This window comes from Nicotiana tabacum, chromosome 17 (genome assembly GCF_000715075.1).
Source record: "Nicotiana tabacum cultivar K326 chromosome 17, ASM71507v2, whole genome shotgun sequence".
Classification (NCBI taxonomy): domain Eukaryota; kingdom Viridiplantae; phylum Streptophyta; class Magnoliopsida; order Solanales; family Solanaceae; genus Nicotiana; species Nicotiana tabacum.
In genome coordinates this window covers 43899493-43971581 of record NC_134096.1, presented here as the reverse complement: position 1 = coordinate 43971581, position 72089 = coordinate 43899493, and the positions used below count along the sequence as shown (strand labels likewise).

Below are 72089 nucleotides of genomic sequence, written 5' to 3'. Positions count from 1 at the left end.
TATATAAGATGTATATATAGTATAGTATATATATATATATATATATATATATATAGAGAGAGAGAGAGAGAGATATCTTAAGCCATATTCGATAGTATATAAATATATATAGTATATATATATATATAGTATATCTTAATATGTATATATAGTATATAAATCGAATATTAATGTATAAATCTTAAGATGTATATATAGTAAATCGAATATAGCTTATATATCTTAAGATGTATATATAGTATAGTATAGTATATTATATATATTATAACGCATTGCTTTGAATATATCTTTACAATATTTTTGTCTTTAAATTTGAATTAAAAAATTTAGGTGACAATTCTATAATATAATTTACTAGGAATTGCCTTAGATATTTTTATTACTATGTTTTTTCTCTAACTTGTATAAAAATAATTTAAAAAATAGAAAGTTTTCGTTGGGTCCACTTGGGCCCGCTTAGGCCTGGGACCGGCCCACTTAACACGGGACCGCTAGTTCGTGGTCCCGATCCCGAACCGGTTCCAACGAAAAGCCCGCAAAGCCCGAGACCGCTTATGACTGGCCCGCCTAGGATCGGACCACTTAGGACCGGGCCCGCGAAGCCCACTTAGGACCGGGCCCGGCCCACATGCCACCCCTAGGCTCAACTTGCTCTTCTTCCTGAACCTCATGATTCCCTTCATCGGCGAGACTTTTAAGAGAACCTTCTAGCCCACCATAAATGATAAATCACACGCCTTCTGATCTGCGTAACTATTCTGTCTCGACTGTGCTGTACAAAGTTGCTCCTGAATCAACTTTACCTTTTTCAAGGCATCTTTCACCAGATCAGTACCATATAACTTATCCTCGCCGGCCTCAAATCATCCGATGGGAGAACGACATCGCCGACCATATAAAGCCTCAAATGGAGCCATCTCGATGCTGGACTTATAACTGTTGTTGTAAGTAAACTCGGCCAAAGGCAAGAATCAATCACACTATCCTGCAAAGTAAATCACACATGCTCTGAGCATATCTTCCAAGATCTGAACTGTCCGCTCCGACTTCCTGTCGGTCTACGGATGAAAAGCTATGCTGAGCTCTACCCGGGTCCCCAACTCACTCTATACTGCTCTTCAGAAATGTGAAGTAAACTGAGGGCCTCTATCTGATATGATGGAAATAGGCACGCCATGTAACCGAACTATCTCCTGAATATAAATCTGGGCCAACCTCTCTGAAGTATACGTTGTCACAACCGGAATGAAGTGTGCCGACTTGGTCAACCTGTCGACAATGACCCAAACTACATCAAACTTTCTCAAGGTTTGCGGCAACCCAACTATGAAATCCATAGTAATGCGCTCCCACTTTGACTCAGGTATATTCATCTGCTAGAATAGGCCACCTGGCCTCTGGTGCTCATACTTAACCTGTTGGCAATTTAGACACCTCGTAACATACTCAACTATGCCCTTCTTCATCCGCCGCCACCAATAATGCTGCCTCAGGTCACGATACATCTTCGACGCACCTGGATGAATAGAATATCGAGAACTGTGTGCCTCCTCTAGAATCTTCTCCCTCAAGCCATCAATATTCGGAACACATAGGCGACCTTGGAGTCGCAAAACACCATCTTCGCCGATAGTAACCTCCTTGGCACCACCCCGTAGTACCGTCTATCAGAGAACCAACAAGTGTGGATCATCAAACTGGCGAGCTTTGATATACTCAAATAGTGAAGATTGAGCAACGACACATGCAAGAACTTGGCTGGGCTCTGCAGTATCCAACCTCACAAGTATGTTAGCGAAAGACTGAATGTCCAAAGCTAGTGGCCTCTCCTATGCTAAAATGAAGGCCAAACTACCCATACTCTCAGCCTTTCTGCTCAAGGCGTCTCTAACTACATTCACTTTACCCGGATGATAAAAGATGTTGATATCATAATCCTTCAGTAACTCAAGCCTTCTGCGCTGCCTCAAATTAAGATCCCTCTGTCTGAACAAATGCTACAGGCTGCGATGATCAGTGTAAACCTCACAGGACACCCCATAAAGATAATGCCTCCAGATCTTAAGAGCATGAACAATCGCGACCAACTCTAAATCATGTACATGGTAATAAATCTCGTGGGTATTCAGTTGACGTGAAGCATATACGATAACTCGCCCCTCCTGCATAAATACACAACCCAAACCAACGCGTGAAGCGTCACAATACATAGTATATATCCCCGAACCGGAAGGTAACACTAGAACCGGTGCCGTAGTCAAAGCTATCTTGAGCTTCTGAAAGCAAGCCTCACAATCATCAGACCAACGGAACGGAGCACCCTTCTAGGTCAATCTAGTCAAAGGTAATGCAATAGATGAGAAGCCCTCCACAAACCGACGATAATACCCTGCTAACCCCAGGAAGCTCCTGATCTCAGTCGTTGTGGTAAGACGAGGCCAACTCTGAACTGCCTCGATCTTCTTGGGATCAACCTTAATACCCTCTCCCGATACAACATGTCCCAATAATGCCACAGAATCTAGCTAGAACTCACACTTGGAGAACTTAGCATATAGCTTCTGTTCCCGAAAGGTCTAAAGCACCACTCTCAAATGCTGCATGTGCTCCTCCATGCTACGTGAATAGATCAAAATGTCATCAATGAAGACAATGACAAATGAATCAATATATGGCCTGAACACCCTGTTCATCAAATCCATAAACGTCGATGGGGCATTAGTCAAGCCGAAGGACATCACTAGAAACTCATAATGGCCATATCTAGTCCGGAAAGCAGTCTTCGGGACATCCGAAACTCGAATCTTCAACTGATGGTACCCCGATCTCAAATCAATCTTAGAGAATACCCTGTCACCCTACAACTGGTCAAAAAAATCATCAATTCGTGGCAACAGGTACTTGTTCTTGATGGTAAATTTATTCAACTGGCGATAATCAATGCACATTCGCATAGTTCCATATTTCTTCTTCACAAATAACACACGTGCACCCCAGGGTGATACACTTGGTCTGACGAACCCCTTTGCTAGAAACTCCTCAAGATTTTCCTTCAGCTCTCTCGGAGCCATGCAGTATGGTGGAATAGATATGGGCTGGTTACCTGGAGCCAAATCAATACATAAATCAATATCACAATCTGGTTGCATGCCTGGAAGATCAGAAGGAAACACATTGGAGAACTCCCGGACCATGGGCACTGAATCAATCGCCGGAGTCTCTGTAGTAGTATCCCGAACATAGGTTAGATAGGCCAAGCATCCCTTCTCCACCATGTATCAAGCCTTCAGGAAAGAAATAACCTGACTAGGTGTACAGACAACGAACCCTTCCACTCCAATCTAGGAAACTCTAGCATCGCCAAGGTAACAGTCTTGGCATGGTAATCAAGGATGGCGTGGTATGGAAATAGCCAATCCATGCCCAGGATGGACTCAAAGTTGTTCATATCAAGCAACAGAAGATCTTCCCTAGTTTCATAACCAGAGAATGTAACAATGCAGAACCGGTAGATTCGATCCACAATAACGGAATCGTCCACTGGTGTGGACACACACACATGAGTACCCAAGGACTCACGATGAACACCCAAGAAATGAGCAAACAAAGATGAAACATATGAATACGTAGACCCTGAATCAAATAGTACCAAAGCATCCATACTGCAGATAGAAATAGTACATGTAATTACGGCATCTGAGGCCACTGCATCTGGTCGGGCTGGAAAGGAATAGAATCTGGCTGGAGTACCCCCTGGCTGGCCTCCACCTCTAGGACGACCCTAAGGCCCCGTTAAAATTTTCTAATGATTTAAGATTTTAAAGTGTGCCAATTGTATTTAGGAATAACGTATTCGAGTATGAAAGGAGACCTATGGTATAGGACCACATCATTTTGAAATGAAAATATATGTTTAAGGTGTGTTGGAACATACTAAGAAGTTTTGTGAATGGCAAGAACTTGTGTGGAACAAGTTGGATACATTAAGTAGAAAGGATGTCTCAATTCGCACAACATTCAAATTCAAACGCATGCTGCTACCAAACTATAAAGACTTAGGAGGTGATATACCTATCAAATTAAAGCCCTTTGACTCAAGTTTCCAACGCATTTCAATATTTCTATAAAACGTTATGGCCATTTTACCAGACCTATGCCATATGCGTGACCAGATGCATAGCCGCACATATTAGAGGGTATTTTGCCTCATGTGCGCGACCAGGTGCATGACCGCGCACGTAGGAGCCCATTAAATACCCCCAAGGCTGGGTAGAGAGAGGGGTTAAGTCATTTCTTGAGCTAAAACCTGATATTTTTAGAGTGAGAGAGTGCCCTAGAGTGGGAAAGTGTTCCTCAACAATTGTTCTTCAATTCTTGCTCAAATCTTGGTAGATTAACAAGGAAAACCCACAAGGTCTTCATTATAAAGGTAAGATTCTACACCATAACCCTCAATCTCGAATTTTATCTAGAATTGGGTAATTAGTATGATAACTTTTGGGCATGGGAGTTGTTCATCTTGCATGCATGTGTTATCAAAGGGTGTAAGAAGATTGTTGAGCTAAGAATGGTATATAATGTGTTTGGGATGATGGAATCCACCATAGGAGGACTTTGAAACCTTAATGCACACCTAGTGCTTGATAAAATGCTCAAATGAGCTAGAACCATGATCATCCTCCTAATTTTGGTTCAATTTATTATATTTCTAAAATAGATTGAAGTTGTTAAGAATTCTGAAATATTTTAGTGTTTAAGGAAGATCAATTGAGGTTTGTTGGCTAAACTACTCTTTTAGAAATGAATTCCATGATCTTCCTGTAAGTTTCAAGTTATGTTGGCTCAAGTTCCTAATACCCATGTTCCGAGTTGTTCCTAATAAATTCGATTATCCCGAGTAAGCAAAGTGTTGAAAGATGTATGTATTCAAAATGTGTTCCGAATGTTCCTATCACATTATGTTATCCTTCAGGAATGTGTTAAAGAATGATATGTGTATTAAAATGTTATGTCTTTGAGTCGTGTTTCAAATGAAAGCTAGTATGCCAACTTGTGTGAGAAAAACTCTATGTGCTTAAGACTCTTCATTGCTCATATGTGTACGTAAAGTCTTGATTGAAAATGCCTTATTGTTGATAATCTATAAAGATGCTCGAAAGTGAAAGAAGCGAGTTGAAGATATAAAGTGTGTCCACTATGCCAAGAATGAAAGTTATACTTATGGCTAGAGATGCCAATGAAATGAGATGATGTGAGAAAGATTATGAAATGAGCCTTGATTCAACTGTTCCGAAATTACTTCAAAAGTAGATTTTCCTAAAAGCTTATGTCCTCAAATCATTCCCCAATATGGCTGTTTTAATTAATGTTATGCTTTATGAGTATTTTCAATGTGTTTTGCATTCTTACATATTCGTAAGTGGAAATTATGTATTGCCCTTTTTGGGAAAAAGTATTTCAAGAATAAATGGTGTGTTGCTTGTTTATGATTTTAACTTGTGCTTCGATTGCCAATCATTTTACTCCATTTCTTGGAAAGAAATCCTTTGTGTTTAAAATCTTCATTACTAATGAACCTAAAGTTGTGATTTCCAGAATATTCTATTTGTTAATATTTATGATGATGATCCATGAAAGGAAAGAAATGAAAGTGTGGCATACGAAATACGGCCATTGTTCCATGAATGAAGAATCATATGTATGGCCAAGAGAGCCAATGAAATAATGATGTTGAAAGTTGTTAAAAGTGCCAATGAGGCTATATACGGTATGAAAGGTTATGAAGTAAATGCATTTGTATTGTTGTTTACTTTGTAAGCAAATCAAAAATATTTTTGGGAGTATCGATAGTCACTGAGGAAGGGTAGGTTGAAATAACCTAACTACGAAACTACACATGCCGGTGTAGGAGCGGATTGTAATTATTCCCCATATTTGGGATGAGATTGATATGATAAAATTATTCCCCTTATTTGGGATGAGATTGATGTGATAAAATTATTTCCCTTAATTGGGATGAGATGATTGATATAAAAGGATGATGTCAATCCACACGGCATTGTGGTGAGATGGTCTAGCCGATCGGGTCGTGATCGGACACCATGCCGCACACATGGTGGGGATTGTGCTGGAAATTTTAATTAAAATTGTGATTATGGTTGATATCTCGGATGAGATGGCCAAGCCGATAATGTTGTGATCGGACTCCGTGCTAAAAGTACGGTGATATTGGTATTGTGAACGGTGATATTGTGAACAATGGTATATTGGTGCTAAAGGTCTCCCAACCAAAAATAATATTATCATCATATTTTGATTATCACTTCACAGTGTTATCTTCATATTTTGGAAATTATTATGTTTTTACTTGGCATTTGAATATCAATGATTGTTGATTGTTGTTTCCATGGTTTTCCCTTTCTTATATTGGCATTCTATTTTGAAAGTGGACAGTTAGCTTTACATACTAGTACTATTTCATATGTACTAACGTCCCTTTTGCCGGGGGCGCTGCATCTTCAATGGATGCAGGTGGTTCATCAGCGGACAACTTTGGTCCTCGTTAACAGTTACTCTCTATTCAGAAGGTTTTGGTGAGCCCTACTCTATTCCGGGGCCTGTTGTCATTTGAGTTGTACATTGTGTTTTAAGGTATAGCCGGGGCCTTGTTGCCGACACTTCCATACTATTCTTATGTCGTACTTAGAGGCTCCGTAGACAGGTTGTGGGTGGTGTTTGATGTAGGGAATTAAACTAGATGTGTTGGTATTTTTGGCAAACATGTTTTTTATTATATCTATAAACTTGTAATAATTTAGAAATTATGAATGAAGCTACTAACGGAAATGAAATAGGAGTTGCTAATGAAATATTTTCAATGTTTGATTAATGGAGTACATCTCCTCTTTATTCATGGATGAGTTTGGGTAGAATGAAAACTAACAGGCTTGCTTAGCCAGGTTATCTCGGTTGAGCACCGGTCGCGCTCCTTGAGTTCAGAGCATGACAGATCACTACCCACCTGCCCTCCTCCCCGGGTGGCCGGACGACTGGAGGAACAATTGGTGTTGTAATCATAGACTGCTGACCCTGCTGCACTGCCTTTCCCTAAAGCTAGGGGCAGAACCTCCGCACATGGCTGAGATCCCCATACTCAAAACAACCTCTCGGTACGGTGGATTGCTAACCTGAAGTCTAACCCTAATGGCCTGAATACCCACTAGAGGATCCCTGAATAGCTGGCAGACGGTAAGAACTCTCCGGCATGGCACTAAAATAAGGTCACACTGGAGCACCCTGAGGAGGCGGCGATGCTGAATATGTAGGCCTGCTAGACTGACCCCTCACGAACTGACCCCTGCCCCCAACCAGGGCTCCACTGAACTCCCTAGAGTACCGGAACCGCTTATCCCTAGTTGTCACATCCCGACCTCGAGGAGCGCGACCGGTGCTCAACCGAGTAAACCCGACCGAGCAAGCCTGTTAGATTTCCTTCTACCCAAACTCATCCATGAATAAAGAGGAGATGCACTCCATTAATCAAACTCTGAAATGAATTCATTAACAACTCCCATTTCATTTCCTAGCAGCTTCGTTCAAAATTTCCAAAATATTACAAGTTTATAGATATAATGCAAAAACAATACTTAGCAAATTCCGACATTTCTAATTCAATTCCTAACATCCAATACCACCCACAACCTGTCTACGGAGCCTCTAAGCACAACAAAAGAGAAATATGAAAAAGCCAGCAACAAGGCCCCGGCTATACCTCAAAACATAGTACATGAGAAACAAAAGATACATGACCCCGAAATGAAGGGGGCTCACTAAGTCAGCTGAAGAGAGTAGTGTACCGCTATCACAGATCAATGCCGCCTGTTGTGGAACCACCTGCATCTATTAAAGATGCAGCGCCCTGGCAAAAGGGACGTTAGTACTGTCGAATAGTACTAGTATGTAAAGCTAAAAGTCCTCTTTCAAAATATAATCACCATATAAGAAAAAGAAAATCACAGAAACATCAAGTCACAATCAACAATATCCAAGTGCCCAATTGAAACATATCAATTTTCGAAATACGAAAATAATATATATTTTTTGTTGGGAGATCATTAGCATCGATATACCACCGTCTTAGTAAGCACGGAGTCCGATCATGCCCGATCAGCTAGGACATCTCCCCACGAACAATGTGGTTTGACATGTGATGCAAAAGAAAGTTGGTGACAAGAGTAGTGTGATGTTGTCCAAACTCACACCACTAATTTAGGTTGCGAGGCGGTCGATGCAATAATAAAAACCAAACGCGAGTCGGGGTCAATTCCACAGGGAGCTTGATATAGGATTAGGTATATACCTAGTGTGAATGTATGACGCACCTAAGATTACATTTCCACATTTTCAATTATTTTTTCTACTTCTACTTTTACGCTAAGGCTTGTAATTGTAAAGCTAAGAGACAATGTTTTTGGTTTTGGTTGTTTTTCAAGTTATAAATGATCTAGGGTTGCGACTTCCGCCTAGTTTGTTACCTAACGGATTTATAGCTTTAGGGCATGTTTGGTTGATCAGGATACAATATAGCAATCACACATAATTACTCACTCTATACCTCTCGGTAGTTTGAGTGATTTTGCCCAATTCAGCTTTCTTAAGTCCAAATGGGTATCTCACGAAACAAGTGATAAATGCTCAAGTCGGGTCTTACTATCTCTAGATTTGACCCTTTAATTTGCGTTATCAATTTTTGGAGTTCACCCCAATTTCTTGTTAGCCAAGTTTTCCTAGACTTAGTCTCACTTTCTCAAGTATAGACTAAGTCAATTAAGCATGAATCAATGTTTGCAACCATCAATTCTCATATTCAAGCAAAAACTAGGATAAAATTTATATACCCAATCACAAATAAGCCCTAAATCAATCACCCATTAAGTACCCATACTAGGGTTGGGTCACAACCCTAGCTAAGGGTTTAGATACTCATGGACAATGAAGAAATTAAAGAAGAAACTAAGATAAAATACATAATAATTGCTTAAGGAAAGAAAATATAATGTTTAAATACTAAACTAGTAAAAACTTGCCCAATACAGTAAATAAAAATGGCTCTAAGTGTTCAGGTGCACAAAACTTAACCTAAAAATGACAAAAAGATCTATTTATACCTAGCGAAAAATATCTGATAAAATTACCCCTGTGAAGGTTGTGCAGCCGCACAATTATGTGTGCAGTCCGCACTTTGAGACTGACTGGTGGGTATGGCTTTCTGCGGTCGCATAAAAGTGAGATGCGGCCTCACTTCCTCTAATTGTGCGGACCACATATTTCTGAGTGCGGGCGCACTCTTGCTCTTGGACTGGATCAGGGTTTCATTCTGCGGACCGCATATTTATGAGTACGGCCGCATTTTGGCATCCTGCGGCCGCACAATAATAGTGCGGTCCGCACATCTTCAAGCTCTCAAACTTCAGCTCTCTAAATCTAGTCTTATGCGGCCATACAATAATTGTACGATCCGCACTCTGTGAAGAAATCTTATCAGTACATCTTCAGATTTTGCGGCCGCACACAGTATTGTGCGGTCCGCACTGTATCCCTTTTTGCATTGTTTTGGTTCTTGTCCAATTTTACTCCATTTTGAGTTGATTTTCAATTCTTTGGCTCGTTTCCCAATATTCCTGCAAGAAAGCACATTTCATTAGTTCTCGGGAATACCTTTAAGCATTTTTTAGCTAAAATGTAGGTAAAATCCTTACTTATCAACTCCCCCAAACTTAAGCTTTTGCTTGTCCTTAAGCAATTAGGGCATTTTCCCACCTCTACTAGAAAAGAGCTATTTCAGCTGGCCTAAGTTGAATCAAACACAAATCAATTGGGACCAACAATTACCCACACGCTCATGAATCATTATCAAGCTTATGATTTGAATGTTAAAGCACAAATGGCTCTAATGTGATACTTGAGCATCAAGGGTTGACTTTGTTCATCAAGGAAGCTCGCACTTTCATGCATGACACTGTGGATCCCAAACTCCTCCTCCTATACTCTCCGGAAGCTCATTTCACTCACGAATGAAGAATTCAATTCAATGACTCTAGAAAGATTTGCTTATTGCTATCAAAAGAATATCACAAGTCCGGCTCTAAGTACCATATGCTTGCCCCTCATGTGTATCACCACTAATGTAAGCTTGCTCGGCTTAAAATCACGTAGGGCTTTTTCGGCATGTAATGAAGGCTTTTGGACTAAGGATGATATCATTGGTGGGCCATGGAAGGTTTCAGAACGGTTTAAGGAAAGCCTACAATCACTTCTCAAGCCAGGCTAACTTAGAATTTTGCCTAGAAACACATTTGGGGCAAGTTCTAGACCACTCACACGGGTACTTGGACTTGTAACAAAATACCTCACCTCTTCACACAACCGGAATGTCAAAGAGAATAGAGTCGAGGGCCCACAACAATTGCATTCAATATTGAAAATCGCTAATGGTTCAATTAAACCACTCGATGATTGCCTAAGTCAACACAAGAGTCACAAGGTCACTAACTAGGGCTATTTCTTTACAAAAACTTATTTTTAACCATAAGTGCGTAGTTAAGTGTGTTGGTACCAAGTGAAGCATGCTTGACCCTTATTTATTCATTAATACTACTTGTTTCTACCTAATCATCAAAAACTGACTCGATCCCTTAAGAAGGTTGTCACGACATCCATCGTTAGGAAGAGCCACCCAGTTCACACAAGACCCATTTTTGGAAAGAACCATAGCATTAAGAAAACCAAAGGCTTATTGTTCACTAAAACATAAAAAGAAGCTAACAAATAAAAACAAAAGCTAGTAAAGTACCTAAGAAGCTATGCAATAAAATACTAAAAGTAAGGCAAATGAATATACAATTCGAGAGGAATAGAATATATACAAGCGGGATGAATATATACATAATGAGGGAGAAAATAAAAATAAATATAAAAGAAAAAGAGTATTAAAGTTATTACAGGCCCAAATGTAACCAAATGTCATCACAGTCATCCAAAATGAACCAAAATAGACCACCCCCAGAATAAGAATAAGCACTGTCCTCAATGCTTAGCAAAATCAAAACAAAAGAGGATATAGAGTAAAGAAAACTCCCTATGTGGTCTCAGGGTGACTGGCAGCATCACCACCCTCCGTCTCCTCTAACTGTATCTCATCATTACCGGGCTGAGGGACAACAGGGTTGGTGAGCATCTGAAGCATCACCTTAGCAGTGGGGGCAGTAAGATCTGGCTCGTCAGACTGGCCAGCTGGTGCCTCTGCTGATGCTGCTGCTGGGTCAGATGGTACTGATGGATTTGTCTCCATCAGTAGGTCAAAGGGCGAATCATGTACTGCTGCTATCTTCTTCACCTCCCTGCTCAAACTTTCCACTGCTTTCTTTGAAGCTTGGGATTTCCTCATCTTCTTTACATGCTTGGTCAACTCCTCATTAGTACCCCCCTGAGCCACCAAAGTATCCATAATAGTCTTTTGGTTGTCCAGAATCTTCTTTAATGTTTCTTCCACTGACGGAGGGACCTGTGGTACTGCTGGGCTGGACCACTGTGCTGCAACAGTACTGGATATGTCAGACAACTTAGAAGTGACTATCTGTATCCAGTTGTTGAGGCTCGCCAATGTCTGGGAGACTCGCAGCGTAGTGAGAGGATTAGTGGATGAGGCTGGCACTGGTACTACAGCTGATGGCCTAGAAGATGAAGATGGTGTCATGGCGGTTGTCCCGGTGGAAGGCCCGACTGCTATGGAAAACATGGGAGCTATAGATGGCTCGGCGGCAGCCTCAAAACCTACCATCGATGGCTCGTCAGACTGACCAATAGTGGTAGTGATCTTACCCTTGAACTTTGGGTTGTCAGCACCCTACAGGTGGTACCATGAGAAAGGCTTCTTGGCCTTTACTTTTGTGTCATATGGCCTCGACTCCACCTTGGCATCATTGAAATACTGTGTGTGGGTGCTTGGATAAGGGTAGGACTTTTTACTTTTTTGGACCGCCAATGTGATGTTGGTTGACATGATGGCACCCACATTGATCGGGTACCCCACCATAATAAAAGCCACCAAAACTTCCCGGGGAAGTGGGAGGTTGTTCTCATTCAAACTCAGATCAATCCGGGTACGCAGGAAGGTTTGCCACCCTTTAGCTTCAAAATTTAGAGTGGCCCGGAGGATAGGAACTCCTGTTTTAATCCATGGTGGAGATAGTCCTCGGGTGGCCAAAATCTCAGCTAGCCACTGGCAAGCCGCGTCACCCAGAGCCAACTTCTCTAGGTACTGGACTGCCTCTACGTCTTCGAATTCCACATAAGTGTTCAAAGAGCAGGCGTCGAAGTGGACTTTCAAATTTCTCACATTTGTCACTTTCGTCCCCTTCTTGATGTGAGCCACATTGGTGTAGAACTCTCTGACCAAGTGGTCATTTGCATCGATGACACTGTGGATGAACCACTTCCACCCCTTGCGCTCGTGGAACTGTCTAAGGACATTTGGATTATGAATATCCAAATCCTTGAATAAGAACTGTCGCTCAAGTGTGAGCGACCTCTGAGGCCACAATTCCCGAAACCTGTTGAAGGCTGTCAAGCTCACAAACCTATCCTCCCACATTTCCTTTTTCTTCGACCTCTCAAGGTCGCCCACTTGAGTGTCCCCCCCTCTACCATCATCCGGGACATTATCATCATCAACATCAATATGTACTGGTGCTGGAGGAGTAGGTGTAAATGAGGGCTCGGAACCCTGGCTTCCCACATCAGAACCCCCAGAAGAATTAGCTGTAGGCTCGTCGCGCAATTGAAAATTCCCAGTGGGTTGGGATGGTTGGGACTGGGCCTCAGGTTGGACCTCCATTGAATGACCCTCAGAGGCCTCCCTGGATGGGGCATATGAACTCGATTCTGAGGGCTCTGTGGCCCCTCCTCTCCCAGTGGTTGGCTTTTTAGCAATAGGTTTCGATTGCACTCGCAAAGGGCGAGTGCATTTTCCTCTTCCTCGGGAGGGTTCACCTCTCCCTTTTGATGTATCGCCTCCACCATGTGATCTAACCATTGCCTGGAATACAAGGTGCATAGGTCAGTTGAGTTCAAAACACTTCAAACATTTATAGAACAATTACAGCACAATAGACATCATAGGAGACAGTGCAGACCGCACAATTTTGAGTGCGGTCGCAGCCTGTCTAGTGCGATCGCACACCCTGAAGTGCAGACCGCAAAATTGTGAGTGCGGCCGCACATTAATTGTGCGGACCGCACAAGTCCAGTTCTAAGATAATGATTCTCTGAAGTTCACAAGTGTGGTCGCACACATTTTTATGCGGCCGCACAATTTTACTGCAGACCGCACAATTTTGAGTGTGGACGCACAAGTCCAATCCTGAGATACTGATTCTCTGAAGTTCAAAAGTAAGGTCGCACACAGTTTTATGCGGCCGCACAATTTTGCGTGCATTCTGCACTTTTCAAGCACAATATTTGCCCTAATCAAGTGGTCTGCATACCGCACAAATTTGTGTGCGGCCGCACAATTTGAGCATTTACGACAGTAAAGTTAGGGTTCATGCAAATTTTCACAATTTAGACATGGCATGCACAAATTAACATGATTAATGGTCTACCCAGTCCCTAATAAACATATATAAAACTACCCATATGATTTTAAGTACCCATGACTAACAATTGACATTTTAGATCTAACAACTCACACCACAAAAGAACAAAAATGAAAAGAAATTGCAAAATCTAAAGATATAATGAACATACCAGTTATGAAGGATGCAGGTAAGAATCAATACTGATGAAATGAAGGAAGATTGTGAACTAATTAATTGTGCACTGTGTTTGCTTAGGGTTCAAGACGTCAGAGTGGTAAAGTTGTTAATAGTGTCTCGAGGTTCTATTTGTAGGTTGACCACGTCACCCCAAACATAAGGCGAGTGTGGCCACACAATTTTGAGTGCGGACCGCACTCTTTATCTAGACCTTGAAGCAACTATGCGGTCTGCATATAAATGAATGCGGACGTAGAATTTGTGTGGACCGCAGAATTTTGTATGCGAACGCAGATTGGCTATGAATATTTGACAGGCCAACTTCAGAGAACTTGCAATTTTTGTCTTCCAGTTATGCGACCGCACACAGAATTGTGCAGCCGCAGAGTGATTTATGCTGATGCCTTTAGAATTGTTCGGTCCGCACAATTAATGTGTGGTCTGTACTCTTTCAACACTTAGCCAAAAAATTTGAGACAGTCCCTGCAATGCGCATCCATTCCTGCATACACTTCAAAACTAGTTAGCACAAAACAAAGCCTATCTAATGAAAAAGAAAAAGAAAACGACACATGGGTTGCCTCCCAAGAAGCGCCTGATTTAACATCGCGGCACGATGCAGGTTACCATCAATCACTTGAAATGAATTAACGCCACAACGTGGCCATCATCGAATTTGCCAAGATAATGTTTCACCCGGTGACCATTGACTCTAAACACTTCATCATTCTTGCTCTTCAAGTCTAATGCACCAAAGGGAGTCACATGCATAACCTCAAATGGACCACACCATTTGGATTTCAACTTTCTCGAAAACATCCGCAACCGAGAATTGAACAATAACACAAGATCGCCTTCTTTGAACTTCTTATTCTGGATATACTTGTCATGGAGGTACTTCATCTTGTCCTTGTACAAGGACGAACTTGAATATGCATGGAACCGGAATTCATCAAGCTCATTCAATTGTGCAACCCTTAAGTTGGCGGCAACATCTCATTCAAGATTAAGCTTCTTGAATTCCCACATAGCCTTGTGCTCAAGTTCCACCGGTAGGTGACAAGCTTTCTCGAACACTAACCGATACAGAGACATACCAATCGGTGTTTTGTAAGACGTCCTATAAGCCCAAAGAGCATCATCAAGTTTCTTTGACCAATCCGTCCGGTTGGCATTCACGGTCTTTGACAAAATACTCTTGATCTCCCGGTTGGAAACATCAACTTGCCCGCTTACTTGAGGATGATAGGGGGTCCATATTTTGTGAGTAACACCATACTTTGTAAGTAAGTTATCAAAAGGTTTGTTGCAAAAGTGCGATCCCCCATCACTAATAATAGCCCTTGGAGTACCAAACCTTGTGAAGATGTTCTTTTTCAAAAATGCCACCACACTCCGAGATTCATTGTTGGGTAAAGCCACGGCTTCAACCCACTTTGACACATAATCCACAGCTACCAATATGTAAGTGTTCCCACAAGAGCTCACGAACGGACCCATGAAATCAATGCCCTCACACATCAAAAATGTCAATCTCCAAGATGGTGGTGAGGGGCATCTCATTTTTCTTAGAAATCCCACCGGCCCTTTGACATTCATCACAACGCTTGACGAGATCGCTAGCGTCCTTGTAAAGAGTAGGCCAATAGAATCCACAACTCAACACTTTTGTTGTTGTTCTAGCTCCACCATGGTGACCACCATATGTCGAAGAGTGGCAAGCCTCAAGAATTTCCATTTGTTCCTCCTCCGGTACACATCATCGAATCACACCATCGGTACAAATATGGAAGAGATAAGGCTCATCCCAATAATAGTCAAGGCAATACTGTTTGATCTCCTTCCTTTGGTTTGAAGAGAACTCATTCGGTACAATGCCACTCACAAGATAATTGGCAAAGTCGGCGAACCATGGCATCCCAGTCATAGAAATGGCTAGGAGTTGCTCGTCGGGAAATGAATCATTTATCTCAAGGCCATCATGTGGCCTCCCCTCCTCCTCCAAACGGGACAAGTGGTCCGCCACTTGGTTTTTACTACCTTTGTGGTCTTGAATCTCTAGATCAAACTCTTGCAAAATACGCACCCACCATATTAGTCTTGCTTTAGAATCTTTCTTGCTCATAAAATATCGAAGCGCTGCATGGTCGGTGTGAACAATCACCTTTGTACCCATCAAGTACGGGCGGAACATTTCCATAGCAAAAACAATAGCAAGGAGCTCTTTTTAGGCCACTGTGCAGTTGACTTGGGCATCATTCATGGTCTTACTAGCATAATAGACCGGATGAAAGATTTTGTTGATACGCTTCCCCAAAACTGCTCAGACCGCCACATCACTTGCATCACACATGAGCTCAAAAGGCAAGTTCCAATCCGGTGCGGTGATAATAGGAGTAGTAGTCAACTTGAACTTGAGCAATTTGAATGCCTTCATACAATCCTCATTGAAATGGAACTTGGCATACTTCTCCAAAAGTTTACACAAAGGGTTTACCACCTTAGAAAAGTCCTTGATGAATCGGCGATAGAACCCCGCATGACCCAAGAAACTCCTCACTCCCTTCACAGATGTAGGGGAGGGAGTTTGGAGATCATCTCAATTTTGGCCTTGTCGACCTCAATACCATGCTTTGAAATTTTGTGGCCGAGGACTATGCCTTCTTCGACCATGAAGTGACATTTCTCCCAATTCAAAACCAAGTTTGTCTCCTCACATCTTGCCAAGACCTTATCCAAGTTATTCAAGCGATCATTGAAGGAATTCCCAACCACAGAGGAATCATCTATAAAAACCTCAAAAAAATCCTCCACCATGTCGGTGAGGATGGCCATCATACACCTTTGAAAAGTCGATGGTGCATTGCACAACCCAAATAGCATCCGCAAGAATGTGAAAGTACCATAGGGACAAGTGAAAGTAGTCTTTTATTGGACCTCAGGAGCAATGCAAATTTTATTGTAGCCGGAATATCCGTCAAGGAAACAATAAAAAGCTCGCTCGGCCAACCTATCAAGCATTTGATCAAGAAATGGAAGCGGAAAATGATATTTCCGAGTGACTTTGTTGAGCTTCCGATAGTCCATGCACACTCTCCACCCGGTCACCGTTCTTGTAGGAATCAATTCATTCTTGTCATTGGTGACCACATTCATGCCCCTTTCTTTGGCACACATTGCACCTGAGAGGTCCACGAGCTGTCGGAAATAGGGTAAGCTACCCCGACATCCAACCATTTTATGATCTCCTTCTTTATAACCTCTTGCATTACTTTACTTAACCTTCTTTGATGTTCAATGGAGGGTTTGGCATCCTCCTCCAAAATAATCTTGTGCATACAAAAGGCAGAGCTTATACCCCGAATATCCACCAGTGTCCATCCTATAGCTTTCTTCCTCTTTTGAAGCACCGCCAAAGTAGAATCTACTTGCATGTTAGTCAAGCAAGAGGAAAGAATAATAGGTAAAGTAGAACATGGGCCAAGAAATTAATACCTGAGATGTGAAGGCAATGGCTTTAACTCCAAAGTGGGAGGCTCCTCGATTGAGGGCTTTGTTGGAGGAGTCTTCCGATTCTCAAGATCTAAGGACAGTTTTCAAAGTTCATAAGTATACGGCCACATTCCTTGTAATGCATTTACACATTCCACATAGTCATCCTTTTCATCATCATCTTGATTAAGCAGTACGGCCTCCAAAGTATCATCAACATTCATCATGGCACTAGCATCATCAATAATCACCTCGGTCACTAAGTCCACAAACGAACAAACTTCGTTGCTATTCGGTTGCCTCATAGATTTGCACACATGGAAAATCACCTTTTCATCACCCACCCGAAAGGTGAGCTCACCGGCTTCCACATTAACAAGAGCCTTCCCCATAGCAAGAAAAGGTCTACCTAAGATAATAGGCACCTCATAGTCCACTTCGCAGTCAAGGATCACAAAGTCCACCGGGAGCATGAACTTATCAACACGAACCAACACATCATCAATAATACCCAATGGTCTCTTCATAGTATGATCTGCCATTTGTAACCTTATAGATGTGGGTCTTGGTTGCACAATTCCCAAAGTTTTAAACACCGAGTAGGGCATCAAGTTGATACTCACCCCTAGATAACATAGAGTTTTGGCAAAGTCGGCGCTTCCAATAGTGCAAGGGATAGTGAAAGCGCCGAGATCTTCCAATTTCAGAGCCATTGAGTGCACAATAGCACTCACTTGATGTGTCATCTTGATAGTCTCACAATTCATTGATCTTTTTTTTGTCACCAAATCTTTCATGAACTTTGCATAACCGGGCATTTGTTCCAACGCATCAACCAATGGCACATTAATGGATAAGCTCTTCATCATGTCAATAAACTTCTTGAATTGGTTCTCACTATTTTGCTTGGCGAGCCTTTGAGGGTATGGAGGAGGAGGCATTGGCATTGGTGCCTTGGCCTTTTGCACTATCGGTTCCGGTATGTCAATCACGCTTTCCCTAGACGGGTTCACTTCTTCTTGGGTCTCCTCCGCACTCTCATCAATATCAATTTTCACTTCTTCATTAGCTTGAACCACATTGCTTGAAATCTCATCTTCTTGAACCACTACATCATCATTCACAATTCTTCTTTGATTTGAGGTGGTTGTATCTCCACCTCTTCCACTCCTTGTTGTTACGGCCATGGCATGTCCCATGTTGTTCCCACCCTTCAGGTTCACCACCGTATCACTAGGTAGTGCCCCCTTAGGATGAGTGTTTAAAGCTTGCGAGATTTGCCCCAATTGAACTTCCAAATTGCGGATTGAAGTGTTGTGAGAGGCTAATTGAGCATCGGAGTCGGCATTTTTCTCCATCATTTGTTTGAACATATTTTCAATCTGTCCCATCTCATTGTTGGAAGAACTAGAACCTTGAGACGGATAAGGAGGCAGGTTGTTTGGATGTTGATACATTGGGGGCCTTTGAGAGCCAGTCCCCCGATTCCCTTGGTTACCGTTCCAATCCCCTTGGTTGTTGCCTCCCCAATATCCTTGATTATTTCCACCCTAATTGCCTTGGTTTCCTTGATTATTCCAATTGCCTTGATTATTGTTATTGTTCCAATTACCTTGATTGTTGGTACCACCACTCCAATTGCCTTGGTAGTTTTGATTGTTCCAATTTCCTTGATTTCCTTGAGAGTTGTTCCTTTACCCTTGGTAATTATTCACATATTGCACTTCTTCCTCTTTCTCATTATATGATTTGTCTTGGTCGAACCCACTATCATCTTGCACAAATTATTCTACACGATTTTGCACTTGTTGACCCTTTTTCCTTCACTTTTTCACCATCATATTGACACATTCCATTGCATTTACTTGCTTAGGACCTTGAACCTGTTGAAGTTGAGCTTTGGCCAATTGATTCATTGTAGTGGTCAACTCGAGAATTGCTTGCCCATGATCGTGCAATTCTTTGTGTAGGTGAATGACATTTGGATCACCTTGAGGAACATTTTCTCTACTTTGCCATGCCGATGAGGAATCCGCCATTTCATCTAACATTTTGCAAGCTTCGACATATGGTGTTATCATGAAATTTCCACCGGCAAGTTGGTTGACCACGCATTGATTAGTAGTATTGATCCCCTGTAGAAGGTTTGTTGAATCATAGCCTCGGTCATGTCATTACTCAGGTACTCTTTCACCATAGTGCGGTATCTTTCCCAAATTTCATGTAATGGCTCATTAGGTTCTTGCTTGAACGCTAGAATCTCATCCCGAAGTGTAGCCATATGCCCCGAAGAGAAGAATTTGGCAATGAAATTTTCCGCCAACTCATCCCATGTATGGATGGAATGATTGGGCAATCTCTCTAACCAGTCCAATACCTTTCCCCGTAGAGAAAAGGGAAATAGCCTCAACCGCAGCGCATCCTCGAAAACATTTGTTTGTTTTCTCCCCCAACAAGTATCCACGAACCCTTTGAGATGCTTGTAAGAATTTTGACTCGAAGTCCCGGTGAAAAATCCCCGTTGCTCAAGCAGTGTAAGCATCACATTGGTGATTTGTAAGTTGTCCGCCCTAATGCGGGGCGGGATTATGGCACTTGGATACCCTTCATTTAGCAACACCCGGTGTGGAGCCGCTCTTGGTGGATTTGGGGGAGGAACGAGAATGTTGTCTTGGGGCTTGACGTGGGATTAGGTATATACGTAGTGTGAATGTATGACGTGCCTAAGATTACACTTCCACATTTTCAATTGTTGTTTCTACTTCTACTTTTACGCTAAGGCTTGTAATTTGTAAAGCTAAGAGACAATAATTTTGGTTTTGGTTGTTTTTCAAGTTATAAAAGATCTAGGGTTGCAACTTCTGCCTAGTTGGTTACCTAACGGATTTATAGCTTTAGGGTATGTTTGGTTGATCGAAATACAATATAGCAATCGCACATAATTACTCACTCTATACCTCTCGGTAGTTTGAGTGATTTTGCCCAATTCAGCTTTCTCAAGTCCTAATGGGTATCTCACGAAACAAGTGATAAATGCTCAAGTCGGGTCTTACTATTTCTAGATTCGACCCTTTAATTGGGGCTATAAATTTCTCGAGTTCACCCCAATTTCTTGTTAGCCAAGCTTTCCTAGACTTAGTCTCACTTTTTCAAGTATAGACTAAGTCAATTAAGCATGAATCAATGTTTGCAACCATCAATTCTCAAATTCAAGCAAGAACTAGGCTAAAATTCATATACCCAATCACAAATAAGCCCTAAATTAATCACCCATTAAGTACCCATACTAGGGTTGGGTCACAACCCTAGCTAAGGGTTTAGCTACTCATGGACAATGAAGAAATTAAAGAAGAAACTAAGATAAAATGCATAATAATTGCTTAAGGAAAGAAAATCTAATGTTTAAATGCTAAACTAGTACAAAGTTGCCCAATACAGTAAATAAAAAAGGCTCTAAGTGTTCAGGTGCACAAAACTTAACCTAAAAATGACAAAAAGATCTATTTATACCCAACTGAAAATATCTGATAAAATTGCCCCTACGAAGGTTGTGCGGCCGCACAATTCTGTGTGCGGTCTGCACTTTGAGGCTGACTGGTGGGTATGGCTTTCTGCGTTCGCACAAAAGTGAGATGCGGCTGCACTTCGTCTAATTGTGTGGACCGTATATTTCTGAGTGCGGTCGCACTCTTGCTCTTGGACTGGATCAGGGTTTCATTCTGCGGACCGCACATTTATTAGTGCGGCCGCATTTTGGCATCCTACGGGCGCACAATAATAGTGCGGTCCGCACATCTTCAAGCTCTCAAACATCAGCTCTCTGAATCTAGTCTTCTGCGGCCGCACAATAATTATGCGGTCCGCACTCTGTGAAGAAATCTTATCAATGCATCTTCAGAGTTTGCGGCCGCACACAGTATTGTGTTGTCCGCACTATAGTCCTTTTTGCCTTGTTTTGGTTCTTGTCCAATTTTACCCCATTTTGAGTTGATTTTTACTTCTTTGGCTCGTTTTCCAATATTCCTGCAAGAAAGCACATTTCATTAGTTCTCGGGAATACCTTTAAGCATTTTTAGCTAAAACGTAAGTAAAAGAGAGCAAATAAGCGGTCAAAATCCCTACTTATCATAGTACTACCATATGCGCAACATGGCGTCCGATCTCCACCCAATCAGCTAGGTCGTCTTCCCACATATGCCGTGTGGTTTGACTTTTTAAATTTCACAGCTATTACCAGTTTCATCCCAATTAAGGGGAATAATCAAAATTTCACCAGTATTTCAATTTCATCCCAAATAAGGGGAATAATCACAAGCCACCCCTAAACCGGCATGTGTAGTTTCATGCATGGGGCTTATGACCCACCCTTCCTCAGTTTTGCTAATGATACTCCCAAAAAAAAATTTATTATTTGATTTGCACACGAAGGTAACATAAATACAATTGTCCTCACCTAAATATCTTTCACTTTGTATAAATTCTCATTAGTATTTCCAGTCACTCACAACAACAATATTTCCTTGGTTCATTTGGCCATTCACAAGATTCTTTATTCCTAGCACGGTGGCCGTATTTCATGTTCCACACTTTCACCTCTTTCAATTTCAAAGATCACCATCAAATATCAACATATAGAATATTTCAGAAATTATATACCTCAGATTCATTAGTAATGGAAACTTTAAACACAAAAGGTTTCTTCCCAAAGAATGGGGCATACCGACCAGCACTAGAAACACACATCAAAATCATACACAATCAATACACCATTTATTCTTGCAATACTCTTTCCCAGAAATGACAATATACAATTTCAATGCTTGAGTATGTGCGAACTCGAGCCACACTGGATATATTTATAAAGCAAAGCATTAGTTAAAATAGCCACTTATGGGCATGAATTGAGTGCAAAAACTTTTAGGCAACTCTATTTTCGAAATCATTTTTAAACAGTTGAGTCGAAGTTCATTTCCTAATCTTTATCACACCCTCTCATTTCATTGGCACCGCTAGCCACAATTATAACTTAAATTCTTGGCACGTTGGCCACACTCTATATCCCAATTCACATATTTCATTTTCAAGCATCTTTATAGATTATCAACAACAAGACATTTTCAATCAAGACTTTAGGTACACATATGAGCAATTTAGAACCTTAAAGATATCAAATTTTTCTCACACAATTTGGCATACTAGTTTTCATTTGAAACATGACTCAAAGCCATAACATTTTAATATGCAACCCATACTTTGAAACTTACGAAAACATTATGGAATTCGATTATAAGAGAGAAAGTTTAGCCAACATACCTCAAATTTGTCCTTTAATGATACTACAACGATCCACTACACTAAGCTACTTCAATCTACAATAACAACATCCAATGAAATCAATATTAGTAATAAATTTCGTAGTTTAGGCCATTTAGATATTTTATCAAACACCCAATAGGCATGAATCTCTACATCTCTTACCCATAGAATTTGTTCATCCAACTACTACCATTTACCAATAATTTATCCCACCATCATTCTTAAATAATTCATAACTTCCAACATCACATACATGACTATCCATCCACACCCAACCAACAAAATTCCATCAAATAATCGCCTTTTAATCTCTACAATGGTTATGTATTTAAATGGGGAACTTATGGCTTCCAATCACCATACCATAAGTTTCAATACTTAATTCATACTCATATTCCCATAATATATCCATACATGTAAGTCTAAGGGTGTAGGATTACCTTTTGGAATAAATCTTGCAAAACCCTCCTTTGAGTTTTTGAAGAAATTTCTTGAAGATCTATGTATTTTATGGAGGATTGAGTTAGTTTTAGGGTGGAATTGATGGAATGAAATACCAAATTAGTAGGGATTACTCACCTTGAATATGGGGGGAGTTGGGGGTCTTGAGAGAGTGGAGGAAAATCCCAAAGTTCGACCTAGAGAAATGGGAAAAAATGAACACCGAAATGAGTATATAGTGTTTCGGGCGCCACAAGTGGAGTGGGGCGCTGCCTGTGGCGCTGGTTCCAGAACCTCATGATTCCCAGCGCCCCACGCTACCCTGGGCGTCGGCAATGGGAATTCGTTTCTATTTCACCCAGAAATGGGAATAACCCTCTCATACGATGTCCGAATGCGACGATTCTTTTTGCTATAGCTCCATAATTTCCATACGGATATAATTCTTTAATCAAAACTGAATTTGGAGCTCATATTCTTAATGAGATACCACTTATACCTGAAGAAATGACGTCGAAACATCCTCGAAATATCCAAATTAAATTCCGGGGATACACCCGAGTTCAAAATTACCATCCGGACCTAACGGAATCATCAAAACTTCGTTCCGAGGTCGAATATAAGAACAAACTCAAACTTACACCATATCAAGCTACTAAAGACTTTAAATAGTTTAAAGTAGCGTAAATATTCAAAACAACAAGTCGAGTCGTTACATTCTCCCCCACTTAAGATCATTCATCTTCAAATGAGGGGTAGAGTCTGTCCCTTAACACTCAACGTAACTGGTTTCTTCTTCACCACATCTTAAGCTCCCAAATTTGACTAACTCCCAATTTTTTCAGAAATTTTGGCAGTCTCCTCTGCAATTGGGCATATCCACCTGTCAGAGAATCCCAGAAACCAATCCTAATAACATATCCATAACTCAACAAAGCATCATAGTATATATCAACAACACTAATCTCAGCATTACATGCACTGCATTATCAAAATGATGTCTGGACATGAACTACACATTTTTAAATCATAACACCTAGAAAGTACCTTTTAAATCAAAACCAATTGTTATACAATCAAGCGAAAATATATCTGATCACCAATATGGCCATTCTGGATATCAGCCACCTGCAATTATTAATAAGAGTGTTATGAGTGGCATTGCCATGATTTATGAAATTAATTATCTGGGTTGCATCTATTTCCACTTCAAGTGGATAAAGGTTTTGTTCCCATGCTAGTTGAAGGCTATGGAATTGTAGTTCTGTGTCGATGGGTGATTTAGAAAGGGTTTTCATTTGAAAGCCCATCACCCAGTCTCCATTGTTATTTCTAAATATGCCTCCAATTTCATCATGTGTCCCACCATTTTTGAAGGCTCCATCTATGTTGAGTTTATACCATCCCCTAGGTGGCCTTATCCAACTAATTTGGATGGGAATGTGTTTAGTAAGGTTGCTCTCTCGCTCTGTCATTAATTTGTATTCTATAGCTTGGTTTAAAACAAAATTTAGCGAAACAACCTTAGTTGTGTTATTAATGTCATTATTATTCCTCCTAATCCAGATGTTCCAAATGATGAAAGGGAAAAGGGTATTCCAGTGGATTAGCTTAGAAGATATGCTAGGGTTTAGGTTTCTAATATGTCGACCAAGTGACCATCACTATTAAATATAGATCTAGTATTAATATCGATGTCACACCATAGTTCCCTTGCTATAGAGCAGTTTAAAAAGATATGTGTTATGCTTTTGGGCTCTTTCCTATAGATTGTGCATATTTCATCAATATTCATGCCAATATGATAAATGTAGTTTCTACAAGGTAACCTTTTGTGATAACATAACCAAAGGAAAAACTTAATCTTGTTAGGGCAGTGTAATTTCCAAATCCGCATGTAATTTAACTTAGTAGATTCTTCTTTATCGATTAATTTGTAGCAAGACTTAGTAGTGAAAATTCAATTATTATTCATAGTCCATAATGGAACGTCTGAAGAGGTGTCAATGGGAAAAATAATGGAGTGAATTTTTTCTTTTAGATCTTCAGGGAGCCTAAAAGAGATAATGTCTTGGTTCCAAGTGTTGTTATGTCTTATGTCCCTAATAACTAAGGCTAATTCATTTTTGTTAAGAGGGCCAGTGACATAATCCTGAGGTTATTACAATTTGGGATCCATTTACAGTCCCAAATCTTTAAGGAGGAGTTTTGGTATATAGACCATGTAATACCCTTATTGCAGATAGCCCAACCTTTGAGAATGCTTTTCCAGCAAAAGGAGTGATTAGAGATTGAGCTATTTAAATACTTCTTGATGAGTAGGCCTGCCAAAAGGGTATGAGGATTTGTTATGTGTCGCCAAACTAGGCTTGTAAGGAGAGCTAAATTTTTTGATTTTGCTTTTTTTAAGCCTAATCCCCCATTTTCTTTATTGTTTATAACAATATCCCAACTAAGTAGATGCATTTCTTTTTTCACTCAGTTGTTTCCCATAGAAAATCCCTCTGAATTTTGTCAATATTTTTTAGTGTTTTGGCAGGCAACATGGTATATTGCATGTAATAGGCTGGTAAACTAGCAAGGGTGGATATAGCTAAGGTGGCTCTTCCCGCTATGTTCATGCAACTTGTTTTCCAACCAGAGAGTTTGTTGCACATTTTATTGATTATGTATTGAAAATATTTTGTCCTGGGAAAACCTATGTAATCACCAAAGGAATTAGTACTCTTGATACCAAAGTAGGAGGAAGTGTTACTGATACAATCTCTTGAGCAATTTTTCGAAAATATAATTTTGAATTTAACATAGTTAATACTTTGTCAAGACAGTTGACAAAATAGATTAAGACCATTTCGGATCGTGGAGCATGTTGTGTTATTTATTTTCCCCATAAGGATAAGGTCGTCAACGAAGAGTAGATGGGATAGGGCTGGACCTTTGGTGCATATTTTAATGGGAATCGGTTGCTTGATATCAACTTGGTGATTTATATATCTTGAAAGCATCTCCATACATAATATGAAAATATAAGGGGACATGTGATCACCTTGTCTAATACCTTTACTAGGGTTAAAGAAGTTTGTTTTTGAGCCATTAACTAGTACTGCAATAGAACTAGTAGTAACACAAGACATGATAAGTTGCGTCATATTTGGAGGAAATTTTAAAAATAGAAGCATTCTATAGATGAAGGACCATTCGAGCTTATCAAAAACTTTTTCTTGGTCTATTTTTAGTAACATATTGTCGATTTATTCACTAGACTTTTTGAAACTAGAGATAATTTCCTGGATAACAATAGCATTATCCCCGGCCCTTCTATTTTTCATAAAACTTGATTGATATGGACTAATTAATAAGTCTAGGAAATTCTTCACTCTATTTGGGATAATTTTGGTGATGATCTTATAAATTGTATTACATAGACCTATAGGTTTGAAATTTTTTAGATTGTTGGCGTTAGGAATCTTGGGGATTAGACACAAGAAAGGGGTATGAATGTCTGGGGATAGAGTGTTTGTCGAAAACCTTACGACAAAGGGTACGTACTGAGTTTTCTACAATATGCCAGTATTTTTGAAAGAAAAATGAGTGTAAACCGTCTGGCCCCGGTACTTTAAAGGGTTTAAATGAGAATAAAGCTTAATTGATTTCACTATCAAGGAGTGGTTTGTCAAGAGAGAATAGATCCTTCTCATGGATGGTACTAGAATCACTGCATGCTTCCCCACTGTTGGATCCTGAGGGGGTCGTATGTGCATGGAGCATTTGTACATTATAGTTGGACAACTGAAGATGTACTTTTTGCTCCACATTTCCTGAAAGAGTAATATTTTTACCTCGTTTCGGTTTGAAAATTCCACACTTGGTTCCATACCTTGTGGAGGGAGTTCTTCTCCTTCCCCTACTGGATTCTGTTCTTGTTCTTGAGCATTGTGTTGGGGATTGGGTTCCATGGGTAATGGGTTGTTGTTGACCTCCTGGGCTTGTTCTTGGTTTGCATGCAGACCCCATAGCATGAATATTGGGTTCAGATGAGTGATCTCCTATGGTGGGAAGAATGAGAGGTTCATTGGGAGATTTAGAGGCACATGTGTGTTGGGAATTTGTGGTAGGTTCCAGTGGTGTTGCATTGTTTGAATTAGTGTGTGGTTCATTGTTGGGGCTAGTGGGTGGAGTATGTTATTGATCCACATTTGGTTGGTGTAGTTGTTCATGGCCAGGTGCATCCCCTCCGAAATTAGTTGAGCTAGGTAACAGGTATTCTGAATAATTATTACCATCTCTTGACCGTTGATTTGTATATTGAAGGTGATTGCATGGCCTAACAATCCTGCTCCGAGCCAAGATGTTGGTTGATAGTTCTGTAGTGGTAGGGTGATGTGAAGAAGATAGTTTGGTTTTGAGGAGGGAATGGAGGTAGGTTGTCCATGTTCAGATTTATGTTTTGTTGAAGAACATGAACTAGCCGGTATCTCCTCCTTGTAAATGGAAGTCTGGGCATATTCTTGGCTAGTGATTTTTATAACTTGGGTGGAGTTAGAGGAAGTAGTGGAGGGGGGGGGGGGAATTATTTCCTATTGCAGTAGCCTCTATTTGCATTGGGTTTTGATTGGAATGACGTATGGCTTTTATCTATATCTTTAGTGGATATGCCTAGAGCCAAGTGTTCTATGTTTGCCATGTGGCAATCTTGTTCCTCCTGTTTAGAGTGCATGTTATGTAGATTGTTGGAGGTTTTGGAGTGTTGTGGTAAGGAAGTAGTGTTAGTAGTATTAGAAGATATAATGGTGGTTTTAGTAAATTTTTCCCTATTATCATTAGGGTAGGCCATAGTATTTTATTTTAAAATATTAGGATCCAATGATTGTGGCTCCATTAACCAAGCTTTTCCAGTGTTTTCCACGTGTAAATTAAACTCTCTAGAGGTGTCCATTGTAGTGTGCATGCATTGGTTGTTCACATTGTTTTCCATCGGTGATTTAATGGTTTCATCTAAAACCATGGACGAGTTCTTTAATTGAGAGAAATGGTTGGTGGTAGGCAGAATTGTTTTGTGAGTGCATGTGGTATTCTAAGATCTTTGATTGTTCTTTTTTTTCCATGTCAGACAATTTATGGGACTCTTTTTAATATACCTAAGCTTTTGAGTGTTGAGATACTTACCTGTATCTGCATCAAAGATTCTGGCATTAATACCTGCTGCAGGCGGGTTACCAATTGTTGGAGACGTTGATCGGTCAGTTTGTGTCCTCTTCTTTGCAAAGGAAATTATTTTCCATTCTCCTTCCTCTGGTCTTTCTGACTTGGATCCTGAACTTGAACCTTGTATATTTGTCATGGAAGGTTGCGAACTTGAGTATTGACATTTTTGTACATTGTGACCCAATCTACCACATTTTTTACAGAAGAAATTTTCTCCTTCATATAAAATTTGTTGTTTATAAGAACCAATAAAAATGAAAGGCTTAACTAGTGTGTCTATTGGCACCTCCACGCACAACCTCGCGTATTTCCCTCTTAAAGTCGATGAAGTGCATGCATCAATTCAAAGAAGTTTTCAATTCTTATTTTCAATTTTTTGGAGGATAATACCATCATACAATTCAGTTGGGAGCTGCGGTAAACGGATCCATACTGCCGAGAAAAGTAGTTGGCCTCCGAACGTCGTCGCTAATCCGTCGCTGAAATGCTCGTAGCTACAAGAATTTCTTGATAATCCGTTACTAAATGATATTAGCGATGGATTTTTCTGTTTAGCTACAGAATTTGTCCGTCGCTAAAATCCGATTTTTTTTAATAGTGATACAGCTGAAAATAGTTGTTTAGCCTCGCTTGCCACAAGCTGTGGTTCCCATTTATGCACAGATAGAAAAAAATATTGATGAACCATGGACCATTATGCAGAAATTTAATCATATTATCTTCTTTATTAAACTTCACAATGAAGTAATCCGCTCCTAGGTCCATGAGGGTAAAGTTTTCCGTAGGTCTCCATAGATCTTGGATTTTTCTCTTAAGATAATGATGAAGTATACGTTTACCCATAAGCTTGATAATGACAGAGTATTTCCAAGGCTGGTAAATACGTTTGAGGTCTTCATTTGATAGGTTGATTTGGATCTTCATCAATTGCATCCAGACCGCATGCATGGGCTTTCGGCAGTACTGCTTCCTCCATTGGTGCATCCACTGGCATGAAAAAAGTGTGATGTTCTTCATGATGCATAATTATATGAGTCTCCTCGGAATTAACTAATAGTGTATCTTTGAATGTGGGGGTAGGGTTATGTGAGAGTGGGGAGTGAGCGATGCATTGTGGGTGAGAGTTTATTGGGCTGTTGAGTTCCCCCGTTGGATTGATAATGTTAGGTGGCTTTGGTGGAATTAATGGGGTTTGTGGAATGGAATTTGAAAAGCTGCTCATTTGAGTAATTTTGTAGAAGACGAAGAGATTCTTTAACCTCTTTCGCTTAATTGTATCCTCGTCTGCTTGACTTTATTTATTATTTCATCCATCAATAGTAATTTGTGGAATATACTTCTAATTCATATTAAATGATAATAATAAGTAATTATACTAGATAATATTATATATTTTGGTATAATTATACTCTCTCTATTTCAATTTATGTGAACCCATTTGACTGGGTACGGAGTTTAAGAAAAGAGAGAAGACTTTTGAACTTGTGGTATAAAATAAGGCATATATATTTTGTGTGGCTATAAATCATTACATAAAGGTAAATTGTTTCCAAATAGGGAAAGAGATCATTCTTTTTGGCACGGACTAAAAAGGAAATAGGTTCACATAAATTGAAACGAAGGGAGTATATGTTATATGGATTTAAATTTTTAATATGTATGTTTACTTTATGTTTTATATTTTAATTAAATAAACTAAAAATAATAAAAGTCTCTTACGATAAATATTTAAGTTATTTTTTTCTTTAAAATAATTATAAAATCTTGGTACTATCGTTTTTGGTAATTTGACACTCAAAAGCACTGTTTTAGAAAGATTTGTCAAACATAATTTGTTTACCAAATATTACAAAAAATACTTTTTAAATGAACAAGCCAAACACAAACTATTTTTTTCAAAAGTACTTTTGGAAAAACCACTTCTAAAAAAAGTACTTTTCAAAATAAGCAGTTTTTGGCAGCTTGGCCAAACGGGCTCTTAATTCCACTCCCTTAATGAAATTCTTGATTTAAAAGGTTGTATGAACTTCTGTTGGTAGTTTACCGTTTGCTTGCCTAACAATAGTGTTGTGAGCCATCACAGTCGATGGTGGGGATTGGATCGTGATACTTTTCCTTTTTTTCTTTATATCAGGCAGGACATGACGTGGCTTCATATTTTCGAGGATATAGCCCTTGATAGGAAGTTGTGGAGGACGAGTATTAGGGTTGTAAGTTAGGAGGTAGTTGAGTCTATTTCTACTTCGTACTTATGTGAGGCTAGTCTAAAAGGTTTTTTGTCTTAGACTGATAGTGGTTGATATTGTATTCTCATTACTCTTTCGTTTTTCATAGTGTCGGGTCTATTTAATGGCTATTACTTTTGCTTTTCATCTATTTTTCGGTCTTTAATTATGATGTTGTTATTATTCCTATGGTATCTGTTGACGATACTAATATATTATCTCTTTTCGTTTTTTTAGCCGAGGGTCTTTCAAAAACAACTTCTCTACTCACTTGGGATAGGGGTAAGGTCTGCGTACACACTACCTCCTCAGACCCTATTAGTAAAATTTTACTGGATCGTTGTTCTTGTTTTTTCCTTCTATCGGACAAGAAAGGTAATATATATATATATATATATATATATATATATATATATATATATATATATATAAGATAGATATACACTATGTTAACTTATGAATACATAGAAATCAAACTACAAATATTACCAATTAACAACCTAATAAAAATAATATTCCTTCTGTCCCAATTTATATGGGGATTTCCAAAGTCAAACAGTTTCTTTTTGATCATTTTTTTAATATACCTTTTAAATATTTTGACTTTTTAATTATTGTAATTTATACTATTTTTTACGTAACTTCTAAATATATAAAAAAAATAATATGCTTTAATAGATTTGATTATAATGATAGTGCAAAAATGGTAACACAGTTAGAGCCCGTTTGGCTTAGCTGATTTAGAATAGCTCATAAGCATTAGGTGCTGAAAAGTACTTTTAAGTGCTGAAATTGATTTAAAAAATAAGTAGTTACGTGTTTGGATAAAAGTGCTTAAACTAATAATAAGCAGCTGAAACTGTTTGATTAAAAAGTGCTGATAAGCTCTTTTTATGTTAAAATGACTTAAATGACCTTATAACAATTTACACTACTAAAAATGTTATTTTCTTCAAAATTTTAGATTTTACATAGATTCTACCTATTTATCATGTTATTTTAATTATAAAAATGATTAGATAATATCTTTTTTATAAATATAATTTATGTTATGATAAGTATACAATCATAAATTAGAAGGGGTGGAGTATAAATTAATAAAAGTTAAGAAGAAAACCTTAAATAATGCACACAGTGTTTGTAGAGAAGAAACAAGCACTTAATATGTATTGTTTGTAATAAATAAGAATAAAACATTCAACTATCATAAATATCTTGAGCAATCAGATCACGAATTACCATCCAAATATTATTATCTCCTTGATTTTCTACATTTTCTTCATCTGCAACGTTGACTCTTGTGGATCTTCCAATATCAGGATCAACACGTGGCACATATCTCTCATTCTCTGCTTCTTGAAATGCATTGTCCACCTTACATTTCTTTCTAATATAATTGTGAATCGCCATTGTAGCCAATACGATATCTCTTTGAGTGTCAATATGATAAAAAGGCATATCTCGCAAAATAGACCACCTTGATTTCCATACCCCAAATGTTCGCTAGCTCTACAATGTTTCTGCAAGAAGAATGCAAATAATTGAACATTTCTTTATGTCCATTTGGTGCTCACAATTGTCGTGTCGCACCTCCACGAAATTCTGCAAGATGGTCTCTCACATTATCCCCTTTATATGGAGCCATATATCCCTTTATGTGTGAATATCCTGCATCAACAAGATAATATATGTCCCCGGATGGATGTGAAAAATTCAGTCCGGGTCTACGAAGTGCCTCACCAAATATACGGTTATCATGAGCTGCGCTCCTTCCCACCCAGCATATGCAAATATAAAACACATATTAAAGTCGACAACAACAAGAATATTTTGAGTAGGATAACCTTTACGCCCAATATATGGTATCTCTTGACCTTGAGGCAATCTTGCTTTCACATGTGTGCCATCAAGTGCTCCAATACAATCCTAAAATATACATGCATAAACTAAATATAAGTTTACACTAGGTAATCTTTTGAGTTAAAATATAAAAATATAATAATATAATTATTAAGTATGTCACTTACTTTAAAGAAATGGAGATATCGTTGATTACATGGCTTGTGATCTCCTGCACCATCATTATAACTTGGATGTGGTTGAATTATGTCTCTTGCAAGCTTACCAATGGCCTTTAGAGCACTATGAAAATGCCTATGAATTTTTTCTCCTGAATGTTGAAAAATCTCTTGTACCAATCGATTTCCGGCACCATGTGCACAAATCATCAAGAACATCCCTAACTCTTCATAGACAAACATCCCACGCGTGGGTTTAAGACCATATTTATCAGTTAGATCTTTGCTTAAATCAAGAAACACTGACTTCCTCAATCTAAAATTTTCATAACACCGAGTCTCATTTCCATGTAATATCTCTTAGATAAATATATTCCCAGTGCGTTTATATGTATCACATGGTTCCTTACAAATATTATTTCTCATAATATATCAATATACTCTTACATGCTATTCGACATAGTGCCATCCGTTCCTTATTTTCTTGAGTTTCCTCTTCTTTATTTTCGTCATTTAACAAGTCATTGTTCCAACATTCTATTAAACTGAAATGAAAAAGACATACAAACTGTTACGAATTAAAAATGACAAATGCTAACTTCAAAGTTGATAGTATAGTCATCTATTAAAATAAAACACGTAATGTCTAAACAAGAAATGATTAAACCACCATTATGTATAAACAGGAAATAAAATATTAAGAAAATGTAACCTTCTGCACATACTTTAAAGGACAAGTTAAAACGTCTAATGCTAATGTAATATGGGTAAGGCATCATCAACAACTTCTCAGATTGGATTAGATAGATTATTTGGCACGAAGGATCGTCGGTGATTGTACTCCAACCAAGATTTCCTAGCTTCATCGGTAGACAACTTCAAAAATGCATTTCGCATCTCTTTCTGTGTCAACAAGTTCACAGCACAATTAAAAATATCACTCCCTTCAAGAATACCAGAAATTTTTTCTAAAATATCCATGCACTTCTCAATGGTGGGATCTAAGGACTTAGATGTGCTGTTGTTAGATATGAACTCAATAAGGGAGTGTATGCCCTCTTTTAGTGGCAATGAATTATTTTTTGTCTTGCGCTTTTTCACTTGACTGCTACTTCCACTGCCATCTATTGACTTTCGCTTTCTAAGCGATGGCTCAGGAAATGTAATTGAATCAATATTCTGCAAGTCATGACTTTCATCGCTTTTTTTATCATTCCATTGTTCTATGTCATTATCATAAACATCATTTGTTCCATCATCATCTTGATCTAACCCAACTTCCGACTCTTGTTCTTGATTTGCTGCACGTGCTCTCTCTCCAGTGGCAATGATATCAGTAAATAAAGCATCGTAACGAAACCATATCAGCGAAAGGTCTTTGTTCCTAAATTTTTTGTATTTAGAATTCTCCTGTAAAAAATAATTTAAAATTACTCTAAGCAAACAAATGAAACTAACAATTAATAGAGTTATGAAATAATTATAGAAAAGGGCAAGCAGTGTGCCTTAATTTTTTGCTCCTACCAATCATCATCTGCAATAATTATTTTTCTTGTGGGATCCCATCCTAAACCTGTCTCACCTCTCATCAACTGCTTAAAAAGAGTCCACTCTGCTTTCATGTGATCCCAATAATTTTTTATTTATTTTCTAGTATATTCTAGTCCCGTCTTCTTATTGAACTCATTTACCATATTCTTCCATCCATCTTTAGACAAGTAAATGTTTGGCCTATTTCCTTTTCTAACTTCTTGCTCACACAATTCAATGAATTTAATATGTGCATATTCGTCCCACTTAGTATTATGTCGTTCTCCCATAATTGAATATTGACAATCTGAAGAGATTACAAGATTTAGCTATAAATGTATACATATAATAATATTTATGCACAACTCAAAATAAACAAAGTTCAAAAGAACGCCTTCTTATTTTTGTATGTCACATACTTTTGAAGTATAAATAATATTCAATATTATAATGAGAGCAACTGTCTTAAACTTCTAGTAACTAACAAAACAAGAGAAAGCATGTGTTGTTATATTTGAGTTTCACAGGGTTGTAGCTTCCAATAAATTTATGTTCCTATTCGACTCCTTCTTTCTCCTCATGAGTTGTGACCGTGAATAAATTTCACAAACAAGAAACTTTATGTATAACTAGGTATCTTTCGTATTACATCCAAAATGTGTTTGCTGGTCTTCATCAATGCATGAAGAAGGAGATAGGTGTAGCCTACCTCCTTATAACATTAATAATATACTCAACTCTAAACAAGAAGTCATGAGAAAAAAAAATATACAAGACAAGAAAACCCGTGCGTAAAAGCGAAAGGCTGGCCTGTTTTGTACCGTGACTTTGATTACACGCAGAAAAATACTGCCCGAGAAATATAAACTTGACAAACGAAAAATACTCAGTAAAGTTTAAAACATATGGGATGAAAGGGACAAAAGTAGCTTATGATTTGGACCCCAAAACCAAAAACTGGATTCATTCAGCTTTCAGTTCTTTTCATCTTAGTCACATCTTGTCTTGATAGAAACACGTAGGAGAATTTGTAAACATATCTTGATAGAGTGTTTAAAACATAAAAAAATTACCTGCAATTTGTCTGATAGTTGCAGAGAAGAATGAAAGAAGCACGTAAAGGAAGCAATGGTACGGCTGGAGAGACAACAACTGTTTAGGTTTTATGAAGAACCGAGATAGAGTAAAACTATACGAAGAGTTTTGTTTTAAAAAGAAGTATTTTAGGGATAGAATAGTAAATATTTTGGTCAAACCTAAAGTGCTTATAAGCTGAAATTTGATAAGTTGGGGAAGACCAACTTATGGCTTATGACTTATTTTTGGCTTATAAGCACTTTTAATTTTACCAAACGTGTAGATAAGTCAAAAAGTGCTTATAAGCCAGTTTGACCAGCTTAGTCAAACACCCTCTTACTATGTATAACCAAAATCCGAGAAGAAATTACCTCATATACAAGTAACGGGTCGGGGCAGAGAAGTAACCGTTGCTATACCTCATTAACTGCCGACGTGGCCTGTTTTGACATCCAAAGGAGGATGGCGAATCTCACAACTTATTGAACACGCACTTTACATTTTGGAAAGAAAAAAAGGAATCAACAGTAGAAGAAAATCTACATTAACATATTTATGGGATTATTGAATATAATATAAAAGTATTTGGCTTGTGGTTGAGTTAAAGGAAGGAAGGAAGAATTAATATCAGGAATGTTCGTAGCTTTCATTGAGTTATGAAGTAATCCCTACACTCTCCGATAGGCAACTGTTACTTTCTCTGTATCATGAGCTTTGGCTTTTCTCTTCTATTTTAATTTTTTCATTGCCGGGTTTTAAATTCCCTACGCAGAAGCAGCTTCAGCTCTGTAATCAGAAAAAAGGTTTCTCACAATCTTTATGTTTTTTTTTTCTTTTCATGCATTTCAGTTCTCACGAGTGTATGAAATGGGTTTCGTATTTTTGTTATTTTAAGTATTTCTGCATGATCAATTAATGGGTTTTCACAACATTAATTGTCTCCTATTTTATTTTTTAAATTTGGTCTTTTAGTTCGATGAAATTTGTTATTTCTCTTTTTGTGCTTCCTTAATCGTAATCAGCTAATTTCTTAATGTGTATGCACCAGTGCTTATATATGCATCTCTGCTGGGATATAATCTGTTGTCTTTTTCTTTTATCATTACTAGTTTATCCAAAAATAAATGAGAAGCTTATTCAACTATTTCCCATTGTATATGTTTTTTCCCTTTATTTTTTCCAATTCATGGATTTGGAAACGATAAATTAGTCATGCATAAATGTGTAAAAAGCTGATGGTAAGTGCTATTTTCGCTGACCTTTTATCAACTATCTGGTCTGTAATTTAGAATTGTACATGCGTTTATAGTCTACATTTTCAGAGTTCTGTTGAAGTCCATGTAAGGCCTATGCTCACATAGAAATTAAGAGCAAATGGATAAAGAATTATTCAATATAGATAGCCGACCCCGATTAATATAGGATTGAGAGAAATTTGAATCATTTGATCGTTCAAGCAAGAGACTTGATATCTTTTGTTTACAGGTAGAAGATGGCAACACTGGGAGATATAGGAGTTTCTGCAGCTATAAATATTCTCTCAGCATTTATCTTCCTTTTGGCATTTGCAATTCTGCGGCTCCAACCACTCAACGACAGAGTGTACTTCCCAAAATGGTATCTTAAGGGTTTGAGAAATAGTGTGACGCAGTCTGGTGCATTTGTAAAAAAAATTGTTAATTTGGATTGGAGGGCATATATAAGGTTTCTGAACTGGGTGCCGGATGCACTGAAAATGCCTGAACTTGAGCTCATTGACCATGCAGGACTGGACTCTGCTGTTTATTTACGGATCTACTTGCTAGGGTATGCCTTTGTAATTAGTTATACGATTTGTTTCAATATATATTGTGCTGTTGCAATATCAAGTAGTAAGTGTTTAGTGACTTTTAGTTCCTCTTTCAATAGTAGTGGGAAGAGATGCATCATGTTTTAAAAGGGAAGCACTGAATTCGTTTTAGCTTAATATATATCGTACCGTTGCAATATCAAACACTCTCTCTGTTTCAAAAAGATTGACACTATTTCCTTTTTAGTCTCTTTCAAAAAGATTGGCACCTTTCAATATTTCTTTAATAGGAACCATTTATAGCCACAAAAAATGCTATGACAGGTTTAGCACCACAAGTTTTAGAAGTTTTACAGCCCCATAAATCCAGCTGGCTTATTTAAGGCCACATATCTCAAAAGTCTTCACTTCTTTATTAAAATTGGTGCCAAGTCAAACTAAGACAATCTTTTTGAAACGGAGGGAGTACATGTTTAGTGACTTTTAGTTCCTCTTTAAATAGTGGGAAGAGATCCATCATGTTTTAAAAGGAAAGCACTGAATTCATTTTAGCTTAATTTCTATTTTCTCATAACCTTATGAACTAAGAGACTGCCATAGATATTGTAGGCGACTATGGAAATAAATGCAGTTATTTGAACTGATGTGTTGCTTATTTACAGCATAATTGATGTTTCCTTCAGATTACTAGTATCTGCATTTATGCCTGTGAAGCTGCCTTTCCTTAATACAGGACGCTTCTGTTTTTTCCCGCTAAATCCAGCTAATATTAGCTCAGAAATTTGAGCAATGAATGTCTATAACAAGGTTTTTTACAGATGTAAACCATGTAGATTAGCATGCAATAGAGCGAACTATTTTTTTATTCAAAAATGAAACTTTACTGGAAATGACTTCAATGGAAATCCATGTACTAAACCGCAAAATAATTTCTTTGCTTTGGATTGATGTGAGGAATGGGTGTTCTCCTTTTATGCAGCTATATCTTTGATAGGATAAACTTCGAATAATAAACAAAAAACTGAGGGAGAGCTACAAAACATCATTTCTCTTCTGAAGCAGCTAGTTGATCACATTCAACATGGACCTGTAATATGATTATCTTAAAGGCAAAGAAAAAGGAGAAATACAGATGTAGTGTCTTGATTAACCTTTTCTATGCGGTCATCACGATATCTCTGGCTTAAATCTTGTTAAAGCAAGACTGTTGAGCAAGGCACATATTTGCAATAATCTCTTCTTCTTTTACTTGGAAAAGTGATGAGAAGGAGAGTGGGAGAAGAGGCAAATGTATTGATTTCTTTCTCTTTCTCCTTTCTTATGAAAGATGGCCGTATGAGTTTCAATTTTGAAAGGAAAAAAAAACTTCTACAATACAGGATTTGTTTAATCATTTATAATTTATACAATCCAGCTCTTTCCTTTTCTACTGCAAAGGGTATTTCCTTTGCTGGAATTTTGAGTTACACTGAGGAACTGAATATCTGATGTCAATTATGGCTTCTGATTTGCAGGCTCAAAATTTTTATTCCTATTACATTACTTGCTTTTACTGTACTAGTACCTGTTCATTGGACAAATAGCACTCTTAGAAAGTCCAGGTTTACTTACAGTGACGTTGATAAGCTCTCCATTTCAAATGTTCCACTCGGATCACAAAGGTTAGACACTTTTTTCTTTTTTAAGTGTTTGATTAAATAGACTCATCATTACCAAGTTCTTATTCTTGTACCTTCTTATATGATACAGCATATTTTTGGTCCTAGGTTCTAAACCTGTAGCCTTCTATGTCTACACTTTGAAAAATGCACATTTTGTATCTGTCTTATTTTATTTTAAGTCTATTCTTGTGATTCCAAGAAGTTGTTTCCCTTTCTTGGGTCACGAAACTTGTCATACGTTATGAACATTATGACGAACAATTCATATGACTTATCAAAAAAAAATACAAGGAGGTTCACTTCTTGTGTGGATTGGAGTCCATACTTCTCATTAAAAATGTGCTAAACCTATTCTTCGTTGTTACTTGTTTTCTGTACGCCGCAATATGTTTCTAGTTGCTTTATCTTTCGCAGCTATATAGACTGCTTCCTGCAATGACTTGTCTTGAATGTTGGATGTTTTCAGGTTTTGGACTCATATCATTATGGCCTATGCCATTACAGTTTGGACATGCTATGTCTTACAAAGGGAGTATGCAAAAGTTGCAGCTATGAGGTTGCTGTTTCTTGCGTCTGAAAAACGTCGTCCTGATCAATTTACAGTATGTGAAACTGGAACTCTGAAATTCTTCAGTATTAACTATTTACAAGTTTCCGTTCTGGATCTAGTGTTCAAAGACTAGAATATATAATCTTATGTTACATGGAAAATTATAAATATAATAATTGATGCATAGATAGAATTGTAATGGCTAGTTTTTCTTTTTTAAAATCTTAACTGTTCAAACTACAAGAACTGAAAGTTAAATATTTTTATATTCTTCGACATTCATGATATGTGTAGTTTGTTTGAATTACCTAAATATGTGGCGACGATCTTCTGAAATTTCTGAATCGACTTTACAAAGGCGAACCTATTTTTCTTTGCCTCATAAATCTTCTCTTCTAATATTTGGTTCCACAAAGGAATTTAAGTTATGGTCTGTTTTCTGAATTGGTCCTTATGATATTCATGTTATTGATATGATGGGTTTGATTAAAGAGACTCTAATTTTCAAGTTCTAGCCATAAATAGATTTCTTCTTAACTGTTGGTCAATTCCTTGGCCAGAAAAAAGTTGATGCATGTGGTAAATTATTCAGCAGTAGAGTTCAGTGAGTATACCTGCATGGGTTTTAGTTGTGCAATTCTTTTTTTTTTTTTTTTTGTATTAACTAGTTGTAGGAATACTCTTATATCTCTTGACACATAATGGTTCTGACTCGCTCTCTTCAGGAACATCTCCGAAATGATCGTGATTCTCATTATTGATATGCTACACTTGCTAATGTCTTTAGGCCAGTTTTACTAGATAGTCGCGATAACAACTTGCTATTGCAATCTTGAGCACTGTCTGACAGAAAATCTTTTTACATCATTTGTTGAGCTAAAATTTGCTTGTTCTCAGGTCCTTGTCAGAAACGTTCCACCTGACACTCATGAATCAGTTGGTGAATGTGTCGAGCACTTTTTCCTGGTTAATCATACAGAGCATTACCTCACACACCAGGTTTGTACTTGATAGTACATGTATATGATATATGCAACTTAGGAGTGAAATTGTTGATAGAGATTTAGCCTTTTATTGTCTTGTGAACACTCTCATTTACGTCAGAACACCTTAGCTGCAAACAGAACTGTGTTGTATCATTCTTTTTCTGAAAAAAAGGACTTAAGATTCTTTTGAGTTGTAAGCGTCTGCTCCGTACATATTTTTCCTCTCCTTTTGAATATTGGGTAATCATGTACTGCATCTTGTGACTACTGGATATTTTCCATCTTGAGATTTCATCTCTAAGAAATATGTCAAAGAGCAATAGGATTACCATTTGCAGACATTAGTGTTGTCTTTTCTCAGAAAAGAGATAGATATAATTCAGAAAGGGAGGGAGAATAGAAGATGGGATGATACCTTCGTGTTTTATACGATAAATGTACAAGAGAGTAAAATTCAGTTCTTCAAGACTATCTCATTCTGTTTTTATTCGCAACCACGGATAATGTCTAGTGAGGATATTTTAGGTGTCATAAGTTATGGTTGAAACCCGTTCCAAATAAAAGTAGATATAGACGAGATTGTAACAAAATGGTAAAACAAAGTTTTTTCATGGATCTAGATTTAAGTTTTAACCGGTAAAGACAAGGAAATAAAATGTCGAACCATCCAATAAGGATGGTATATATTTAACCTTTTCTATAAGATTTTCTGTACATGGAGATTTTATCTTATAGACAATGATATATACCACTTCTGAAAAATTCATTTATCATAAGTTTTTGTCAAGTTCTGAAAGCTTGTTACCCTCTTGCTTAGAAATGTTTTTTTCCTTGAAGAACCTAACTTTTCAACGATCAGGCTTTCTGGTTATGGTCATAAATGTATTTTATCTCTTCTTTTCATGAGAAGTCACTTGTATGCCAGATCTTACAATTAATAGGATGATTTGTTTCAAATTGTTAATTGCAGTTTAAATTTTAATAAAAACTGTTTATCTTTATTCATTTAGTTGGGTCGTACTGCAGGTTGTTTACAACGCCAACAAACTAGCAAAATTGGTCAAGGAGAAGAAGAGTAAGCAAAATTGGCTTGACTATTACCAACTAAAGTTTTCTAGAAATCAATCAAATCGGCCCATGATGAAGGTATGTATAGTTTGGAGTATTTATTTCTCTTTCAGGATATCTTGAAACATTCTATGATGCTCCACTATTTCTCTGTCTACCTCAAGCATAACTTGTATTTTCAAATTCCTTCTCAAACTTGCAGACTGGTTTTCTTGGGTTTTTTGGAAATAAAGTGGATGCGATCGACTATCAGACTGCTGAAGTTGAAAGACTATCGAAAGAGGTAACCAATCTTGAGTAAGCTTTTCTAACTGTCATGTTGATTGATCTCTACTTCTTTCTCAAACCACTCGTGAAAGTGTCTTCTATAGTCCTCTATCAACTACTTTTGACATTGCATGGACCATGGGTACCAAATGCTTTTATTTGGTTAGAAATAATAAGAATTTTCTTAAATTCAGACTGGAAGCTTTTAGAAAATTCTGTGCTTTCAGGCATCCATGCCTTTCTGTTAATTGAAAAAAATAAACCCTATAGTTTAATCACGTATCTTTTGAGCTTGTTACCTTTTTGGTTTTATTGCTTTTACAGTAGCTTAGCTTTAGTTTTACCTATGTCTTAATTTCTTGCTTTACATGTAGATAGCTGAAGAGAGAGAGCGGGTTAAAAATGACCCAAAATCTATCATGCCGGCGGCATTTGTCTCGTTTAAAACACGGTGGGGTGCTGCTGTTTGTGCTCAAACTCAGCAGTCAAGAAATCCGACTTTGTGGTTAACTGAATGGGCTCCAGAGCCGCGTGATGTATATTGGAGAAACCTGGCGATTCCCTATGTGTCTTTAACAATTAGGAGGCTCATAATCGGTGTTGCTTTCTTTTTCCTGACATTCTTCTTCATGATTCCCATCACATTTGTCCAAACACTTGCAACTATTGAGGGGATTAGGAAAGTAGCGCCATTCCTAAAAGTTATCATTGACATGTGAGTATGCCACATTATAGACTTATTCCGATCCACTATCTCTCATTTTCAATATTTGCTCTATCTCCTACTTATTCAAGTGCTATGATATTTTTGTTCATCTATTTGTATGAGTTTCTCAAAATGGTGGTAAAATTAGTTTGATAGTGAAACAAATGGTCCGATATCTAAATTTTGAACAAAACTAAATGATCTGGTATCTTAATGTATGCTTCATAATGGTGCATAGGACTTCGCTTAACGTGATAAAATATGAAGGTCGGATAATCATGCTTAATAGTGCATATTTCCTTTTGTACATTTAAGAGAGTATTATTTACTTTCATTGAAAATGGAGTCTTAACCAGTTCTGTTGATAGGCCATTATTCACACAAGAGTTGCTTGACAGAAGTCTTGCAACTCATGTGCTAAATGACATTTCCTTTCTAGAGAGAATATTTGTTGGGAGAACTACTTAACAGAGGAGAATGATATATTGACGATTCACTTGAGCTTTGATCGCCGATACTGCTCACCCCACAAATTTTGAAAAACAAAAACTGCTCCTGTGTATGTTATTTACAAGACCTGGATGAGGACGGTGGGTGGAAACTCGGAACACTTTCCAGTTCTAATGGGGTTGCAGCAGGGATCCGCTTTAAGCCCGTTTTATTTGCCTTGACATTGGATGTACTTACGCGTTATATTCTAGGGGAAGTGTCATGGTGTATGTTATTTGCAGACGATATTGTTCTAATTGACGAGACGCTAGGCGGTGTTAACGCGAGGCTGGAGGTTTGGAGACAGACTCTGGAGTCAAAAGGTTTCAAGTTGAGCAGGACCAAAACAGAATACTTGGAGTGCAAGTTTGGTGACGAGAATCATGCGGCGGCCGTGACTTTGATGCTTGACAACCAAGTCCTCCCCAAGAAGGGTAGTTTTAGATATCTCGGGCCTGTAATTCAAAGGAATGGGGAGATTGACAAGGATATCACGCATCATATTGGAGCGGGCTGATTGAAATGGAGGCTCGCATCCAGTGTTTTTTGTGATAAGAATGTGCTGCCTATACTTAAAGGTAAATTCTACAAAGTGGTGGTTAGATCGACTATGTTATATGGCGCAGAGTGTTGGCCAGTTAAGAACTCCCATGTCTAGAAGATGAAAGTAGCAGCGATGAGGATGCTGAGATAGATGTGCGGGCAAACTAGGAGAGATAAGATTAGGAATAGAATTATTCGGGACAAGGCGGGAGTGGCCCCGTAGAGAACAAGATGCGAGAAGGGAGGTTGAGATGGTACGAGCATGTGAAGAGGAGAGACGCAGTTGCCCCCGTGAGGAGGTGTGAGAGATTGGCCGTCGTGGGCATGAGGAGAGGTAGATGTAGGCCTAAGAAGTATTGGGGTGAGATGATTTGGCAGAACATGACGCGACTTCAGCTTACGGAGGACATGACCCTTGATAGGAGATGTGGAGGTCGATGATTAGGGTAGAAGGTTAGGGGATAGTTGAGTGTATTCTTTGCCATTCTCATGGCAGTAGTATTAGACTTGCATTTATGTTTGTGGAGTTATGTGTCTACCTGTTATTTCTTTCGCTTATGTTATTTTACTATACCACTGTTGTTACTGCTTGTTGATACTGCTCATTTTTTTTGTCCTTGAGCCGAGGGTCTCCGGAAACAGCCTCTCTACCTTCACAGGGTAGGGGTAAGGTCTGCGTACATATTACCCTCCCCGACCCCACTTGTGTGACTATATTGGGTATGTTGCTGTTGTTAAAACTGCCCCTGCGGTGTTACCCACCATAGCATGAAATTGAAATATCATGGATAGATCAGAATTGAAGCAGTAATTCATAAATGATCTACTAAATGGATCTCTTCTATCTTATTTCTCACCATTCTACGTGGTAAGGTCTGCATACATATTACCCTTCCCGACCCCACTTGTGTGACTATACTGGGTATGTAGCTGTTGTTAAAACTGCTCCTGCGGTGTTACCCACCATAGCATGAAGATTGAAATGTCATGGATAGATCAGAATTGAAGCAGTAATTCATAAATGATCTACTAAATGGATCTCTTCTATCTTATTTCTCACCATTCTACGTGGTAAGGTCTGCATACATATTACCCTTCCCGACCCCACTTGTGTGACTATACTGGGTATGTAGCTGTTGTTAAAACTGCTCCTGCGGTGTTACCCACCATAGCATGAAGATTGAAATGTCAACCCAATCTGTCGTGCAGACCTTTCATCAAGTCATTCATCCAAGGTTTTCTACCTGGGATTGCTTTGAAGATCTTTCTCATAGTTTTGCCGAGGATACTGATGCTGATGTCCAAATTTGAGGGCTGGGAAAGTATATCAGCTCTAGAAAGAAGATCTGCATCTAAATACTATATCTTTAACTTTGTGAATGTCTTTCTTGGGAGCATAATTGCAGGAGCTGCATTCGAACAGCTAAAAACTTTTCTTCATCAGTCAGCAAATGAGTAAGTTGAAGTGTCATTATTGCATTTTTATCACTCTTTATTTCTCTTTATAAAGGAATAAATTCCATCAAGCAAGCTAGAAACTATTGCATTAAACCTCGCAATATCACTCTTGAATTAATATAGTGCTAGAAAGCACAACCTTGAAATCAATGGTTATGAATAAGGACAAGCGCAAAATAGGAATCCTTTTTTTTTGTTAGCTAATACAATGCGCAGACAAATTGCAGCAACTGTCATTGTGTCTTAGCTCGTCAAGCATTTCAATGAGGAAATATGTCTCTAATATCTATTCAAGGCCCCTGATTCCTGCAAATTCTTCTATGACATTTACGTTGCAGTGTGTTAACACATACATGATTGTACTTGCTCTCTTATTCCAATTTCCGGATCTTTTCTATCATTTTACTTCAATACTATGCTGCCTAAGTACTACAAGATTCTGTCTTTTGCTGCAGAATTCCTAAAACAATTGGTGTTGCTATCCCAATGAAGGCAACTTTCTTCATAACTTACATAATGGTTGATGGATGGGCTGGTATTGCTGGAGAGATCTTAAGGCTGAAGCCACTAATAATCTTCCACTTGAAGAACTTTTTCTTGGTCAAGACTGAAAATGATAGAAAGAAGGCAATGAATGCTGGAAGCCTTGGTTTCAACACTGGAGAACCGCAGATACAATTATACTTCTTATTGGGCCTTGTCTATGCTGTGGTCACGCCATTTCTGCTTCCTTTCATACTGGTGTTCTTTGGCCTGGCGTTCATCGTGTTCCGTCATCAGGTTATCTTTTCGCTTTTTAAGTCTTCTTAATTGATAAAGCATTTTGTTCTTTAGATAGTGCAGTTATAATGAGTCAAAATGCAAGAGTTTCACATGCATATGAAAGTCTACTTGTAACACATGTAGGCTAATGTAAACTTGATATCTTTTAAAGTAGTTGTGTATCCTCTAATACCAACTTAGACAAATCAAGAATCATGTCAGCTTTGATGTTCAGTTATCCAGTGGATGTAAGGTTTTCAGATTTTGCGGGTAATATGAAGCTTTTTTATATACGGTATCAACTGGAGTCCTTGTTAAATAATCTGAAGACACATATGACATTCGAGTGAGGCGACGAGTTCCTATCCGTGTTGGGACAGATGCATCTTTAGTGAACAGACCTATTGACCTATTTGTACAATTAACATAGAGGGATGAGCAGTGTCCACCATCTCTATGAGCGTCTTTATTTATTGGGCGTACTGGTTACTTGGTTTCTCTATGATGATTGTGCATGACAATAGCAAATAAGATTGGGTTGAAGATGAGTTTGCTATTCTCCTAGTAATATTTCTTGGAGGTTGCTACATGCGTCTAACTATAGGTGTTTGCTGGCTTATATGCTTAAGTGTGATCAGCTAAGTTGCCCGGACACGGGTGCGGGTGTCCGACACGGGTGCGAATCTAGAGGTCGGATCCTTCTAGATGTAAATTCTAAGATTTGGGGATATGGATCCTAGTACGGATACGGATGGGGGGATCCGGCTAAAAATAATTCAAAAAAATAAAAATATAAAAATATCTCTAAATTATGAGAAATTTTGTGGAATACTTAGCTTGTAAAGTGTGAATTTCTTTATTCTTAAGTTGTAGATAAGTAAAATATTGATTTCCTAGATAAGGTATGCTATTTTCTTTAGATTTACCCTAGTTTTAGTTCTGATTTCGGGAATCAAATTGTATCTCGTCTCGAATTTTTCTGTCTGATGAGGTCAAAGTATCCAAAATTGTTTGACCAGATCCGGTACGGATCCCATACCCACATCCATACTAGTGTCGTGTCGACACTGGTACGGCACCTAAACTGCCATGTCGGAGCAACTTAGATCAATACTGTCCATTCGGCTTCTCTAATGGGTTCCTTTTTCATGTTATGCAGATTATAAATGTATACAATCAAAAGTATGAAAGTGGAGCAGCATTCTGGCCAGATGTTCATGGACGTGTAATATTCGCTCTGGTCTTCTCTCAGATATCTTTACTTGGGTTGCTAAGTACAAAACATGCTGTTCAGTCAGCACCTTTCCTTATCGCCCTTCCAGTTCTGACCATCTCTTTTCACAAATTCTGTAAAGGACGTTATGAGCCAGCTTTCACCAGATATCCACTTCAGGTGTGTAGAACATGCAGTTTACAAGAAGATGTTTCATTATTATTTCAAATATACATGTATATCATGTGGATCTTGAACTTCATATGTCCTCTGCATTTTAAACTTGACTTAATACTGCTAAATGGAAGTCCCGAAATAAATTTGAGATTCTAAATTACTGGTATCTCCACTGTTCCTTTTGGAAACATGTGATATTTCAAAAGCATTTTAGGCCTCTTTTCCACAGTAACGCTACATATGATCTTAAGACTCGTAAGGACAAAATTTATTGATTGAAGATGACCTCTCATGTTCTTCTCCGAAATAGGATTTTATAATAGTCAAAAGTGCTGTGCACCATCTTCTTGTATGACAGAAATATGAGAAGGTTATGTTACTGAAGTTGATCTAAAGATATAGTTGTAGTGTTGATTACCTATTTGAAATATTATCCGAGTCCGATGCATTATTTTTATACAATTAGTTTTTTTTTTACTTCAAAAGTTGATTGCCAAATTGTTTTTCCTATTCTGTTGGACTCTCTTTTTTTTTTTTCCTATTTTTTCCTCTGATATTTCTCAAACCTTTTCCCACTCATCGGAAGCAGTTCGTTAAGGAGTGTCCCTTCACCAATTTTCCTTTGACATTCTAAACATAACAACATTTTTTAGTCTCTGATCCAATTTAAATTTATGGTGATGAATCAATCGGTACTTAATTACTTTTTAAGGAATCTTTAAACACCTTTTAGTGTTGTAAGTTCACGATGTTTCTGTTAATCTTTTTCTTTTTTTTGAAATTTAATTGGAGCATATCCTGGTCAGCACCAAAATAGAAAGAAGAGGCTTATATATTCGGTAGAAAGTAGTATTTGCTAATGTACGCCCAATATATGTGGCTCTTAGTTCCTCTGTTGACTTGCAAAGGTAATAATGACAATTTCTTGTGGGGTCAAGGTTCTTGAAAATAACCACATCATATTTATTTATGACGATGACATGACTTGTTGAGCTTAAATGAAAAAACATGATGAGTGAGGATTCATATAGCTGCACCAGCTTGTTTGGGAATCATATAGTTGATACCAACTTGTTTGGGATTGAGGCATAGTTGTTGTTGTAGTATTAGTTCAGCTGCATCTATGTGTATTATTTTCTTCTGGATGAAGATTTGCTTGTGTTGATCTCAAATGACTGCTAGATATCATTAGCAAGGGGTCTAGGTACAGTCACATGGAATTTTAAGACTAAGCCTTAACTTGAATTTTTATTTTTCTCTAAAAGGACAACTTCCTTTTCTTGGATTTCAGGAAGCGAGAAGGAAAGATACTTTAGAACGAGCAAAAGAGCCCAATCTTAACTTAAAAGCGTACCTTCAAAATGCTTATTTGCACCCTGTTTTTAAAGGTGATGATGAAGATGAAGATGAGGAGTTTGACGATAAGTTGGAGAGTAATGGAACCGTGCTGGTTCCAACGAAGCGCCAGTCAAGAGAAAATACTCCAGCGCCCAGCAGAATGAGTGCCAACTCTTCTCCTTCACGTCCTAATGCTATTGACCAGATACAATAACAGCTTTGTTTTTTTTAGGATGTGAGATTCCACCTTAATACATGAGTGCTAAATGTAAATTGACATCAAGAGTTATTTGCTAATGCTAAGTTTGGACATGGCCTTTCTCCTTGAATGAGCAAGAGTTGCTGGCTGCAGCTTGTGGCTATTGAAACTAAAAAGAAGCAAAGGAAGTGGGCATCGTTCAGTGGACAGTTGGGATCTGCTATCTTTCACTAGTGGAGTAACAGGTCTGATCAATAGAATCCGTTACATGCACGCTTTTATTGTATTGAGAGCAAATGTTGTAGAGCTGTGAGCTTTGTGGAGAGTCACACCTTCACTTTCTTCCTATTGAAGGGGTTCCAAATAGATGTGAAGTTACAAGTTTGGTCCGCTGACTTCAACACTCTTAATTGGTCAGGCCATTCTAGCACCTTGTAGTATGTCATACAAATATATTGTAAAAAAAGCTTGTAAAGAAAATGCTTTTTACACAATAATAGTACTGTGCTTCGATTGCTTTTTGGTTGAGCATATCTGGGAATAAATATTTTAAGAATTTGTTTCTATGGGTGGTCGGATTGTCATTTCTCCATACTTAAAAGAGGATTGTATATATATAGGATGTAAGATGACAAAGAAATGAGTTCGGCTTATGAATGCTTTCGTTTACTTCTTCAATACTCACTCCGTTTCAATTTATGTGAACTCATTTGACTGCGCACGGAGTTTAAGAAAAGAGAGAAGACTTTTGAATTTGTGGTGTAAAATAAGATACATATATTTTGTGTGGCTATAAATCATTGCATAAACGTAAATTGTTTCCAAATAAAAAAAAAAGTCATTCTTTTTGGCACGGACTAAAAAGAAAATAGGTTCATACAAATTAAAACGAAGAGTAATACAATAAGCTGACAAAGGGAAGAAAGTGAATCAAGTTCGAACTTTTACTTAAAACTTAAGCATGTAGGCGTAAGGAATATAAATAAAACTTCATAACTGAACCTCTAGGCTCTACGTATATTGCTGATGGAGCTGTACAACGCTACATATATCTCCTGCACAAAGGGAACATGTGACGGGACAAATATACAAGTGATGTGATTCTTTGGTTTTGTATCCGATTTTGTTTTTCATGAATGACTAAACATTTTCTTCAAAATAAAAAATAAAAGTCACTAATCCGACGGGATCAATTTAGATATATACTCCTTTGTGACTCTAACTAGATCAATACATTATTGCTTCCGGAGAAAGTCCAATTGAAGTTCACTTTGAATCTTTAGGTACTTTTCATAGTAACTAAAAATAAATTCTTTTTATACATATTCAAACCACTTTGCGCTTTATCGAGAAATTGAAGAAGCTATACAAGAGTGTTTTCGGGACAAAAAAACTGTTGGTATTATTATTAATAGTTGGCAATGCTGTCACGATCCGAAATCTCAACCTCGGGGTCATGATGGCGCCTAACATCTACTTGCTAGTCAAACTGACGTGAAACAGAAACTTAACTGATTTTAACAATTGAAAACAAAATAATAGCAATGATAACGATATAAGTCTGAAGCAGAGTAAAATAATACCGAACAACGAAATCTAAACATAATCCAGAACCTGGGGTCACGAGTACATGAACATCTAGAGTGCTGCTACAAACAAGGTCCGAACAAAATACACTATTTTGAAACTCTAGAAAAACAGTAAAGATAGAAGGGAAGGGGGCTTCAGTGCTGCTAACGCCGCGCAGCTATACCTGAAGTCTCCAACAGCGACTGAATCTGAGCAAAAGCTAGTGAGCGCCGCTAGCAACTCCGGTATCTGCACAAGAAGTGCAGAGTATAGTATGGGTACAACCGATCCCATATACTCCGTAAGTACCGAACCTATCATCGACGAATTAGTGACGAGGCTAAAAAGGGTCACTTACAATAACCTGTACGCAGTAATAATGATAATAACAGGAAAGAAACATAAATTGGAAGTAAAGCAATTAACTAATGAAAATGAACTTAAACCTCATTATCAGAAAGCCTAGAGTAACACGTCTCATAATCTCATATAAAAATGCCGAGGCCAACTCAACAATAACAATAAGTACACCATATACAAACCGTTGCGGCGCGGAATCCGATCCCACCATATCATCATTTATCAATGTCAAGTACCACATATATAATCCGTTGCGGCGTGCAACTCGATCCTATCATATAATCATTTATCAATGTCAAAATCCGCCCTTATTCTACCATTTCAATTCATTACCTTTCAATTTTCATTGCGGCGTGCAACCCTCTCCACAAACAATTTCAATTAACATAAACAATCCGATAGCCCAATTCACAAGAATTTCTACATCAAAAGAGCATGGTACAAGGTAATAAAGGACCACATAATAATCAAAGAATCTCTAACAATTCGAAGTTTCAACCTTACAAGTTTATCAATATCTAACAAACTAAACAAACTCACGCAAATGAAACTACATCATAGAATGCAACAAATATTACAAAAATAATAGGATGAGTAAAACATGTGACAATCAAAATGTGTAAGTAAAATAATTAAAGGCAAGTTGCAAATAAGTATGGAGTCATGGAAGGGACGAACAATTAAGTACGGGAATAATTGAATGACAAATAACAATTATGGCATAGAAGTCAAATAAAGCATGTAACAATTAAGGCATGGAACAAGATAATTCATGAAATAACGAAAAAACATGTAAAACAGATATCTTGACGGCGTATATACATTCGTCACCTCGCATATATACCGTTTTCTCACAAAATCCACACAACATATTCATAAATTCATAATTTCCTCTAGTCAAGGTTAGATCCAATACTTACCTCACTTCGCAATCAAATCAAAGCTTAACCGAGGCCTTTTCTCTAGAATTAGCCTCCAAACCAATCAAATCTAGCCAAATATAGTTCAAACAATTCAAAATAAGCTTCAGAAACTACCTACGAGTGAAAAATATTCAATCTTTAATGATTTTGAAAAAAGTCAACAAAACTGAACCCCGGGTCCACTTGTCCAAAACTCGAGATTCGGACCAAAACTCAATTACCCATTCACCCCCGAGCCCGATTATGTGATTAGTTTCGAAATTCGACCTAAATTTGAGGTATAAATCTCAATTTATTAAAATTCCCAATTTCTACCATGGTAAAGCATAGATTAAAGGTTACAATCAATTGGTGTTTATGGAAATAGAAGAAAATAAGTTAAAATCTACTAACCTATGAAGTTGGGATGAAAAACCTCTTCAAAATTGTAACGACTCGACTGGTCGTTTTGAGAATTAACATTCTGTTCGGTTGTTTAAGGTCTCGAGCAGCTTCGTAGTATGTATTATGACTTGCATGTGTGGTCGAGTTCGGTTTTCGGATGACTCGGGATTAATTTGGAAGATTAATTCTTATTTTAGAAGCTTACGTGAAAAGTGTTGACCGCAGTTTGACTTTTGTGTAGACGACTATGGAATGATGTTTTGATGAATCCAATAGCTTTGTATGGTGATTTTGTACTTAGGAACATGTCCGTATTTGGATTTGGAGGTTCGTAGGTTGATTTGATACATTTTGGCGAAAGTTGAAAAGTTAAAATTTTGGAAGGTTGAGAGGTTTGATCGAGAGTTGACTTAGTTGATATCGGGTTCGGATTGCAATTTTGGGAGTTGAAATAGCTCCGTTTTGTCATTTGGGACATGCATGCAAAATTTGACGCCATTCCGGGTTGATTTGATATGATTCGATGCGAGTCGTAGAAGTTGAAAGCTCATAAGTTCATTTAGTTCGATTTGAGGTGCGATCCATAGTTTTGTTGTTGTTGATGTAATTTGAAGCCTTGAACATGTCCGCGTTATGTTATGGGACTTGTTGGTATGTTAGGATGGGGTCCCGAGGGGCTCGGGTGAGTTTTGGTATGGTTTCACACCATTTCTAGGCCATTTTTTAGTTGCTGGTTTTTGGCTACAACAGTGTGCAATGCGATTGCATAGAATTGGTTGCGATGACGAAGAGTAAAATGGGGAAAATGATCCTGTGAATCGCGATCGCGGAAGGCTTTTCGCGATCACGTAGAGGAAAATTTTGATGTCACTGACCCGACTTTGGATGCTTATATGTTGCAGATTTTAATAAAATCAAACTGTTTGTCATTTGGAATTTTGTACAAAACGTTATGGTTGATACACTATAGGCTGTATGGAACAATTTGGGGAGAGTTAAATAGAAGTTTGTTCATCGCGATCGCGGGGAAATGGCCGCGATCGCATAGAGTAAAACTGTCATGGAAAATCTTTGCAATCGCAATCGCGAGGTTTTGACCGCGTTCATGAAGGGTACCCCTGGAACAAACCTTTAAGTGCTCTATTTCGAAGGTTTGTGGTATTTTAGGATATTTTGAGCTAGGGACCTCGAATTTAAGCGATTGTTCATGTGTTTTTTAAGAAATTCCTTGGGATAAGTGTTCTTTACCCCAATTTTGGTTATATTTCACAATTTCATCTTTATTTTTAACATTAAATTAGTGATTTGAATGGGAGAAGATGAGTAATTTTGGGAAAACTTTCAAAAATGTAAAATGAGGATTTGAAGGGCGGTTTGATATCGGAATTTGGTAATTCCTGCATGATTGGACTCGTTATCGAATGGCTGCTTGGATTTTGCAAATTTTTTTAGATTCCGTGATGTAGGCCCGAGGTTGACTTTTTAGCTTTAATTAAATATCGAAGCTTTATTATTCGAAATTATTTCCTACGAGTTTTATTTATGATTTGAAGTTATTTTTGCTAGATTTGAGCCATCTGAATAGTGTTTCACACAAGAAGGTCATTTTAGAGTATCAGTCTAGCTTCTTTGAGGTACGTATCTTGCCTAACCTTGTGTGAGGAAACTACTCCTTAGGATTTGAGTCATTTGTGCTAATTGTGTCATGTGAAGGCTGTGTACGTGAGGTGACAAATATGTACTCGGGCTTAATCGTGGGAATTTGACCATTTTAGGCTCTTAGGTTCTTATGTCCATTAAAAAATTGAAGTTGTCTTATCATGTTAAATACTCCATTTACTAGATTCACCCTTACGTGTCTTATTTGGAATTAATTGAATCATGTTCTACCCTTATTGCCAATTAGACTCTTATGTGACTTAACTGATGTTGTTGCCTCTTTTATTTCTATGTTGTCTTTCCATAATTGCTTAACCTAATTGAAGTATGTTATCTTTTCTGTAATTGCTTAACCTTAATTGAAGTTTCATTATCCCTTTTATTGTTGACTTATCCTTATTTGGAATCATTGAGTCATGCTATATCTCTTATCGTCGAGTTGTACCTATGTGGAATTATTGTTGTACAGTATCTCTCCCCTTGTTGAGCTATTCTTGTTGAGACCATTATTCCCTGTTGTGCCTTTATTTGTGAGCTTGTTTTTCCGCTTCTTTGTGTTCTGAAGTTCTTGTGTTGATTTACTTGACGTACTCTCGTGTTATTATTGTTGTTGCTGTTGTACTCAGTGTTGTTGAGCCTAGGGCTATGCGTGGTTGTGGTGTTGAAATTGTTTTGAGGAAATGTTGTGGCATATGGGCACATGTAATGAAAGACCATATATTGTGTTCCTATGTTTTTGGAACATGTGATATTGTTGAGAGGATTGTCGAGGTGTTCGCACGTGAGTTGTCCGTGCTATTGTTGTTATTGATATTTGCACAAGCGGCGTGACAAGGCAGGCTATATATGTGGGTTTGTGCATGGGGAGAGACAAGGTGGGAATATTATTATGCACGTGCGGTGTGACAAGACGGTCATTTACTTTATTGATGTAACGACCCGGCCGGTCGTTTTGAGAGTATTAACCCCAATCCCCTATTTATTGCTCTCTCTACTTTATTTTTGTGGTTATGTGACTTGCCGGGGCGCTTGGTGCCAGGTTCAGGTGAGTTTCGGAGTGCAATGGGACACTTAGTCCCTAAATTGGAAGCTTAAGTTGAAAAGGTTGACCGTAGTTTGACTTGTGTAAAGACGACTCCGTAATGGAGTTTCGATGGTCTCAATAGCTCCGTATGGTGATTTTGGTCTTATGAGCGTGTACGGATGTTGATTTGGAGGTCCGTAGATCATTTCGGCGTTAATTGGCGAAAGTTAAAAATTTGTGAAAGTTTTGGGAAGTTTGATCGAGAGTGGAATTTTTGGATATCAGGGTCGGATTCCGATTCCGAAAGTTGGAATAGGTCCGTAATGTCAATTATAACTTGTGTGCAAAATTGGGGTCAATCGGACGTGATTTGATAGGTTTCAGCATAAGATGTAGAAGTTAGAAGTTTTAAAGTTCATTAGGCTTGAATCGTTGCGCAATCCATATTTTTAGCATTGTTTAATGTGGTTTTTGGCATCGAGTAGGTCCGTTATGTGTATTGGAACTTGTTGGTATATTCGGATGGGTCCCGGGGTCCCCGAGTGTAAATCGGATTGAATACGGAATAAGGTTGGACTTGCTGCATTTCTGAAGCACTGCTGCTTCTGGTGCTATTGCACCTGCGCATTTTGGGTCTCAGGTGCGGCGTTGTAACGACCCGGCCGGTCATTTTGAGTATTATAACCTCGTTTCCCCATTTACTACTCAATTTATGCTTTACATTTATTATGTGACTTGCCGGGGGTAATTGGTTTGGGTCCGGTGAGCTTTTTGAATGATTTGGAACACCTAGTTCCAAGGTTTTGAAATTTAGTTGAAAAGGTTGACCAGATGTTGATGTATGTGTATTGACCCGGAGAATTATTGCTAAGGAAAAATTATGGTTTTGTGGTGTCGGGGTAGATCAATTAGTACAATGCATCAGGAAGTAAAGGAAAATATTTGGCGGAAAAACGCGTTTCTGTGGTCGATTATGCGACCGCATAATCACTCCACGGGCCGCATAATGGCCGCAAAGGTGAGGCAGAAAAGGGCCAGTTTGAATGAAATATGCGCTCGACTATGCGACCGCATACATAGGCAGATGTTTGCCAATATTGGACACCGATTATGTGAACGATATGCGGTCCGCATAACCATTATGCGGTCGCATATGCGACCGCAAAACTTGTTCCGGAGCTTCATTTTTTTGGTTTTATAAACCCGACCCCATTCTTATAAAACACTATTGGGGGGTCATTTTGAAGGGTTTCATCTGATATTTTAGAGAGGTGAGAGCATTTTATAGAGAGAAAGTGAAAACTTAGTCATTTATCCATAAATTTCCTGCTCAAGGTTTGAAGATTTCACAAGGATCTTGCTAGGGCTTCAAAGAGGTAAGAATTTCTTTCCTCAATTCTTCAATTTCGGGTTTGGAGTAAAGATGGGTGATTAATAGTATGATTCTTGGGTGTAAGAGTATTATGTATACATACCAATAAGGTTGTGGAAAGATTGTTAAGTTCAAATGGGTAAAGATTGGGTTGAAAATGGTAGAAATCTTCAAAGACTTTAATTGAAGATTTGAGGTTCGAGTTGATGTCAGATTGTTTTGAAATTTGTATGGTTAGACTCGTGGTTGGATGGGCGTTCATATTCTGTAACTTTTGTCGGGTTCCGAGACGTGGGCCCCACAAACAATTTTGAGTTAATTTCGGAATTTTTGTTAAAATATTGATTTAGTTAATTAGATGAGTCTATTATTGTTGTATTTATGATATGTAATTGCTTTTGGCTAGATTTGGGCCATTCAAAGCCGGATATTCGTGGGAAAGGCATTGTGACCGATTGATTGAGCTTGGTTCGAGGTAAGTGGCTTGCCTAACTTTGTGTGGGGGAAATCCCCTTAAGATTTGGAACTATTGTGCTATGTGAGTGCCGTGTACGTGAGGTGACGAGTACGTACACGGGCTAGTTGTGGTAAAACCCGAATTTTCTTACCGAGCAACAACATGTTTTCCTTTTATTTTGAGTTATACCATTTTAATGAGTACTAATCTATTTTTCATTCTTAATTGAGTTATTCCAATATGTGTAACTATCATGTTTAGTCTAATACAACATGTGTATGTGTCTTAATTGTTTATGTGAATTATGTGCAGCATGCTTAGTGAATTTCCTGCTTCTTCCCAGACCGGTACTTAGTCTAAATTGTAAGAATTTCGTGATGTAGTTGTATTTCTATCATTCGCGCTGCATATTTACTTTGGGACTATGGAACGGTATTCCAGGAGATCCCCCTTGTAAGGACCCGTAAAAATTTTAACCAAAAACTCGGGGTTTCGTGGTGCCAAGATAGATTCCTGCGTTACTATAGTTTTTTGGACAGAACAGTATCCTACAGACTTAGAGGAAAATGTTTCGCAAAAGAAAGCGTTTCTGCGGCCCATTATGCGGCCGCATAATCACTCTGCGGACCGCATAATGGCCGCAGAGTGAAGCAGTAAGTTTGGCCAATTTGAGGTCAGTTTTGCGATTGATTATGTGACCGCATAATCGATATGTGGACCACATATCGGTCGCATAATTCCTCTTGGGTTTCTGCGGAGGGAGTTCTATGGTGCATTATGCGACCACAGAACAAGTATGCGGACCGCATACTGGTCGTATACCTGAGCCGACAGTATAGGCCCCTGAGGACCATTTCTGCGGTCACTTTGCGGACTGCATATCCATTATGTGGTCACATATGCGACCGCAGACCTGTGTCGGGGCACCATTTTTCTTAATTTAAAACCCGACCCCCATTCCGTTAAAACACCCATTTAGTCTATTTTGAAGATCATTTTTGACATTTCTAGAGTGAGAGAGAGAGGGTTCTAGAGGGAGGGCCTAATTTTTATCAATTAATCTTCAACCATCACTCAAAGCCTGGAAATATTCAAGATGAGCACCAAATTCTTCATCCTAAAAGGTAAGGCTTCATCACCCCAGCTCTTAATTTCAAACATAGCTATAATTGGGTACTAGGGTGATACTTCATGGGTACGAGGGTGGTTTATCTTGCATGCATGTGTGATGAAGAGTGTGGGGAAAAAGTGAGCTAGAACCATGAACGTTTTCCTAATTCTGGGTTCAGTTTGTATATTGCCAAAATAGATTGTGGTTGCTAAGGGTTCCGGATAATTGTAGAGTCTAAAGAAGCGCAAAGGTATGTATGGCTAACTCTCTTCTTCCTAGAATCAAACTCCTGGTGTCCGAATGATGGGTGTAAGTTCTAACTTGATCATACTAGAATTGTTTGTGTTAGTGTGTTGGATTGAAAGATTCATGTTCCCTAATTGTTTTAGATGGTTACCATGTCATCATGATATTTGAGAACGTAATTATGTTGTTTCCAAGCTCCTCCCCTTATGTGTGCAATGCCTTATGTGATGAGGTTATTTGAATGGATAAAAAGGGAAAAGACTTGAATTGTAAAATGTTCCCTAGTGCCAAGAACTACTTAATAGATGAGGCTGTTTGTGCCATGTAACGAAAGATGGGAAAGAAATGTGAATTTAGTGAACAATTGAAAGAGGTTATGTCTCACTTGAGATGGCTTAGCCGGTCGGGCCGAGACCAGACTCCGTGTAAAAACACGGTGGCTTTGGCACTAAAGATTATTAATCTAAAAAGATGGAAAGATTGAATGAGAAACTATGTGACCCTTACTTGGTGTTTTCTTTGTATTTCTATGAAACTCTTATTGGTTATTGTGACTGCCTTCTCTTTGTTTCACTATTCATTCTACTAAGATTGGGTTTTGCCTTACATACTAGTATTATTCGACAGTACTAACGTCCCTTTTGCCGGGGGCGCTACATCTTTGAATGGATGTAGGTGGTTCCATCGCAGATAGTGCTGATCACACATAGATGGTGCTCCCTTTCTATCCTCACAACAGTCTTGGTGAGCCCCATTTCTCCCAGGGGTCATGTAGTCCTTCTTTTGTATAAGTTTTCATATTTTGAGGTATAGCCGGGGCCTTGTTGCCGGCATTGTCATGTTGCTCTTTTGTACTCTTAGAGGCTCCGTATATGTTTATGTGGTTCATGTATGTATGTTGGGGTAGTCGTTGGATCGAGTTGTATTTTGAGAACTCAACTATGGCACAATGGATATAAGAAAAAATAAACTAGCAACGTTTATATATTTTTATAATTGATCTCTCCCCTGTTTTATAAATGGTGATGCGATCCTATTTTGGATTACGAATGAGTCGGGTAGGAAAGTTTTAATAGGCTTTCTCAACTGGGTTCACCCGGTTGAGCGCCGGTTGCGCTTCCCGAGGTTGGGGCGTGACACCCCTGTACTGCATATTTACTTTGAAACTACGGAACGGTATTTCGGGAGTTTCCCATTTCTTGCATATTTACCTTGGGACTACAGAATGGTATTCCAGGAGATCCCCCTGCACATTTACTTTGGGATAATGGAACGGTATTCCGGGAGATCCCCCTGCACATTTACGTTTGGGATTACGAGACGGTATCTTGGGAGATCCCCTGTTGTGTTTCTATGTACTGAGCTGTTACCTTCTATGATTCCATTGTTGTTAAATTTCAGCCTTTATTTTATTGCGGTATTACACTCTATATTATTTTATTATATATTTACCAGTAGGGCCCTGACCTGACCTCGTCACTACTCGACCGAGGTTAGGCTTGGCACTTACTGGGTACCGATTGTGGTGTACTCATGCTACTCTTTGCACATATTTTTTTTTCGTGTGCAGATCCAGATGCTCCTTATCAGCCGCATTATCAGTGAGCCAAGATAGTTTTGGAGACTTCAAGGTATATTTGCCGCGTCCGCAGACCTCGGAGTCCCCTTCTACTCTTTCTCATGTCCATTATCTTCAATATGTTTCCTTGTTAGACTCTGACATATAGAGACACTAGATTTTTCCTTCTGTAGTTTGTGATTCAAGATGTTCCGGATTTTGGGATTTGTTGTGTATTTTTGAATAGTTGGTTAAATTTATATTTTTATTTCATTATTCCGCAAAATGTTAGGCTTACCTAGTTGTAGAGACTAGGTGCGGACAATTATGTGCAGGAGCGGCATTACGGGTGCGAGAGAAGCACCGCAAAAGCATAAGGGGGTTAGCCAGCCCTGGCAACGCAGGAGCGAAAATATTCCGCAGGCTCGCATTCGTAGGTGCGCAATTCTTGTCCGCAAAAACAAAATCCCCTGACATTAGTGGGAACTGTACCTGCGATGATTTTTCCGCAGGTGCGCGTCGCAGATGCGACTGAGTGACCGCATGTGCGGAATTACTAGGCAGAAAAGGCCTAAGTTCGAGGGTTTGAATCATTATCCATTTTCAGACCTAGAGAGCTCGGCTTGTGGCGACGTTTCGAGTGATTTCAAGGAAATCATTGGTGTAAGAGATTCTAGCTCGGTTTTGGTTAAATTACATGAATTTATTTTTGTTTTCATAATTTAATTAGTGTTTTTAGTTGCAAATTTGGAAAAAATTGGGAAAACTTCTTAGGCTAAAATTTGGGGATTTGAAAGGCGATTTGAGGTCGGATTTGAGTAATTCTTGTATGGATGGACTCGATATCGAATGGGTGTTCGGATTTTTATAATTTTGGCTGGGTTCCGAGACGTGGGCTCGAGTTGACCTTTTGGGGCAATTTTTCCAAAACTTGCTAAAATCATAATTTCATTATTTAGATTAGTTTCCTATAGTTATATTTATAGTATGTAATTAATTTTGGCTAGATTTGAGCCGCTTAGAGTAGGAAAGTCGATGGAAAGGCCTTCTTATTGATTGATTGAACGGGGTTTGAGGTAAGTGACCTGTCTAACCTTGTGTGGGAAATATTCCCCATAGGATTTGGTATTGTTATGGTAAATTACAGTGTACGCGAGGTGATGAGTGCGTACTCGGGATAAATGTTGAAAATTGGGTTTTTGCTAAGTAGTTTCCTTTTATTTCCATAATTGAGTTACTCTAGCATGTGTAGTCATCATGTTTAGCCTAATTTCATATGTCTACGTGTCTTATATCTTACTTGTGAATTGTACAACATGCTTAGTTGAATTACCTGCTTCCTTGATTCCGTATTCATTATTTACTTTGGGATTCTTTACTTGAAATACCATTGTTTCATCTGTTATGTTTTGGTTTTTGTGATTATTGTTGAGGTGATTGTTTGGTTGTGGTACGAGATTTCTGCCGTGCGGATTGTTATTATGGCACGAGGTTTCTGCCGTGTAGATTGTTATTGTGGCACGGGGTTTTTTCCGTGCAGATTGTTATTATGGCACGAGGTTTGTGCCGAGCGGGTTGTTATTGTTTGCACGAGGTTTCTGTCGTGGCGTTGTGTGACATTTACTTTTGGGACTACGAGGCAGTACCTCGGGAGTGCCTCTATTGATTTCCTTTATTTGCTGTATTGTTTGTTGTTGCTATTCATTAACTTGTAAGATCCTTGCTTCCTTGCGTGTGTATTTATCTTCTTGATTCCGTGTTGTTACCTTCCGTAAATTTCTATTTTTACATTTCACTGTCATTTTATTATATCATTATATCTTCTGCCTTGTTTCTTATTATTCCTCGTAGGGCCTTGACCTGGCCTCTTCACTACTCTACCGAGGTTAGGCTTGGAACTTACTGGGTACCGTTGTGGTGTACTCATACTACACTTCTGCACATGTTTTTGTGCATATCCAGGTGCATCCTATCAGCCTCGATATTAGAGTGTTGTGCTGCTGCTTGGAGAGTTCAAGGTACACTTGCCCGTGCCCGTAGGCCTTTGAGTCCCCTTCTATCCCGTCCTTTCCTTGTTTCTTTATTTTTTGATAGAGAATGATGTATAGGATATTTTAAACACTGCATCTAGAGCTTGTGACTTATACCTACCGGGTTTTGGGACTTGTTTATACTTTGAGTTGCAACTTTTATTTATTACACATGTTGACATTTTACGTTTTAGCTTAATATTTTAGTTATTCCGCATACTTGTTATGCTTATTACCTAGTCTTATAGACTAGGTGCCGTCACGACATCCTACGGAGGGAAATTGGGATCATGACAAGTTGGTATCATAGCTCTAGGTTCATATGTGTTATGAGTCACAAGCAGGTTTAGTAGAGTCTCGCGGATCTATGGAGACATCTGTACTTATCTTCGAGAGGCTATGGAACTGTTAGGAAGAACTTCACTTCTTTGAATCCTTGTCGTGCAAAATTGTTGACTTCAACATTCTAAACTTCTATCTTTCTATTCTCTCACAGATGGTGAGGACACATACAACTGGATTAGATGACCAGACACCCGCGCCCCCTGCTAGAGCTGCGAGAGGTAGGGGCCAGGGTAGAGGCCGAGGACATCCATGTGGTGCAGCCAGAGCACCCGCACGAGATGCTACAGAGGATCCACCAATAGCTCCAGTTGGAGGGCAGGCACATGAGACGCCTATTACTGCACCAGCCCTCCAAGAGACTCTCGCCCAGTTTCTGAGCATGCTGCTGCCACATCTCAGGAAGGGTTGGTACAACTTGCTCCTGCCACATCTCAGGCCAGGGGAGGAGCACATACTCCCGTCGCTCGTACCCAAGAGCAGCGGGTCCAGGTCGACTAGGTTCCAGAGGTCATACCAGTGCAGCCAGCAGCCCTAGTTCAACTCGACGCTAGGGCAGCAGTTTCTGAGGAGGAACAGCTCAGGCTCGGGAGGTACAAGAAGTATGATGGTAGGCTATAATCTTGTGTTTTAGTCGCTTATTACATTCCAATTTACTGCACTTTAATTAAGTTTGAGCATTAATTGCTAGTGTTTTGCACTAATTATGTATTATATGCCTTGTAGGAGTGATTCCGAGCTATATAGATGTTATAGAACTAATTCGAGCTAATTAGAGCTTTGAAGTCTGAGTAAAAGCCCAAAGGCATAAGTCAGAATCGTGTTCGGGGGTCGAGGATCACTTCTGGGCGTCAAAATTCAAGGAAGAATAATCTGCTGAAAAAATGCACTGGTGCGGTGCACTGGGCGATGCACAGTGCGACACATCAGTGTAAAAATCTGTTAGAAAATAGCAAACTTCAGAGACTGGGTTTTTGGGGTTTGTTAGGAAATATCACTAATACTACGCACAGTGCGACGCATGAAATACAATAAGTTTGCAAGTTTTCCTATTTCATCTAGGAAAGGGTGATTTCATTTGGGCCCGACCCTACTTGGCATAAATACATGGAAAACGGTATTTTCTAGACTTTTTGATACATCTAAGACCTAAGAAGTCTAGAGAGAAGGTGGAGAAGCCAAATCACAAGGAATTCATCATTCAATCCTCACTCAAGACAAGAGTTTGGATCGTTTAATGCTTTTCTTTATATTTGCAATAAAATTACTCCATATATATGGAGTAGTTCTCTTTAGGGATTGATGGATTTGGTGTTTTGATGATTGTTTGTGGATATTAACTCTAGTTTTTATGTATTGAAAAATTTTGGGTGATTTTATAATTATTGCATCTATATTCACATGCTCATGTAATCGAGAGAGGCATAACTTGTGATGTTTTTGCATCATCTTGTTGGTTGAATTCATTGATTCCTCTTAGTAATCGAAAGAGGCTCTCCTAAAGACCAGTCCACTACGAATTCATGCATATCTTCACCGAGCACAAATTGGTTCATATTGTGAGGTTGAGACTTAATCGAGAGAGGAGTTTCTACTAAACGTTTGAACTAATAATTGAGTGAATTCGAGAATCTCACTTGAACATTAGAAGTTAATTAATGAGAGTTAAATCCCAGACAATTATCTTGCACCTATCCAATCAATCCCTATTTTTTTCTATTGATATCTTCTTTGCTTAATTTTGTTCAATTGTCATTTGTCAATTAGATCAGGAGTCTTAGTTAATTTTAGTTCTTAATCATATAATCTCAATTGTTGATCATCTTGGATAGCAATCTAGCTACAAGCTGCGAAAATACTGTTTAACTCCAATCCTTATGGATACGATAATTTTCTATACTATCTTTAACTAGCGAGCATATTTAAGTGTGTGTTTTGAGCTCGTCAAATTTTGGCGCCATTGCCGGGGATTGGCAATCAATGGTGTTTGAAATAGTTTGTAGTGCTAATTCACGAATTTTTCCTTTTTGTTTTATTTTGTTTTCCCCTTTTTACGGTTGGTGTTCTTTGACTGTGCGCAAGTTACAGGTTAGATTGGTGCATGACTCGATCTTCTGGGAAAGAATTGCTACCATAAGAGCCAGAAATAGAAAAACAACTGAAACAACTAAAGAAGGAAGGAAATCTCACCGAGTCGTTAGAAAAAGTTAGGCAATCCTCAACCAACGATATGGCCGGAAATGGTGAAGATAATGTGGACCTGGCTGCGAGAGAGGCAGCCCAACAAAGAGAAAAAGTGGCACGAGATGCTGGAGAAGCAAGTTTTAGAGATGCACAATATATTTATGAAGAAGAGAGGGCTCACAGACTTAATCAAAATTAACCTGTGGGTGTAGGCCAGTTTAGAAACATAACTCCCGGTGATAGGAGACCACTTGGTGATTACTCTATACCGGTCTACAACCAAGGTTTGTCAAGCATTCAACCACCTCTAGTTGCAGCAAACAATTTCGAATTGAAGCAAGGGTTGCTTAAAACTCTGCAAAACTACTGTGTCCTCAGAGGAAAGATGAGCAAAGATCCAAATAATCATCTAATGGATTTCGAGGAGATTATGAACACCTTTCAATATAATGGTGTTTCACAAGATGCCGTTTATCTAAGGGCATTCCCCTTCACACTGAAAGATATGCGAAGTAGTGGCTTCGGAGCTTGCCTCAAGGATCAATTTGAACATGGGAGGAGATGACCAGAAAATTTCTTGACAAATATTTCTCCTCAACTAAAATAGGCAAGTTTAGAAGAGAGATCCATAATTTCTGCCAAAAAGATAATGAAACAATTTTTGATGCTTGGGAGAGGTTTAAGGAGATAGCCAGAAAGTGTCAACACAATGGTATTGAACTCTGGATGCAACTCCAAGATTTTTGGAATTGGTTGACACTGGCTTCACGCAGAACGTTGAGAAATGCAGCTGAAGGTCCGTTAATGAAGAAGACATCATAGGAGATAGTCACTATTCTCGATGAATTATTTGAAGATGCAAATTAGTGGCCCTCTGAAAGTGCTGAAAGAAGACGGGCGAATGGTGTTCACCCGATTGATGCTAACACATCTATGAAAGTACAACTTGATGCTATGACGAAGGAGCTAAGGAAGCTGACCTTAGCCTCAATACACAGTTGGACTCATGCAGCATGTGATATTTGTGGAAGAGGACACCCTACTCATGAGTGTTGGGCCTCAACTGAGGAAGTTAATGCTGTTGGAAATTACAACTTTAATGCAATTGGTCAGAGGCACCCCCGAGTTTCATGGAGTTTACCAGGAGGTACAACAAATGCATGGAAACAAAATAACGCCAGACCTCAGGGACAATGGGTGCCTGTTTTCCAAGACCAGCAAAGGCAACAGTTTCACCCTCAACAGCCAATTCAGGCTGGGTTAGAAGATATAATGAAGTCCTTCATTGTCAAGATAGATGAGAGATTAGATGCTCATGGTGCAACTATCAAAGAACTTGGCACAAGGTTGCGAAATTTGGAGAAGCAAGTGGGACAAATTGCCACCATATTTTCTGAGAGGATCCCAGGTACTTTGCCAGTTTACACTAAAAGGAACCCCAAAGAAACTGTAAATGCTGTAACTCTGAGAAGCGGGCAAGTGTTGGAAGAGCCCACTCCGATCCAAAAAGAGAGTGTGCCTGAAAAGGAAATTGGGGAGCAACTGAAAAATGAAGTTGATAAAAAGAAGACAGGAAAGAAGGGAGCTGACAAGAAGAAGAAGAAGGAGGACACTTTGAGAAGGGATGAATCTAATGAAGAGAGCAAGCACATGCCTGTTTTACCTTTTCGCCAAAAGCTTTATAGAAAGAAGCTGAATAAACAATTTGAGAGGTTTCTAGATATGTTGAGACATGTTAATGTAAACTTTCCATTTATAGAGGTGCTCTCCCAAATGCCAGCTTATGCAAAATTCTTGAAGGAGATCCTTACAAAGAAAAGGAAGGTCGAGGAGACATCAGTGGTCAAACTCACATGGCATTGCAGTGCTATCTTGCAAAATAAACTCCCACAAAAATGTGGAGATCCAGGAAGTTTTACTATACCTTGCTATTTAGGCTCTATTAAATTTGATAAATCTTTATGTGATTCTGGTGACTCAATTAATTTAATTCCTTTGTCTATTTACAGGAAGTTGAAGAGTGAGATTAGAGAGATAAGGTCGGTACCAATATCTTTGTAGCTGGCTGACCAAATAACTCTGATACCCGAGGGGATAGTGGAAGATGTTTTAGTGCGGGTAGATAAGTTTGTATTTCCTGTGGACTTTATTGTAGTAAATATGGAGGAGAATAAGGAGGTCCCACTCATTTTAGGAAGACCATTCTTAGCAACGGGTAGAGCAATATTGGACATACGTGATAGAAAACTCATGCTTAGAATGGGGGAGGAGACTGTAACTTTTGAGATGGATGTAGAAACGGGGGTTAAAAAGGAGATGCCAGCTGCAAGTGTTGAATGGAAAGTGAAAAGTTCGAAAGAAAAGGCTACAACGAGATGAAAATATAAGTATGGGGTGTACCCCAAAAAGGCTGAGAAGAAGCTGTCTGCATGGATGTGTGCACTTGTTTGGGCGCGTGGAATGGAGCCCGACTTCGACTCAGACCCCGACTAGATATTTAGGGAAGTTTCCTCTACCTTATGCTTTTTAATTATGTGTCATGGGGACATGCCACAACTTAAAGTGTGGGGTAGGGGGATACTTATATATTGTATGTTGTATGTATGTTAGTTTTAGTTTTTGTTTTGTAAAATTGAAAAAAAAACATAATATTTTTAAATTCTTTTGACTTTTCCTAATGATGGATATCATTCGACAGGTTTCTTGAGGGATTTATGTCGAAAGAACCAAATTTTGACGACCTCGAAACACATACCTAAATATGCTCTCTAGTCAAAGATAGTATAGAAAATTATCGTATCCACATGGATGTGAGTTACATAGTATTTTCGTAGATTGTAGTTAGATTGCTATCCAAGATTATCAACAATTGAGATTATATGATTAAGAACTAAAATTAACTAAGACTCTAGATCTAATTGACTAATGACAATTGAACAAAATTAAGTAAAGAAGATATCAATAGGAGAAAATAGGGATTGATTGGATAGATTCAAGATAATTATCTGGTATTTAACTCTCGTTAATTCAATTCTAATGTTCAAGCGAGTCTCTCGAATTCACTCAATTATTAGTTCAAATATTTAGTAGAAACTCCTCTCTCGATTAAGTCTCAACCTCACAATATGAACCAATTTATGCTCGGTGAAGATATGCACGAATTCGTAGTGGACTGGTCTTTAGGAGAGCCTCTTTCAATTACCAAGAAGAATTGATGAATTCAACCAACAAGATGATGCAAAAACATCACAAGTTATGCCTCTCTCGATTACATGAACATGTGAATATAGATGCAATAATTAAATTACCCAAAATAATTCAATACATAAAAACTAGAGTTAATATCCACAAACAATCATCAAAACACCAAATCCATCAATCCCTAAAGAGAACTACTCCATATATATGGAGTAATTTTATTTCAAATATAAAGAAAAGCATTAAACGATCCAAACTCTTGTCTTGAGTGAGGATTGAATGATGAATTCCTTGTGCTTTGGCTTATCCACCTTCTCTCTAGCCTTCTTAGGTCTTAGATTTGTCAAAAAGTACAGAAAATACTATTTTTCCATGTATTTATACCAAGCAGGGTCGGGCCCAAACAAAATCGCCCTTTTCCTAGCCGAAATAGGAAAACTTGCAAATTTATTGTATATTATGCGTCGCACTGGGCGTAGTAGGGTGTGTAGCATTAGTGCTTTTTCATGAAAAACCCCAAAAACCTAGTCTATGAAGTTTGCTATTTTCTGACAGATTTTTACACTGATGCGTCGCACTGTGCGCCGCCCAGTGCACCACACCAGTGCATTTTTCAGCAGATTATTCTTCCTTGAATTTTGACGCCCAGAAGCGATCCTCGACCCCCAAACACGATTTCGGCTTATTTCTTTGGGATTTTACTCAGACTTCAAAGCTCCAATTAGCTCGACTTAGTTCCATAACATCTACATAGCTCAGAATCACTCCTACAAGGCATAAACCACAGAATTAGTGCAAAACACTAGCAATTAACGCTCAAATTCAATTAAAGTACAGTAAATTGGAATGTAATAAGCGACTAAAACACAAGATTATAGCCTACCATCAACACCCCACACTTAAACCATTGCTCGTCCTCGAGCCATAACATCAAACTTTATATAGACACAACCTTACTAAGCAACTCTCCTAACTCATTACACCACGAATATTTAAAATAGACTAAGCACAATAGTGTAACATCTTCACCTCAAGAATTGACTCAAAAGCACCATGCATTATTTACAACTCAGTCACTTACTCTAATATATAGGTCAACAACATTGCATTTGCTTTATGAATCAAGTGCCCTCACAATAATAGAGAGTTTTTACACACAGAAAGTAGAGAGTTTTTCCAATAATAGAGAGTTTTTCAAGATAGAAAGAATTCATTCACTCTCAGAAACAAAATTCATAGGCCACAAAAGATGCACCATAGGCTTGCCCATAGTGTACTACTCAACTAATCGAGCCCATTCAGTCAAGGATCAAATATGACGTTCATTGGTTGTAATGTAAGTTGCGGGACGAGTAGGATACATTTAGATATAAGAGTGACTTCACCTCCCTAAGCACTTTAATACATACATTTCATTGTTCGAAACCATTGCTCGTCCCAACTTATTGTTCAAAACCACCTTCACATCAATATACATTAACTCCCAACTTATTTAAGCACAATTACATCATAAGCAACCACTATCAAGGAATATTTTTCACAATCGTACAATTAATCTTTTTTTTTTCAATTCAAGTGGCTCTTTCTTTTTCAAAACAGTGCACCTTTTTTCTTATTTCAATAGTTTCACTCGAAAGCCCAACCAACACCCCACACTTTAACTTTTATAAAGTTCATACCAAATTCAAGTGCTCACAAAAGGTAAATGGTTCAAATAGATGGTAAATTCAAACAAATGGGTAAGGCTTGTAATGTGGTTGTCAAAAAAAATAGGATTACAGGCTCAACGGGGTTAACTAAGATAGATAACAATTAGGTGGGTAAAAGTATATAACTGGAACAAAACTACTATTTCTCTTTGCAAACACACGGGGAAAGTTCTAGATATCAAAACAATGCACAAAATAACGCAAAAACCTCTCACACACATGGCACATAGCTCAATCAAGATTGGATGATCAAGACTCTCTAGTCAAAGCAGTTAAGCAAAGTTAAGCTTATTCAATTTAAGGTGCTTATGCAAGAGTAAAAAAACCGAGCCTAAGCGTTACAACTAAAGCACTCACTATTCTCAAGGCATAATAAAGTCAAGAGACATTGCTTCCAATTCAAATCATAGCACAAGGTTTCCTACTTCTAAAAACAAAAACTAACTACACCCGGTTCAAATAAAACCCTTGGAAAAGAACCGTGGCACAAATAAAAACTAAGGGGGAATTATTACACTACCTAACAAAAGAAAATTTTCTTGTCTTTTTCTTTCGACTTAAATCCATTAAGAAACCTGTCGAATGATATCCATTGTCGAAAAAGTCAAAATTTTTAAAATGTTTTATGTTTTTTTTTCAATTTTACAAAACAAAAACTAAAACTAAAATACATACAACATACAACATATAATTATTCCGGTTCAAACAAAACCCTTGGAAAAGAACCGCTGCACAAATAAAAACCAAGAAGAACCACCCTCCTACTTTCAGCGGCTTGGCGTCAGAGGATGCCTGGGGTTTTCTTGAGGAGTGCCACCGTATATTTCGTACTATGGGCGTTGTGGAGTCTAGTAGGGTTGCTTTCACTACGTTCCAGCTTAGAGGAGCGGCCTATCAGTGGTGGCAAGCATATAAGTTGGGTAATCCATCCGAGGCAGTTTCACTCACTTGGACTCAGTTCTCAGATATTTTCTTGAGGGAGTATGTTCCCCAGAGTCTCATAGATGCATGATGCATAGAGTTTGAGTAGTTGCGCCAGGGTTCTATGACCATGTCGGAGTATGCGGTCTAGTTCAGTAATTTGGCTAGACATGCACCGGCCTTGGTTGCTACTGTTAGAGAGCAAGTCCGTTGATTTATCGAGGGGCTCAACCCCAATATTAGATTTAGCATGGCCCGGGAGTTGGAGATGGACATCACATACTAGTAGGTAGTGAGGCTTGCTAGGAGATTGGAGGGTATGCTGACTCGGGAGAGAGAGGAGAGAGAGGCCAAAAGGTCTCGAGATCTGGCATATATAGTGATACTCGTGCCCCAACTGCAGCTCGTCAAGGTAGGGGCTATGTAAGTCGCCCTGTTGATTCAACACCTCTAGTTTCCAGCGGTATTCCAGCCACTCCTAGGCCCCAAGCTCCCTATTATGCACCACCATTGTCTAGTGCACCTCCTGCAGGGGGTGCTTTCAGCGGTCAGTCCATCCAATCAGGCCCGATCCAACCACAACAACCACGTCCCCTGAGAGATTGTATTGGGTGCGGTGACACTCGTAATATGGTGAGGGATTGCCCAGACTCAGGAGGGGTGCACCTCCACAGATCACTCAGGCACCGCGTGCTCCACCGGGTCCTCAGGCTATGGTTACAGCACCAACTACCACTCCACCTGCACAACCAGCTCGAGGTGGAGGTCGAGAAGGTAGAGGTCTCCCTAGAGTGGGAGGCCAAGCTGGATATTATGCCCTTCCTACTAGGATGGAGGCAGTTGCATCTGACTCTGTCATCACAGGTATTGTTCTGGTCTGTTATAGAGATGAATCAGTCTTATTTGATCCATGCTCCACCTATTCTTATGTGTCATCTTATTTTGCTCTGTATTTGGGTGTATCCCGTGGTTCTTTGAGTTCTCCTGTCTACGTGTCTACAAGTGTGGGAGATTCTATTATTGTTAACCGTGTGTATCGGTCGTGTTTGGTTATTCTTAGTGGTTTTGAGACCTAAGCCGATTTATTGTTGCTCAGTATGGTGGATTTTGATGTTATTTTGGGCATGGACTCGTTGTCGCCTTATCATGCTATCATTGATTGCCACGCCAAGACGGTAACGTTGGCTATGCCGGGTTTACTGCGGTTAGAGTGGAGAGGTACATTAGATTATGTTCCTATCAGGGTTGTCTCATTTCTAAAGGCTCAACGGATGGTTGAGAAGGGGTGTGATGCTTATCTGGCATATGTGAGGGATGTTAGTGTTTATACTCTACTGTCGAGTCAGTTCCGGTAGTGAGAGATTATCCATATATATTCCCGTCATATCTTCCAGGCATGCCACTATAGAGATATCGACTTTGGTATTGATTTGTTACCGGTCACTTAGCCCATTTCTATCCCACCCTATCATATGAACCTAGCCGAGTTGAAAGAGTTAAAGGAACAGTTGCAAGAGTTTCTTGATAAGGGATTCATTCGGCCCAGTGTGTCGCCTTGGGGTGCTCATCATATTTGTAAAGAAGAAGGATGGTTCTATGCGGATGTGTATTGATTTTTGCCAGTTGAACAAGGTTACAGTGAAGAACATGTATCTATTTCCACGTATTAATGACCTATTTGATAAGCTTCAGTGTGCTAGAGTGTTCTCTAAGATCGACTTGCATTGAAGCTATCATCAATTCAAGATTTTGGAGCAAGATATCCCGAAGAGTGCCTTCAGGACTCGGTATAGTCATTACGAGTTCCTTTTGATGTCTTTTGGGCTGACCAATGTCCCAACATCATTCATGCACTTGATGAATAGTGTATTTCAACCCTATCTTGACTCGTTCATCATTCTGTTTAGTGAAGATATTCTGGTGTACTCTCGGAGACGGGAGGATCATGAGCAGCACTTGAGAGAAGTTATATGCAAAATTTTCGAAGTGTGAATTCTGGCTAGATTCAGTGGCATTTTTGGGTCATGTAGTAGCGAGTGAGGGGATCAAGGTAGATCCAAAGAAGATTGAAGCAGTACAGAGTTAGCCCAGACCGTCCTCAGCTACGGAGATCCAAAGTTTTCTTGGCTTGGCGGGGTATTACCGTCGATTTGTAGGGGGTTTCTTATCTATTGCAGCACTTATGACCAGGCTAATCCAGAAGGGTGCTCCGTTCAGGTGGACCGAGGAGTATGAGGAGCGTTTTCAAAATCTCAAGACTTCTTTGACTACAACCCCAGTGTTGGTATTGCCTACTGGTTCGGAGTCCTATACAGTGTATTATGATGCATTGCGCATTGGTCTCGGCGCAGTGTTGATGCAGGATGGTAGGGTGATTGTCTACGCGTCTAGACAACTGAAGGTACATGAGAAGAACTATCTTGTCCACGACCTCGAGTTAGCATCTATTGTTCATGCCTTGAAAATCTGGCACCACTATTTGTACAGTGTCCCTTGTGAGATCTACACCGATCACCGAAGTTTACAACATCTGTTCAAACAGAAGGATCTTAACTTGCGGCAGCGGAGGTGGTTGGAGTTGCTTAAGGACTATGATATCGCCATTCTATATCATACTGGGAAAGCTAATGTGGTGGACGATTCCTTGAGTCGCAAGGCAGAGAGTTTGGGCAGCTTAGCATATCTACCGGTAGCAGAGAGGCCATTAGCCTTGGATGT

The 72089-nt window shown here is 38.7% G+C and overlaps 1 protein-coding gene and 1 non-coding gene across 3 annotated transcripts; one reads left to right on the top strand and one right to left on the bottom strand.

The window, feature by feature from the left end:
* The first annotated feature begins 35643 nt into the window (after positions 1–35643).
* Positions 35644–48841, top strand: LOC107799427 (hyperosmolality-gated Ca2+ permeable channel 1.2-like). Of its 2 annotated transcripts, none has more exons than XM_075234234.1 (12): positions 35644–35779; positions 36604–36924; positions 38422–38568; positions 39035–39170; positions 40016–40117; positions 41131–41250; positions 41375–41455; positions 41814–42154; positions 44387–44632; positions 45091–45415; positions 46557–46790; positions 48079–48841. In XM_075234234.1, the coding sequence occupies exons 2-12, from the start codon at positions 36611–36613 to the stop codon at positions 48337–48339; spliced, it is 2307 nt and encodes a 768-aa protein (XP_075090335.1). In that variant the 5' UTR covers positions 35644–35779; positions 36604–36610; the 3' UTR covers positions 48340–48841. The 2 variants fall into 2 exon arrangements, with proteins under 2 accessions (XP_075090335.1, XP_016478025.2); XM_016622539.2 differs by having other exon boundaries at positions 35750–35921.
* A 15311-nt stretch (positions 48842–64152) lies between these two features.
* Positions 64153–64259, bottom strand: LOC142172343 (small nucleolar RNA R71). The gene has a single exon (XR_012701704.1). It is a non-coding gene; the product is annotated as a small nucleolar RNA R71 (small nucleolar RNA).
* Positions 64260–72089: the final 7830 nt, after the last annotated feature.

Excerpts from the sequence above, each read along its gene's own strand:
- LOC107799427 (XM_075234234.1), top strand. The coding sequence starts at position 36,611 with ATGGCAACACTGGGAGATATAGGAGTTTCTGCAGCTATAAATATTCTC. Across the intron at positions 36,925-38,421 it reads TTACGGATCTACTTGCTAGG|GCTCAAAATTTTTATTCCTA; the intron begins GTATGCCTTTGT and ends TCTGATTTGCAG. Across the intron at positions 42,155-44,386 it reads CTAAAAGTTATCATTGACAT|ACCTTTCATCAAGTCATTCA; the intron begins GTGAGTATGCCA and ends TCTGTCGTGCAG.